This window comes from Cherax quadricarinatus, chromosome 66 (genome assembly GCF_038502225.1).
Source record: "Cherax quadricarinatus isolate ZL_2023a chromosome 66, ASM3850222v1, whole genome shotgun sequence".
NCBI classification, from domain to species: Eukaryota; Metazoa; Arthropoda; class Malacostraca; order Decapoda; family Parastacidae; genus Cherax; species Cherax quadricarinatus.
The window spans coordinates 17289720-17350833 of NC_091357.1; the positions used below are offsets into that span (position 1 = coordinate 17289720).

A 61114-nucleotide genomic window follows, 5' to 3' on the forward strand; every position below is an offset into this window, starting at 1 on the left:
CACCCCCTTTCAGCTTAACCCACACTTCCCTCCCTCTCACTTGATCCCCAATTTTCCCTCCCTTCCCATGCACCCAGTTATAACTTTACCCCTCTACCCTCCCCTCACCCCATCTGTTCAGACCCCAGCCTTCACCCACTCCCCACCCCCATGATGCCAGTTCGTCTTCTCTCCCCACCCTCCCTTCTCACTCATGTTCTGCTCACCCCCCTGACTCATTTATATCCCTCACCCCTCCCAGTGCTTGTGCCTTCCCCCTCCCCTCTTACTTTATCTTCTTTACTTCACTGTCATCCTTACTCTAGCTCGCTCTTTATTCGTATTCATTTTCATTTTTATCCTCGTCCCATACTCCCTTATTGCTGTTGCTTCCTCTCTTCCCCCTTTCTCATCTTGTCTCCTATAGAAGTCGTGCACACCCTTCAGTCACCCTTCCATTCTCCCTCCTAACTGTACTTTTGCCATGCTGGTTCCTTCTCTCTCGCACTCTCTCTCTTTCTCATGCTCGCCTTCATCTCCCTCGTTCTCCCTTAACATCACTCACTCCCCTCTCCCTTCTTACCGTCCCCTTCCCTATCTCCCTAATGATCTCTTCCTTCCCGGCCTTTCCTCTCTCTCTCTCTCCCCTTCCTCAATATTCTTCCCCTCTCCCTCCACAAGTTTCCCCCTATCCTCCCCAACTTTTGCCTGCTCTCCCCTCGTCCCCTCCTACTCAACCTTCCCCTTCACCTCCCCAACTTTTCTCTGAACTCCCCTCTTTCCTCCCCCTCCTTTCCCCTTACCCTCACCCTCCGCCTGCTTTTATATTTCAAGTCTGGTTGTGAGAGATTATGATGGTGGCAGAACCTCCAAGTGGTGTTGTTTTAACGCAGGGTCTCCTCTCCTAACCAGATACGACAGCTCACTTTTTCCTCTCCATAATAGGATGTCAGCTTTGTGTAAGCATTTTGCAGCAAATATTTATTTTATGTGATTATGCAGTCAGTTGGAAATATTTTAAAGTTAAAGATGCTTTGTCATTCTATAAATAAAATAATTGTTCATGAAAAGTTCATTTTTGTAAATTTTAGTACTGTAAAGAATGTATAATGAAAGAACTTGAGGCATGCACACCATCTCTTAGTTTCTCTCATTGTAGGGTAGGATATAGGGAGGGTTTCACCTGTCTGTGTGATGACTTATGAGGAAGAATAAATGGCCAAGTACAATAATTAGTCGTGTAGAGTTTTATTGTCTGATGTGACAGGTAAAGGGATGATAGTGGTTGCTGATGTTGGTAGTTGTTGCCTCTGCAATACTCTTGAACTTATTGATTTTCTTCACCTTTGTTAAAGGGATGATTTGAAGTCAGTTATTGTCAGCATCAAGAGTGTTTAGTAATGAACCTGTCAATATTTTTTTTATTTAATGGGAAAATTAATATATAATTTTTATTATTGTTGTTAATGAACAGGTTAATGAACTGCCCACTATATTTTACCCCTTTGATAGTCTATTCGTGCATAATTCTAATTTTATCCTTTTTTGACCATTTGTCTCTCCTTATATTCTTTTTTTATTTTAGTGTATTCGAGTTATTAACACAGTTTGTCTATTTAGTTTCAATTAATTTGCATGAATTATTTTAATGGCATGTCCCAGTTTTATGCAGATTTGCATGGCTGTTTTTTTGCTTATCATCAACAGTGCATAAATTCTTTATTTTTTTTATTCCAGAAGTGATGTCAGAAATACTATATTTCTGCAATATTATGCTATGCTACTAGCATGGCTTCCATATTGCTGTGACACTGACCGCTGGGAAAGGCAATGTGATATCGCGTCGATGCTGTTGAAGCTAACGAGGGGCGGGAGGGAAACAGAGAGGGTGGGCCGCTAGATATGAACTAGGGAGGGGAGGAAAGGCAGGGAAGGGTGAGGGGAGCATCAAACAGAGGGGTTACCTCGGTGCTACACTAACCTAGAGAGACCTGTAGGGATCAGTGGTGAAAGTGTTGGTGTTGTGTGCTGGGGTGTGTGTGTGGCCCTGATGGTTGTCCAGTAGAATTGTGTGGGTGGGCCTGACAGCCTCCCTCTATTGCAGGTGTGTAGGCATAAAGGCGCCATGGACTTCACAATGAACATGATCGACAATGGTCGGGGGATACCTGCAACACAGGCTGCTGCAGTGGCTGCCATGGGAGGTCAGGTGACCTACCAGGCACATGCTGTCAGTGTCGCCCCCACAGTCAGCCAGCAACAGCAGCAGCAACCGCCTCCACCACCTCCACAACAGCAGCAACGTGGCAATCTGCATGAGAGCGATGGTGGGGCAGGGTTGGTGGGGGAGGGCAAGGTTCAGGAGCTAACGAAAGATGACTCCCAAGGAGCCTTCACTCCTCCCCCCCGAGTGTCTTCTGTTGCATCACATGAAAGTCGCATGGAAAAGGGTACTGACACCACAGATTTTGAACCACTAATTAAGGTTGAGATTAGGGGGGGTATACCAGGGCTCAACACAGGTGGTGAGAAGGACAAGAACGGTATTGTTCAGTTGCATTTCAACAGTGTCAACGAGGTGTTACATTATTTTTCTCAGCGGTCAGTGCCACAGCACATTGATGCCTTCAATCTTCTTACCAATCCAGACCTGGTGCGTAATATCAACCCTGACCTAGTGCGCAACCACTTCCTCTACGTGCCCAATCCTCAGGAAGGGGTGCGGGTAGCGTCCAACGGTTATAGCTCCGGAGGATCCAACTCAGCCCAAACTCCTCCTGCACAAGGTGGAGCAGCAACGTCGCCTGTGGTGGTCAAACAGGGTTCAGGCAGCAGTGGTGGTTACAGTAAGCAAGGTGATAGGCGCCGAGAATCCAGTCAAGGTTCCCTGACACCTGGCACAATCATTCCCAGACCAGGGGTAGACCAGTCAGGGGCTTCATTTGTATGCTGGATTTGTGGTTTAGATTTACAGAAATCGCTTCAGTTTGAAGAACACATGGTGGACCAACACAGTGTGGACAAACCCTATAGGTGTGATGACTGTGGGGTTACATTCAAACGCAAAGCACACTTGGATCGCCATCGCCGTATCCATCTGCCCACTCGGCCCTATCAGTGTGGTGTGTGTGGCAAAGGCTTCACACGGAATGAACATGTGAGGCGTCACTCGTTTACTCACTCTGGAGAGAAGCCCTACCACTGCCCAACCTGCAACAAGACATTCTCACGGCGGGAACATCTCACCAAACATCTGTTGAGCCACACCAAACCGCCAGGACCCCACAGTCCACCTCCGAGCGGCCATCCTCACACCCCAGGTGAGTATGAGTACTTATGCTCACCTGCGGAATCACCCAACCCTCCTCAGCCACAGCTGGGGGCAGCAACAGTTACAGCTGCAGCCATCACCTCTCTTGGTGGGGCAGGCCAAATTCCGTCCAGTCTTCTGCATGCAGCTGTACCACAATTGCTGCCACCTTCCACTTCCCACAGTAGCATCAAGCACCAGCAGCCTCACCACCGCCTGGCTGCACACCATAGTCAAGGTACCACATATCACCACACTACAGTCACATGATTCATTTCCTAAATCACTACCTATTGTTCTCACATACTGATAATTTGATCTATCCCATGAGGACACTAATCTTAAGATACATAGTATAACTGGTATAACAACACATACCTGTAGAATCAAAGATACTCTAGCATACATATGGATGTAGCATAGACCAAGGTTTACTGTAGAAAATTAAATATAATCTTCCACTTCAGATAATATTTTCATGCATATTAGTTCTCCAACTAACCAAATTAACATACTCAAATATCATGGTCCTGAGCACATGGGCTTACCTCGGAGGAATGAAGAAGGTATGTTTAAAGCTAAGATTCTTAGTCATCATTAATATTCTAATACTGTACTTAACAGTAAAAAAAAAAAAAAGTAAAATCATTATTTCTTCTAAACAATGACTAAGAGTCTTTCTGGCCAACCTGTTGTTGTTTTTAATGTTAGAGGGTATGATAAAGACATAATGTGTTTGTAATTTCATGAGTTCCATCTGTCAGTTTTTTGCTACTTTAGAATTTCTAATGTGTTTTGACATTCAAGAAATATATACCTAGCTTTATAGATTTCTACATCCTCATAACCTAAATCTTGGTTAATGTAGATTACGTCATTTACATTTAATCTTTTTGGTTATTGTTTTTTTTTTAACTCCGTTAGCACATTAAATGTATTTAATCTTAGAGTGGAAATTTGGATCAAAATGCTGTGATGCTGCTTTTGGCATGCTGAGTAATCATCGCACAACATAGCTTCAGTGTGTTGTGGATTTAAACGCATTTATTTCACTATTGTCATATTCCCTCTAACATCATTAATGCAAGATTTATACTACAGTACATTATTCAGAGAATTAAAAGCAAGCCTAACCAAGCAAGGTAAGTAAATGCACTTAGTTTCACTTGTTCCAGTATACTATCTAGTGATGTTGCTTTGATTTTTATGCTTAATGGAGTGTTGGTGGCTGTCAACAGAAAATGTTACTTTGTTGTTATTCTTTAAACTGAAATGGTGTAATTCATTGTATCCATTGCATTTGGGTTAACATTCAGTACTTTACTGTGCAGTATTAAAATCACATTTTAGGATTATATGGGAAATACTTCCTAATCAGATTAGAAATACAGTACTGTACTGCACTTGCTAATTATTGGGATTTAAGATACAGTACTGTACATGCTATTTATTTTGACTATAATGCACTAGCTATTTATTAGGGTCATAAATACTATCCTAGGTAGTAGGTTGGTAGACAGCAACCGCCCAGGGAGGTACTACCGTCCTGCCAAGTGAGTGTAAAACGAAAGCCTGTAATTGTTTTACATGATGGTAGGATTGCTGGTGTCCTTTTTTCTGTCTCATGAACATGCAAGATTTCAGGTACGTCTTGCTACTTCTACTCACACTTAGGTCACACTACACATACATGTACAAGCACATATATACACACCCCTCTGGGTTTTCTTCTATTTTCTTTCTAGTTCTTATTCTTGTTTATTTCCTCTTATCTCCATGGGGAAGTGGAACAGAATTCTTCCTCCGTAAGCCATGCGTGTTGTAAGAGGCGACTAAAATGCCAGGAGCAAGGGGCTAGTAACCTCTTCTCCTGTATATATTACTAAATGTAAAAGGAGAAACTTTCGTTTTTCCTTTTGGGCCACCCCGCCTCGGTGGGATACGGCCGGTGTGTTGAAAGAAAGAAAGAATAAATACTATACTGCATTTGCTATTTATATATAATAACCTGGGTTTCTGTGGACAAAAATCTGTAGTCACATAGTCTACCAAATATAAATACCTATCTTTGCCATATTTCATGCTTTATTTATGTAAGAGATGCATTCACTCAAAAACAAATAACTGTGGCATGGTTGCTGCCAATTTTGCTCTTATAGTTGAAAATTAAAACATTGTATTGCACCTTATGCTAATTACTGCATAACAAAAATCACAACTTTAGCTTGCTGTGATGTAAGAAACATATATGAATACTCCTGATTGTATATAGTTTAGAGTTCATAAAGGTTTACATTGACTCAGGTTAGGTAATGCAATGCAATATACAATACCCATATTTTTATTAGGTAAATTATTGTTTGCAATATCATGTTATGTGTATCAGGTGACTTGACAGTGTTGAAATGTGTAGCCAAAAACACATCCAAATAGTTTAGAAAGCTACTGGTGTTCCTTAACTCTGATAATTGCAGGAATTCTTGCATGATTAGTGCAGTGTTTTGAGTTTTCATCTATATTTTTGACTAAGTATATTTTCATTTAATTTTATTTACTTTTAATAGTTTCTTTGTAGTCTGCATGCTTCATTCTTTAAAAAAAATTTCTATCTTCATTTAAGACAAGAATTGGAATCAGTTGTTCATTTTGCATAACATTACTTAGTTGTATTGTGTTTATTCACTAAAAATTACCTGTTAGATAATTCTGTAACTTGTAAACTACAAAGTAAAATTGAGAAGATTTTTGACTAAGCACTTTTCTGCATGTATTATCTATTTTTAATATAATTAAAAAATTTTAGTCAACTTATTTAATTTTGCTTCATGGTTTATCTTTTTTATGTATGTAAGTTAGCTGAAATAATTATTAATTTGTGAGTTATAAAATTATATTTATTTAATTGAAGAATTTTCAACAGTATTTGGATAGCTCAAAAACATGTGAATAATGCCAAAAACAGAAAAAAAATTCCCAATAACATGTCAAAAAAAGTAGGTAGAGTCATAGATTAGGACTTTTCCTATCATACATGACATGTACAGTAGAATAATAATTGCATTTTGAATGTTAAGTACACAAGTACTTTTTTTTTTTATACCTATGCCTGAAACATACTAAGTGGTAATACTACTTTTTCCCAAATAACTGAATATTAAGTGATTTTTTTTTTTTTTTAATTTTCAGTAAATTACTTTGACATTTTTGACTGTATAAATACATCATATTATAATTATAGGATTCAGTATTGTGGTTTTTCTTCATGTAAGTAATATTTCTTAAAAAATTTACTTTTGGACATCAAGAGAGCAAATGCATCTTCCATTTGTGGGTTTTTTACTTTCAGAATTGCTCTGAGTGTAGTAGGGATTCTAGTCAGACTCAGATATTTGTATAAATTGACATCCAAAAGTGAACATGCCCCATTGGCATTCCATACACAGCATTACTGTCAGCTTTATCTAAAGAGCAAGTAAAATTTCACGTGATAACTGTTAACATGCATATCTGTCTTCATTGTCAACAAATATCTTTCTTTTACTCCTATGAAAACCTCTTTCCAGTTGCTTTGAAGGTTTCATGAATGCTAAGAGCAGACTGGCTATATACATGATAGTCCCCCCCCCCCCTTTTTTTTTTTTTCTCTCTCTCTCTCAGGGAAGGGGGGTAGATTGGCCAGTCAGAAAGACCGTTCTACACACTTGCCCAATGAGAGATATTTTTATAATTTACTTTAAAAAAAAACTTGATTTTCCAAATACTGACTTATATTATGGTGCCTATAATTGTTTCATCATTTAGCAGATGATATTACCTAATATTTCTTGCTAATTAAGAGTACAGTACTAAACTTAATCATAGAAATAAATTTTATTGATTACATATTTACTTGCACTAATCAGTCCTTTGTTAGTAATTAGTAATGGAATATTGAGAGAAGCTATGCACAGTATTAAGACATAAATCCTTACAAGACAACTAGCTTAAGTTGAATATAATAGGAACATTATGTTTACAGGTTTGGCAACAACGTTGTTGCTACAGACTACAGATCAGAATGGACGACTGGTTACGATTAACCAAGGTACTGGAACTGCAGTACCTACTTCAGTGGTGACAACAACATCTAGTAGCCATCATGGTCAAGGTAACAGTAGTCACACAGGCAGTTCTGGAGGATCCACCCGTGGTCTTAATCATAATGGTGAGCCTGTTCCACGTCCTTACCAGTGTGGAGTTTGTGGAAAGTCTTTCATCCGTAATGAGCATCTTCGACGTCATGTGCTGACCCACTCTGGCGAAAAACCTCACGCGTGTGGAACATGTGGCAAGGCTTTCTCACGCCGTGAACATCTAACTAAACATATGAGGTCTCATATAAAGGTAGCAACACCAGGCTCAGTCCAGTCCAGCTCCCAGCCCACCCATGGTTCCATCCAAATAGGTGGTATATCAGGCAGTGTGGCTACACCCCAACCCACCCCAACTGTGGCACAAACTGCCACTGTGTCATTACCAACTCCTAGTGTAGTGGCAACAAGTAATGCCCATCAACAACCCCCACCACATGGAGTGACACATACTGTTGCAGGTTCCCATGGTACACCTGTTGCCCATGCTGCACACCTACCCCCTGGAACTCATTATTTGCCAATGTTTGGATTGTTGGCAGAGGTAGTGTGAGAACCTCACTGGCACAATCTCACAATCGGCAGCCTCTTAATTTACAGATGTCGGCAGCACATCCCTTGCTCCACGTGATGATTACCATGCAATACAGATAATTCTTATCTATATCCAACTACCCATACCTGATACGGTGCTTGGCCAGATCCTGGTGGGGCTGGGGCAAGTGTGGTGCTGAATGATGCAAGCTGTAGATAATGTTGTGCCATGATCTCCCCGTAGCTGTGAGCACTAGATTTTTTCTCTGTTGTTGCTAGTTTGTTGGTGAGCAGGGCTATGCCTCACTCATCCACTAGGTATATGTCAGTCACCCTTGTGTGGACCCTTGTCTGACCCTTGATCACATTCCAATCCCTTCTAGTTGTCTCTTTGGCTACAGTATAAAATAAGGGGAAATTATTGTTGTGAACAACTGAAAGATTTTATGATTAATATTTAAAATTTGCATTAAAGCTGTATGCAATTCTATGTACTTAGAGTTTGTAAAAATTGGATTTTTTTTTGAGAGAGAGAGAATTTTGGAAGTGATTAATGCACCCTGCCAAAGTTTGATAGTTGGATTACTAGGGACAGCCATTACCCCAAAGTGTCAAGGCAGCTCGCAACATGGAGACCACAGACAAGGCACCAAGTGTTTTGTTGTTCTCTGTTTCCATGTAAATTTTTTTTTTTTTTTTTTACATGGAGTTCATATTTTGAAACAAACTTTGTCTGTGTGCATAGACCATGTTGATGTATTGTAGTGTAACTTGTAAAGAAGTACCTTTTAATTGTAAAGCGATATCCCTATAATTATTTTTAGGCGCTTTCTTCATAAGCTTATTGTAGATGTCTTAAAGGTAGTGTTTTATAATAGAGAAATGCTTTGTCAGTTTTATTTTTTGTTTGTTTTTTGAGCCACACAAAGCAGATTTAAGAGATTATTTTGATGTCCAAAGTTATCAGTCCTACTCCTACATTAGTCCAGAGGAAACCTAATAGTGTCAGTTTCATGACATGATTTTTTTATTATTATTAGCCTTAGTTTTCATAGAATTAGATCCTTGGCAGATTTGACAGACTGCATGTTATCCTGCCAGAAGTCTTGAAATGGTTACTTTGTCTAAAGGTGCTCAAATAGATGATAACTTTGGATTTGCTTATTTTAAATCATATTTAATATTAAAAGAGATCTGAATTTTAATCCCTCAGTGAGAGGTCAAGTTAATGGCAATCACAAACCAGTTGTTTTAACAGTCTGACATTGCAAGATGTTTTATTTTTCCTGATGTCTAGATGTTTTGAATCTTTGATACTTTGAGCTTTTTGCATATTTATCTTTATGGCAATTTGCCATTAAATGTGGATTTTGATTCACGTAAACTTTTTTTAATAGGTTTTTGGTCTTGCCTGCAGTGATCCATGAATTACCCAGCCTGTAGATTTGCTATTGCCAGCATTTTGTGTTTGGTTCCATTATAACTACATTATAATGTACATGATGGAAGGGGCATTCATGAATGATTGCAAAAAATCTTTGGATTTCTTTTTTTCAGAGCACAGGCAGATCTAGTAGAAATTATGGTTGCCTAAAACACATGGTGTCTTACGATCAGTAGGTATACCAGGACAAATTTTTTTGAAGATGCCGACATTTAACCTATTTGCATAATACAGTATTTGGTAACTGATTGCTAACTACATGTTATGCAAGTGTCAGTGAATGAGAAATTTTAATGCTGGATTATTTTTCTTTTGAACTTCGTATAAATAAGCAATTGGACCTTGCTTCAAGCCTTTGTTACTTGTTGACGTAATATATTTTCCAGATTAAAAGTTCATACCAGAAGTTAGTGTGCGTTACAAATCTGAGAACTGCCTCTCTTTGCCTTTATTGTAGTCCCAAACCATATGTCAGAAGGTGACACTCATATGATTTTTAACAAGTTTATTTCCTTTTATAATGCCTTCAGATACTTATGTAATATTGCTCTATACTAAGGATTCCTATTTTTCATGGGAGAAAATTAATATAAAGCAAGGTCCATGTGTACAATCCACATTGTACACAGAAATAATTTTTTATTTCTTGACATTTTAAGAAAAATTTTAAGATCAGATGAACTGTTAGGTGCTGTGGTGGCTGTGTGCTGCCTTCAATTGCTGATGTCCACTGTATGTAATGTAGTTGGTGTGTTCAGCATCTGTTACCTTTACAATGATCTAAAGAGCTGTGTGTTCGTAGTTATTCAAGAAACGCCTAAGGGGAGTCTGCTGCTTAAATCCTAAAATGGTAAACTTCATTGGTAGTCATGCTTTAAACATTTCGGCAGATATGACTCAAAATTATAAAACATTTGCATCGTATGCCAAGTCAGTAAATCATATCATTAATTAAATTCAAAGTGAAATTTTCTTTCAAAACTTTTACTCTGCTATTTTGCATGCTTGATTGCATTGGTGAAGTTTGCCATGTTCTCCAGTGATATCATGTTTATCCTTGTTAGTGATCAGTCGCCACATATTCCAAAGTGCGTGTTAGTTGCCAGATATTTTCTTTTGTTTTTGCTTCCCATTGTCAACCATCCTCCTCATGGGGTTTCTTGAATGCATAATTTTTACTTAAAATTTGTGAGAGTACAAATTTTTTGACCAAGTCATTAAATGTGTCATTTGCCTGGTCTGGACTGTTCTCTGAAGTTTACTGGAAATACTCAGTCTGATATAAATTTATAACCATGGGTATGAGGGTCATCCTATTTTGCTGTTTTCCATTGCTGCATATTAGTTTTCAATAAATTGCTTATTGAATCTTATTTATATCTTAATAGCTAAGAGTATTGCTTTCTTAACTTCTTTTACCACTATCAAAATTTTAATATATTGTAAGGGCTCTTTTTGAGTTATTACAAGATCTTCACGAGAGTTAACAGTCCATAAGTAAATCCCTCCAGAAGTGTGACAAGGTCAGGGATTTGGGGGCCCCTGGCATTGCTGTAGTTTAGTTTTCTTTTTGCCTTTGTCATGATTTTTTATTGTAGGTGGGTGAAGGGGGAATGCAGTTTCTGTAGATGTGTTAAATGTATTCATATATTTATGTTAGGATGTGAAAGGTCTGTACTTTTCCATAACTGCAAAATATGAACTGTGTGAAAGTGTTTTGAATATATATGTATATATATATATATTATGTATTTTCAAAAATAAAAATGTACAGTGCTACATATTAGATATTTGTTGGATAATTACAAAAGTGTTTGAGGCTCTTGATCCCTGATTCTGTTACACAATGACTTCAGCCTTGAAGTATTGACCAACAGTGTTAAGTTTGGGTAGGAAATAATAAAGCAAAGACAACATAAAAGCAAATATAATTGTATTGCATTAAAAAATTTAAAATAAAACAGAGGAAGTGGCTCGTCTGTGTTGTTTTACCTGAGACGCATATCTGCATATAAGACAAGTATGTGAAGTGCTACCTTTGCACGTCTTTCAGTGTTGGAAAACATTTTAGATGTCTGACATTCCACTTTTCACCCACTAGAGGAAAGGAACTTACTACAGAAAAAAAATTGTTACCCATTTTAGAGAAGAGCTTGAGCACTGGAATGCTAAGATGAACTAAAACCTTAAAAATATGAATGATCAAATTAGTAAAATTTAGTTCTAGTTGAACCATCCGTGACTAATAACCACAAAAAATTCTTCTATGAATATTTTCGAATGCTTTTATGTTCATTATACAAAATCAGAGATTATATTATTGCTGAATTTTCCGTACATTGAATTTATTGCAATAAGTGATTGACGACCTACAGAACTTAGAGTAGGTCTGATAACTGTTACTTGGACAATGTTATTTATACTGTGCAATCCCTTTAATAAGGGATGGCTATTGAAGAGATTAGGCTCAATTGATAGACTGGAAGGAATACTAGGAAATGGGTTAAATTAAGCATTGGGATTGGCTTAAAATAGAACTCAAAGTGGGTGAAATCTCCAATATGGAATTTGTGCCCAGACCACCAACTTTTCACCTATGTAATTCTGCAAGTTTCCATCAAATTTTGCTAATTTGGTGTCATTACTATCTGAAGAAGATTGTCTTATTTCAGATCAATATTTTAAATGCAATACTGTCACCACTTAAGAACATAAGAACATAAGAAAGGAGGAACACTGCAGCAGGCCTGTTGGCCCATACTAGGCAGGTCCTTTACAATTCATCCCACTAACAAACATTTGACCTACCCAATTTTCAATGCTACCCAAGAAATAAGCTCTGATGTGCAAGTCCCACTTAAATCCAACCCATCCCACTCATGTATTTATCCAACCTAAATTTGAAACTACCCAAAGTCCTAGCCTCAATAACCCAACTAGGTAGACTGTTCCACTCATCAACTACCCTATTTCCAAACCAATACTTTCCTATGTCCTTTCTAAATCTAAACTTATCTAATTTAAATCCATTACTGCGGGTTCTCTCTTGGAGAGATATTCTCAAGACCTTGTTAATATCCCCTTTATTAATACCTATCTTAATTTTAGGGTTGCAACAGTGAAAGGGTTCATTCCTCTCATGCCCCACGAAGTGTATAATCAACATAGTTTCAATACTTTCCCATGAATATAATTTACTAGGCAATAAAATCCAAAATTCCAAAGCAAATTTACAACTGTAACCCCGTGTAATACTCTGTGACCCCTATAAGGGTCTGATAAGTGCCTGGGTAATTGATTGCATCCAATTCTTCAGTTCAACAGCCCTTCATCAGTGTTAAGGAACCCTCTTGAATAATACAAACTTAGTATATTCCATTTAAGATTAACACTAGAAGCAGTTACTCTGGTATTGAGGATAACAGTTTTTTTTCATTACACTACTATTAAATAACTGCATTTAGTAGTTCCAATTGGTAGCTTATGAGTAATGACTAAATTTTTTTATAATTTTAATTTACTGTTCTCTACCAAGGAATGCTGTATAGCCCTTGTGGCTTAGCGCTTCTTTTTGATTATAATAATAATAATCTACCAAGGAATAAACACTTCTGTTTTGGGTTGTTTGCCAATAATGTACTGGTGAACTGATTTATTAATCATAGATATAATTTATAATAGTTTGAGCATAACTGATCAATATTATTATTATTATAATCAAAAAGAAGCGCTGAGCCACAAGGGCTATACAGCGTGATCAATAACTGTAAGAAACTCCAACTATTAAAACAAGTGATCCTCAAATTTTTTAAACAATTATTTTTAGCTGTTTTTACCTGGAATTACACTGACACTTCACCTTAACTGGAAATATATTTTGAACAATCTTTACTGGGGCTTACACTAAGTAGTAGTAGTAGTATCAGCCCCACTTTATATTTTTTTATATTAAAGCCAATATCCAAATAATATAATCAGTTTAAGAATGCATGACCACTACAGTTTGTAAAACAAAATAATCTGCCTAGTATCTTGTGGCTCAGCCTCAAAGGGGTTGCAGTATTATAATTATAATAAATATAATTATAACTAAACCCTTAAGGGTCCAAGGGAGTTACATTATCTGCAAAACAGGCAAGTGTTACCACTTACATGGATGGCACCACATTCACAAGGTGTAGCAGTTTACTGATAACCACATTATTATTAATTTTACATTTATGGTTTAGTACTAAACCTGTAGGGGTCATACAGTACCTGAGGGAAGGATGGACAATCAGGGTTGATTCAACAATGCATAGGTCAGGTTCAATTCCTGAGGTCAAAAGCCACTTACCTTTACTGTCTAAAGCAAACTTCCTTGAGAGTATGGTACATCACAATGGTCCAGTGCTGGAGCATCTTACATTCATCCAAGCTGAGCAGTTTTTTTTTTTTTGTTTTAACCTCAAAACTTTGTTACATGGTAAAAATTAACATTCTTATGTTATTACATATACATAACACTAAAGCACTTATAGAAGCTGGAACAATTGTTGAACGGCAGAAAAGGACTACTATACTTGCCTCAGTATCCACAAGGGATGTGACAAGTGAAAAAGACTGCAGCTTGCATAGCAATGGAAAGAGAGAGAGGTGCAAGATATGCCCCTGTGACATACTATGCCATATAATAAGACGATGTAAACAATTATGATCCATCAAGAGACATTCCTTGGATGCCAGTAAGGGGGCTCTTTGATCAAGAAATTGGACCTGGCCTCCCCTTGGATCAAAAATGGATGTCTTCCACTTTCCCCAGGTACTTTACGACACCTAAGGATTTAGCTCTCCCCCATGACTAATAATAAGTATACCAATTGCAGTCTTGGTTTCCCTGTTTATGGATCACTCCATATTGCTACCTGCAAATCCCTGAACTGGAATGAGGACATAAAACACATGGAGAAGCATACATGAACTTGCAAAACTATAAAGATATTGAATGTAGAATACTCTACCGTACACTCCAGTGAATATCTGTATTACAGTGACCCTTGCACATTTAGCACTCACACTGATTATAATTGGTACAGTCAGCTCTATATTTTGATATGCTTGTGATTACACTTTAAATGCATCAGGGGTGGAGCTTTGTAAAGTGTTAGCCTTTTCAGTCATTTTGTATGTATACAGGGATATAGAAAAGATGCTCTCCACAGAATTCCTTAATTAAGTATGCAGATTCCATTATTTTTGCCATGTTTTGTATTTGCATAAAATTTGAAGAATTTTAAGATTTTGAAAATTATGGTGATATGTTAAAGACAAAACTATATGATGAAAAAGTTCTAAATTGAAATGGAAGATAGGTGTAATAAAGTATATTAATGGAGATTAACTTACCATACAGGGGAAAAACAGTAATGATGTAATATATACAAGTGCTACAACTTGAAACAAAATGATACTGCCACCTTCAAGAAATAAAAGTACACAGTGGGGATGTTGCAGTTGGAGGGTTAATCTGATAATGATGTCAGCACAGTTCTGGAAAGATGGTGTTTGGATGAATATTTGTGAATGTGTTTCCTTTTTTTTTTGGTCATCATGCTTTGGTAGGAGATGGATATTGAGACAAAGAAAAGTATCTCTGAATGAACAACATGTCAAACCTTGAAGTGAATAAATAGGCTACAGCAGAAAAGACCACAGGGTTTCATCCTGGCAGCTAAGAACGGGAAACAGGCTACAGTGGTCACAAGCTCACCAAAACAAGACAACTGAAGATTGGAAAAAATGTCATCTGGTCTAATTATTATTATTATAATCAAAAAGAAGCGCTAAGCCACAAGGACTATACAGCATCTGGTCTAATGAATCACAATTTCTGCTGCAACATGTAGATGGTAGTCAAGATTTCATGTAAACCTTTGGGTTGTGGAATGCGAGAGTTGCAAAGTGAATGTGCAGCCAACAAATCTGCAGCAACTGCGTGATGCTATCATGTCAACAAGAACTAAAATCTCCTAAGGAATGTTACCAGCACCTTGATGATGTCATGCCATGAAGAATTCAGCCCATTCTGGGGGCAATGGGAAACCCTACCCAGTATTAGAAGGGTGTACCTAATAAAGTGACTGCTGAGTGTATAAAATTTTCTGAAAATACCTGTAACTTAAAAAATAGGCAAGTAAACAAGCTAATTATGATTAGTATTTTGAGTATAAAATTAAGTCAATCAACTAGAGAAGCTTCAGTTATAGAAAAAAAAAATTGAATAAGATGTGTGATGAGAATTACAATGATAGATATGCAATCCAAGGTAAGATAGTGTAGGAAACTGAGTATGTGTAGTGTTAACATTAGTTATTGAAGGTCAAGAATATTAAGTAAGTTAGCTGGGTTAATAAATGGAAAATGCAATAAGTTAATAAACTAATTATTCCAGTAAGTAATATGAATAAATATACATAGATAATTAGGGGACATCTCCTAACTGCATATCTTGTGCAGTGCACAAGTGTACTATCTATTTCAAAACAGTGTTATCTTCACTACACAAGGTGTATGACCCATATGGATTGAGCAGTTTTTATGAATATATGTAACAATATTAGCCATTCGTGTTATATACAATATATAACAAAATTTATGTATTATTTCCATCTTTGTTTCATATCTTAGGTATAATTACTATCACAAATTCTATCCTTGCATGAACAAACTTTACTGTTCATGTCTTGTGCTGCTTGCCACCAGATACCCAATTTTTTTTTTTTTAATGGCTGGGATCAAAACCTCAGTCAGTGTCATGAGGGACATGACTCACCACATGGCTAAGCTGACATTACCCCTTCCCCCCTTAAGTTAAATAGTATATGCATTTCAGACAAAAGCAATTAAGGGAAACCAATTTTCTCAGTTATGTTCTGGGAAAAAAATCCTTCAAGGAAGGTGGATGCACTGATGCCAGTGAAGGGCTCTTAACCCAAGGAAAAGGATTTTATATCAAACCTGATTACCTCTCATTCCCCAGGTGGCCCTGTTCAAGCCCTCATATGAGCATAGTACAGTCCATGTCAATTTCTCGAAATTTTATTTTACATTCATGGTAGGGGGAGTGCTAAACTTGTACAGATCATAGTATCTAGGGAAATGGGAGCCAATCAAGTTTGATCCAAGGATATGGAGATCAGGTTCAATTCCCTGGATCAAGAGCCCCTTACTGGCATCAAGGAATCTTCCTTGGGGAAAGAGTCTTTTCAAAATAGAAAGATGACAATTAGAACACACACCAATGATAGTTTCTTGAGCATGAAAGGTAGGTGTGGTGAAGCCAGGTGTTGCTGTAAAGCTTATCAATGAAGGCAGGTAGATTAGCGTGTTAACAAGAGAAAATGGGAGAGTGGTTCATTTTTTCTACAAATGCAGCATTTTTTTTTATAAACTGCTTATACCTGGCATTTTAAATGTCAGGATTTGTGGGGGAGAGGGAGTTTAACAGCTTTTCAAGGTTGCTTAGAAAAAGTTTCACTAAGCAAAATCATAAAATAATGCATCCTTAATCACTAAAGGAACTGTTACAAATTGGAGGATTACCTGTAATATAGTTTGAAGATTTATTATTATTTAGGGGAAGCATTAAACCCATAGGAGTCATACAGCACCTTGGGAATAGGAAGCAATCAGGCTCAATCCAAGTGTAGTTTGAAGAGACATCTGTTCAAATGGGTTACCTAAATGCTGGTGAAGGGTTCTTGATCCAGAGAATTGCTGCTACCATCACCTTCCTTGGATCAAACCAGATCACCTCTCATTCCCATGGTGCTGTATGACTACTATGGGTTCAGTGTTTTCCCATGAATATAATAATGCAGTAATAATTTTAGATTATTCATTTTATCTACTGAAGCCAATAATTACCTATTTGAAGCTACAGGTGGAGAGCTATGCTCTGCACCTGTAGCATAGCTCGGCACCTATAGCTACTTGCTCATGGTGTCATGTCTTTATAAATATGCACATCCTATAATTTTTTAAACGTTTCCAATGGTTGTAGCACTTTTTTTTTTTTTTAACAAGTTGGCTATCTTCCACCGAGGCAGGGCGACCCAAAAAGAAAGAAAATTCCCAAAAAGAAAATATTTTCATCATCATTCAACACTTTCATTTCACTCACACATAATCACTGTTTTTGCAGAGGCACCCAGATACAACAGTTTAGCATATATAAAGATATACAACATTTTTTTTTTTATTTTTATTATCACACTGGCCGATTCCCACCAAGGCAGGGTGGCCCGAAAAAGAAAAACTTTCACCATCATTCACTCCATCACTGTCTTGCCAGAAGGGTGCTTTACACTACAGTTTTTACCCTTCTGGCAAGACAGTGATGGAGTGAATATACAACATATCCCTCCAAATTGCCAATATCCCAAACCCCTCCTTTAAAGTGCAGGCATTGTACTTCCCATTTCCAGTACTCAAGTCATGCTATATAAAAATAACCAGTTTCCCTGAATCCCTTCACTAAATATTACCCTGCTCACACTCCAACAGCTCGTCAGGTCCCAAAAACCATTCACTCCTAACACGTTCACACACGCCTGCTGGAAGTCCAAGCCCCACTCTCACAAAACCTCCTTTACCCCCTCCCTCCAACCTTTTCGAGGACGACCCCTACCCCGCCTTCCTTCTCCTACAGATTTAAATGCTCTCCATGTCATTCTACTTTGATCCATTCTCTCTAAATGACCACACTACCTCAACAACCCCTCTTCAGCCCTCTGACTAATACTTTTATTAACTCCACACCTTCTCCTAATTTCCACACTCCGAATTCTCTGCATAATATTTACACCAAACATTGCCCTTAGACAGGACATCACTGCCTCCAACCGCCTCCTTGCTGCAGCATTTACAACCCAAGCTTCACACCCATATAAGAATGTTGGTACCCCTATACTTTCATACATTCCCTTCTTTGCCTCCATAGATAACATTTTTTGTCTCAACATACACCTCAACTTTTTATTTTCAGTAATCTGTACAGGAAAAGGGGTTACTAGCCCATTGTTCCCGGCATTTTAGTTGACTTTTACAACACGCATGGCTTACGGAGGAAAGATTCTTATTCCACTTCCCCATGGATATAAAAGGGAAAAGTAACAAGAACAAGAACTATTAAGATAAAATCAAAGAAAACTCAGATGAGTGTGTAAAAATAAACGTATACATGTATGTGTAGTGTGGCCTAAGTGTAAGTAGAAATAACAAGACATACCTGTAATCTTGCATATTTATGAGACAGACAAAAGACATCAACAATCCTACCATCACGTAAAACAATTACAGGCTTTCGTTTTATACTCACTTGGCAGGATGGTAGTACTTCCCTGGGTGGTTTCTGTCTACCAACCAGTTATTTTTATATAGCCGGACTTGAGTCCTGGAAATGGGAAGTACAATGCCTGTACTTTAAAGGAGGGGTTTGGGATACTGGCAGTTTGGAGGGGTATGTTGTATATATCTTTATACGTATATGCTTCTAAACTGTTGTGTTCTGGGCACCTCTGCAACAATAGTGATTATGTATGAGTGAGGTGAAAGTATTGAATGCTGAAGGTATTTTGTTTTTGGAGATTTTCTTCTTTTTGAGTCACCCTGCCTCAGTGGGAGACGGCTGACTTGTTAAAAAAATATATATACACCTCAATGCACCACTCGCCTTTTTTCCTTCATCTATGGTTAACCTCTTCCTTCATAAACTCATCAGCTGACACGTCAACTCCCAAATATCAAAAAACATTCACTTCTTCCATACTCCCTCTCTCCAATGTGATATCCATTTTTTCTTCATCTAAATCATTTGATACCCTCATCACCTTACTCATATCTATGTTCACTTTCAACTTTCTACCTTTACACACCCTCCTAAACTCATCCACTAACCTTTGCAACTTTTCTTTAGAATCTCCAATAAGCACTGTATCATCAGCAAAAAGTAACTGTCAACTCCCATTTTGTATTTGATTCCCCATAATTTAATCCAACCCCTCTCCCCAACATCCTAGCATTTACTTCTTTTACAACCCCATCTATAAATATATTAAACAACTATGGCGACATTACACATCCCTCTCTAAGACCTACTTTTACCAGGAAGTAATCTTCCCTCTCTTCTACACACCTTAACCTGAGCCTCACTATCCTCATAAAAACTCTACAGCACTTAGTAACTTACTACCTATTCCATATACTTGCAACATCTGCCACATTGCTCCCCTATCCACTATCATATGCCTTTTCTAAATCCATAAATGCAATGAAAACTTCCTACCTTTATCTAAATACTGTTCACATATATGCTTCTATGTAAACACTTGATATACACATCCCCTACCCACTCTAAAACCTCCTTGCTCATCTAGAATCCTACTCTCTGTCTTACCTTTAATTCTTTCAATAATAACCCTACCGTACACTTTTCCTGGTATACCCAGTAAATTTCTTCCCCTATAATTTTTACAATCTCTTTTGCCCCCTTTTCCTTTATATAAAGGAACCATACATGCTCTCTACCAATCCCTAGGTACCTTCCCTCTTTCATACATTTATTAAACAAAAATACCAACCACTCCAACACTATATCCCCCCCCCCCTGCTTTTAATATTTCTGTCATGATGCCATCAGTTCCAGCTGCTTTACCCCCTTTCATTCAATGTAATGCCTCGTGCACTTCCTCCACACTCACATCCTGCTCTTCTTCACTCTTAAAAGATGTTATACCTCCCTGGCCAGTGCATGAAATTACCGCCTCCCTTTTTATCAACATTTAAAAGTTCCCCAAAATATTCCTGCCATCTACCCAATACCTCCAGCTCCCCATCTACTAACTCCCCTACTCTGTTTTTAATTGACAAATCCATTCGTTCCCTAGGCTTTCTTAACTTATCTCACTCCAAATTTTTTTCTTATTTTCATCACTTATTTTTATCACTTTTAATTCATTCCATTTTTACCACTGTTTATATTTCCCAATATCCCTCTGGTTCATTTTTTTTTTAATTTCTAACTAAAATTATAATTCTTTCAAATCCTTTGATATTGTCATATATCTTCTTTAACTCCTATCATATTATAAATGGTACACAATAAGTTGATGAGCAAGACATGTGCAACACTTAGGCATCTTTATTGACGAAAAATTTTACCTGCTCATCAGTCAAATATAAAGGTGATTATAATCCTCGTCTGACACAACACTGTGGTATCTTGGTACAGGGTGTCTTGAGCACTATTACTGAAGACATCGAACTCACATAAGACCTCATTTCACAGGATCTGTATAACTGCTATGGGTTGAGCTTTTCCCAAGGACTATAATAATGTTCATGGTTTGCAATACAGATGCGCACATTATTATTACATCCACGTGGGAAGTCTTAAGCCTTCAGGGATAATACATTGTCAAAGAAAATAGGAGGTATTCGAATTCGATCCAGGGAAGGCAAGTCCAATTCCTTGAAACTTTCCTTGAGGGGTATACAGGTGCGTAAAGTAAACAGTACTGTAATAATATCTGCATGTACAGTACTTCAGTTATTAAATCTAAACATACCTTATGGTGAAAAACAAATATAGAAGAACATCAGTAATCTAGATTACTCAACCATAATCATAATTAAACATTAAACCAAATCTGGTTTAGTAGATTGTATGCAGCACTTGGGAATAGGTTATCAGGTTTGATCAAAAGGGAGGGTAGCTCTAATTTCCTTGAATCAAGAGCCCTTCATTAGCTTAAAGGCATTTCCATCCTTAAAGGAGTCAGCAAGTCTAAAACTGACCATTTTCTGACCATCCTGATTATTATTATTATAATCAAAAAGAAGCGCTAAGCCACAAGGGCTATACAGCTGACCATCCTGAGTTCCATCAAATTGTCCTAACTGCTATACTGACTTATGATCCTCTACTGTACTTGTCTGGTGTTAATTAGGCTAACTGCCAGTTGATTAGCTACTCCCTATGAGTTTAATGTTAGACATCATATTACATTCATGGGGAAGGGGGGGTGCAAAAGAAAAAAGGGAGGGGGGAACAACACCTGGGGAAATGGGAGGCAATAAGGTTTAATCTAAGGAAAGCTATGACTTGTTCAATTCCTTAAACAAGAGCCCCCTCACTGTCATCAAGGCACCTTCCTTTGATGGAAGGGTAGGCCTTGCAGCATATTTCACTAAACAACGATACCTATGAAAAGGAAGTTAAGATAACACCTCAGTTCCATCTTTTCCCTCCCTCTCTCTCTCTAACCTTTCCTCTGATGGAAAAATAAAAAATACAGTATGTGATCCTCTATATACATTTCCCCCACACAGTAGGCTTTATCAAGTCATTTCTTTGTGACTTGATGTCAACCCCAGTGTGGGCAAATATTCCTTAATAAAGGTTCGCCTTATTATCCTACACTTGTGTCTTTTTCCATCGTATCAGTACATATTTTATACCATTTCTCTCCTCACCTCTGGTCTTCTCTGCTCTGTCTGCCCAAGATGCACCAAAACTTCTTTTTCATAAGTGTGGGTATTTATGATTTGTTCCAGCCGTTATTGTGACTTGTCTTCTTGCAGAATATTATTTTATTCATGGGAACAAACTGAAACCATAAGGATCATATACAGTGAGTTGTAAAATACTCTACAATTTTTGTTAAGTTGTAAGGAAAATAGTGTAAGAGTAAAAAATAAAAAACTTGGGAGCACTTGCTTTGCAAACTTAGCTTTAGTGCTTTCCCATGAATAAAATAATGATAATATGCGACATTATGTTGGTCATGAGAGTGATAAAAAAAATTTGGTAAATGCTAAATAGTATACAGTAAAAGCAGTATATTAAAGTATATGAAAATGCAGTATATTTTTGGGGAAATAGTCTGACATTCCGTTATGATCCACTTACAAAGCTGAATACTGCGGTATACAATATCATACAAGTGTAGAATGTCACATTTTACATGGGTTAATGATTTCCATGAAAATAACAATAAATAATAATAAAGCCTCTTTAGCCTCCAAGTTATATACAGTGCCTGCACTCTGAAGGAGGGGTGTTAATGTTGCAGTTTAAAAACTGTAGTGTAAAGCACCCTTCTGGCAAGACAGTGATGGAGTGAATGATGGTGAAAGTTTTTCTTTTTCGGGCCACCCTGCCTTGGTGGGAATCGGCCGGTGTGATAATAAAAAAAATAAAAATAACCTTGGGTTAAGAACTTAATTCGTTCCAGAAGGCTGTTCGAGTGCCGATACCGAACAAATTTGTTCCCATAAGGAATAATGTAAATTAGAGTAATCCGTTTCAGACCATCAAAAATACACTTACGTATTTGTTCGAGTTGGGAGCTGTTTGTGTGACGAGGTACCAATGTATTTTACAGGAGAAAGGGAAGGTTCGACTGGGTTACTCCCTTATGAAGTGAGGGGGCTCTTGATCCAAGGAATTGAACTATCCTCTTCCTTGCTGCACAGCAAGAGAAAGTGCAACATTACCAGAGTTCTCAAGGAAACGAAGTTAGTTTCAAAATACGTATTACAATCACGAGATGTGTGTCACCTCGAACTATGTATATGGTATAATAATAATAATAATATTGTAATATTATTGCTAAAGATGAAGCACTAAGCCTATGGGAAATAACAATATAATCATAAGGATGCCTGGAGAATAGCAAGTAATCAGGTTTGATCCAAGGGAAGGTTTGCTCCAATCCCTCAGATCAAAAGCCTTTTGCTAGCATCGAGAAACTTTCCTTGAAAGCATACATTCTTGATCCAAGGAGCTGGTCATATCTTTCCCTTACTTAGAACCTGAGTGCCTCTCAGCTGCCCATTCATTCCTAAGGTCTTACAAAGCTCCTTCATATATTTTTTTATAAATGCAATTGAAAAAGTGCATACAAAACTGAATAACACATTAAAAGGCTTTTATAGTATGTGTTATTATATTTTATACGAACTTTCACGAGTATCTGCAAAAAAATTCACTGTAGAATGCAAAATATTTCACTATATAGATTGCAAAAATTTTCACTATGTAGTATAACAATAATAATAATAATATAATCATGGGAGTTTGGGGAAGTGAAGTCCCCCAGCTTTAATGTTGCTAAAATGCTCCTAATGCTATGCTTTCCTTCCTTGGATCATACCTATTAACCTGTTTCTTTTTCCCCCCCTGGCACTGTACGATGTCTTCGGATTTGGTGCTTCTTCATGAATATATGGGAACAGTGATAAGTGGGAGACCCACAAGTGGATAAATAGGGAGGAAAAGGGTAAATAGGGGGAATTAGAAAAAGAAAAAAAAAAGAGAGAAGGGGATATGGAAAAAGGTAAAAGTGGAACAAATCAAGGGATATAAAAAGGGTAAAGTGGAATGAAAGAGGGTAGAGAGAAGGGTAGAAAATGGTACAGGGGAAGGTGGAAAAGGATAAAGAGAAGGAAAAGCAAAGAAGAGAGGCAGGAGTAAGCGAGAGTGAGATTAACAAGTATAAATAAAAAGTGAGTGAAAATTAGAGAATTACAGAGAAAGAGAAAGGAAAAGAGAAGCAGCAATAGATGAAGGCAGCTCAGAGGGGAAGGGAGAGGGCAGGAAGGAGGGAGAGCAAGGCAAGGGAGAGGGGAAGACAGAGGGTTAGGAGAGGGGAGAGAGATAAGTTTGTGAGGAGGAAGGGGAGGGGATGTAAAGATGAGAGGGTAGCCCAGGGAAGCTAGCTGAGGGGTATTAGTGTGAAGGAAGAGATCTGGCCAGAGTGAGGGCTTGGAATGAGGGGAAGGGCGAGGGTTGATGATGAGGGGAAGGGCGAGGGTTGATGAGGGGAAGGGTGAGGGTTGATGAGGGGAAGGGTGAGGGTTGATGATGAGAAGGGTGAGGGTTGATGAGGGGAAGGGTGAGGGTTGATGATGAGGGGACGGGGGAGGGTTGATGATGAGGGGAAGGGGGAGGGTTGTTGATGATGAGAAGGGTGAGGGTTGATGATGAGGGGGAAGGGTGAGGGTTGATGATGAGGGGAAGGGTGAGGGTTGATGATGAGGGTGAGGGTTGATGATGAGGTGAAGGGTGAGGGTTGATGATGAGGGAAAGGGTGAGGGCTGATGAGGGAAAGGGTGAGGGTTGATGAGGCCTGGGGCTGATGAAAGGAGAGGGTTAATGAGAGGATGGGTTAGGATAGATTGGGAAGGGTGGGGGTTGACAATGAGAGGAAGGGTGAGGGTTGACAATAAGGGTGAAGGTTGACAATGAAGGGAGAGGTTGAGGTTTGATGAAGGGAAAGGAAGGGTGAGGGTTGATGATGAGGGAAGAGGATATACCTTAAGATGGGTTTCAAGTTTTCCTACTCCTGCAGACCAGTCCTGTGCCAGGCTTGGCTGGTGCTTGCCTGATTAACCAGGCTGTTGCTGCTGGCAGCCTGCTAGCCCACATATTCATCACAACCTGTCTGATCCAGCACTTCAGGGTATTTGAGTTTCATCTGAAAACTTTTACATTTGTTTTGGCAGAATTTTGTTCTGGTCAGATGTTAAATAATCTGAGCCCATGGATGTTGATCATGTACTCTAGTCCTCCCCCCAGTGCCTCTGCTTTTCACTGGGATTTTTACATTTTCTCCCATATCTTTCACTCAGTACATTTTTACACTGTAGATTTGGGATTAGGCCCTCAAGTAACCTTCTACATATATATTATTATGCATTTCTCTCTGCTCTGCTCCAAAAAATGTATATTCAAGATTTTAAGGTGTTCCCAGTAATTTAAATGCTTTAACTACATGGGCCATAAATAATTTTTTTTTAAGTGTCATCAGTGGCACTGTCTCCCTTGTTTTGAAAGTTCTCATTTGTTACTCTGTCATTTTCCTGGCCTTCACAGCAATTGCTTTCGTGTGGTCTTCAAAAGATAGGTCAGCTGACATTATTACACCTAGGTCCTATATATATTCCTTTCATACTATTTGGTAGTCCTCTTGCATTTTGTACTGAGTGCCCCTTTTAAGTTCAAGGATGACGGTGAGGTGGTGATGAGAAAGAAGAAGGCAAGGAAAGGGAAGCTATATTCCATTCCTTAGTACTTTCAGAAGCTTAGCAGATATAGTGAATTGGGCAATGACCATTTTTTGTGGTCAATCAAGTTTTGTTCAAACATTATTGTACCGTACTCATGGTAGTGCATAACCCTGTAGGCTAGGGATCATGTAGCACCTGGTGAATATGAGATATTCAGGTTTGATATGAGGAAATGAAAGTAAGCTTTAATTCTATAGATCAAGAATCCTCCCTCCACCAGCATCAAGGTACACCCCTTCAATGGTGCTCAAGGTACTGAATGCAACATATTTCCCTGTTAACCTCCAGTCAATTAACTTTATGATCATAAGGTAAAGTAATAATTCTTTATATAATGATGCATACAGGGTGGGAAGTATTGAAAGGGTTTTCTTTTGATAAGGTTTGAGCCGAGTCAGTGACTTTGTAACGTCAGTCCCCAGAAAAAGCTTCTTGTTACATACTATGGTGATTTTAAGTTAGAATTACTGTACAGTGATTCTATATGGAAATGCTGACAAGATATTCCTCTACTCTCTAGTACTGAGTGACTCATATTGGTGAAATACATTTATACAAATAATCCTTTTTATTTTAAATCAATAATTTTTACAAAACATTATTCTGTCTGGGAAATTTATGTAGTAATTTGTATTTAATCCTTGTAAATTTTCATACACAAATGTGAACATTAAAATCACAATCTGTACCTCTTCCATATCATACAATATATACCTGGTAAATGGGAGGTTGATCCAAGGATGGGGAGGGTAGCCGCATTTCCTTGAATCAAGAACCTTTCACCATCAATGCTAAACATCATTCGACACTTTACTGTAATCTGATTAGCATTACATACTTGAGACGGCTAGTGCTCACCTAAATGGATATGAAAAAAATACCTAAAAAATATGCTTTGTAGTGTGTATACACACGTATATAATGGCTATAGTAGACGCAATACTGGATAAGCAGTGCTGTTATCCTCTCTGATTTTGTTGCTCAGTGGGTAAGAGGGAAGTGAAAATGAATGAAGGAAGGAGACAGTTTTAGAAAGATATGAACAACTATTCAGGGTAAACAAATGAAGTACTGGAAATGAAGGAGTTCAAGGAGGTATGGGGTAAATTTAAAAATGCACAGCAAAGGTTTGTGGGTATAGAAGGGTGGATGCAGGTAGGAAGTAGAATGACTAGTGGAATGATAAGGTAAAGAGGGTGGTAAGGGGAATAAAATAGCACAAGATGTTTTTGCAATATAAAAAAAAAATGGATGAAAGGCAGAGTATATGGAGAGGAAGAGGGAGGTTAAATGAGTGGTGAAGTTATGCAAAGGGAGAACAAATGAGAGAATTGGCAAGCTTTTATTAGCAAATTTTACTGAGAAGAAACAGTTGTGGAGGGATATCAATAAGGCGAGGAAGCCTAGAAAGCAAATTGACTTTGCAGTTAAAAACAGATGTTAGATGGGTAGGTGGAGTTACTGAAAAGATAGAGAGGATATTTTGACGAGTTGTTGAATGTTAGTGAAAAAGGGGAGGCAGTGAGTTCATGCACGGGAATAATATTGTATAGGAGTGAGAAGCCTGTAGCTGTGTGGGGAGTGTGTGAGGCAGTGGGCAAAAGAAAAGGGGTAAAGCGGATGGGATAGATGGGATTAAGATGGAGATGTTAAAGGCAAGTAGGAATACAGTGTAGGAGTCAGTGTGTTTGTTCAATATCTACATGAAGGAAGGGAAGATACCAAAGGATTGGCAGAGTGCATTCACAGTTCTCTTGTACATGGTGAAATGTAAGAATTATTGGAGGATAAGCTTGTTGCATATACTAGGTACAGTTTACGGTAGAATTATTATCGAAAGGGTTAGGGGTAAAACAAAGTAGGATTGCTGAGGAGTAGGGAGGGGTCAGGAAGGGTTGGGAATGTGCAGATCTTGAGGCATATACATGAGCAGTATTTAGATGAGAGTAAAGAGTTGTTTGCTGCATTTATTTATTGAGAAAAGGCATATAAGGAGGATAAAGGAGCAATGTGGCAGAGGCTGCAAATATACAGGAGGTAGCTTAGTGAAAGCATTTAGTTTTTATGCAGAGAATGAGGCTCAGGTTAGGGTATGTAGGAGGGGGGGGGGGATATTTTCCAGTGAAAGTAGAACTCGGGCAGGGATGCATGATTTCACCAGGTTTTATATTTATAGATGGGGTTGTGAAAGAATGCTAGGGTGTTGGGATGAGGTGTGGGAGTAAAAGATATTGGCTGTGATAGAAAGTGCAAGTTATCACAATTACCCTTTGGGGGATTCTGAAGACAAGTTGCAAAGATTGATGGATGAATTTGGGAGGGTACACAAAAGAACATAACAGTAAACACAAAAGGCTAAGGTAATGAGTGTAACAAAAAGTCTAGGCAATAAAAGACTGAATATCAGATTAGAGGGAGTATGAAGTAAATGTATTCAGATATTTGGGAGTGGATATGGCAAACAAGATGAGTCACAGGACAGATGACTGAGAAAAAGGTGGGTGGTGTGATGAAAAAATCTGTGGAAAGAAAAGTTTATATATGGAGGCAAAACATGGAAATGCATCAAAGTATAGTGGTACCAGCACTTTTATATGGGTGAGAGGCATGGATTTTGAACACTGCATCAAGAAGGTTAAGCAGCTGATATGCCATGTTCGAGAGCAATGTGTGGTGTGAATGTTGTGCAAAGAATTTGGAGTGTAAAAATTTAAATGCTGATGTGGGGTCACCAAGGGTATAATTCAGAGAACTTAGGAGGGGTTATCGAGGTAGTTTGGGCATGAAGAGGGATAGATTGATGAAGAGGGTGTATAAATTCAAAGTGGAAGAGTGACCTATTAGCGGCCAGTGAAGAGGCGGGGCCAGGAACTGTGACTCAACCCCTGCAACCACAACTAGGTGAGTACACACACACCTCTCACACACACACACACACACACACACACACACACACACACACACACACACACACACACACACAGGTCAAGCACGTCAAGAAGTTAGAGAAAGTACAAAGGTTTGCAACAAGGCTAGTCCCAGAGCTCGGGGGAATGTCGTACGAGGAAAGGGTGAGGGAAATTGGACTGACGACTCTGGAGGACAGAAGGGTCAGGGGAGACGTGATAACGACATACAAGATACTGCGGGGAATAGAGAAGGTGGACAGAGATAGGATGTTCCAGAGAGGGGACACAGAAACAAGGGGTCACAACTGGAAGCTGAAGACTCAGACGAGTCACAGGGACGTTAGGAAGTATTTCTTCACTCAGAGTCGTCTGGAAGTGGAATAGCCTAGCAAGTGAATTAGTGGAGGCAGGAACCATACATAGTTTTAAGAAGAGGTATGACAAAGCTCAGGAAGCAGAGAGGGAGAGGACCTAGTAGCGATCAGTGAAGAGGCGGGGCCAGGAGCTGAGTCTCAACCCCTGCAACCACAATTAGGCGAGTACATACAAACACATCATTCAGGACTCTGTACACCGTGTACGTTAAGCCCATATTGGAGTATGCGGCACCAGTTTGGAACCCACACCTAGCTAAGCATGTAAAGAAACTAGAGAAAGTGCAAAGGTTTGCAACAAGACTAGTCCCAGAGCTAAGGGGTATGTCCTACGAGGAGAGGTTAAGGGAAATCGGCCCGATGACACTGGAGGACAGGAGAGATAGGGGGACATGATAACGACATACAAAATACTGAGAGGAATTGGCAAGGTGGACAAAGACAGGATGTTCCAGAGATGAGACACAGTTGGAAGTTGAAGACACAGATGAATCACAGGGATGTTAGGAAGTATTTCTTCAGCAGTTAGGAAGTGGAATAGTTTAGGAAGTGATGTAATGGAGGCAGGATCCACACATGGCTTTAAACAGAGGTATGATAAAGCTCACGGTTCAGGGAGAGTGACCTAGTAGTGACCAGTGAAGAGGCAGGGCCAGGAGCTAGGACTCGACCCCTGAAACCTCAACTAAGCGAGTACAACTAGGCGAGTACAGACAGAGACAGAGACAGAGACAGAGACAGAGACAGACAGACAGACAGACAGACAGACAGACAGACAGACAGACAGACAGACAGACAGACACAGACACAGACACAGACACAGACACAGACACAGACACACACACACACACACACACACACACACACACACACTTACTTTTGGGACCAGGAGCTGAGACACTATTCTTGCAACTACATAGGCGAGTTCTCCTTCCCCCCTCCCCACCCTCACACTTACCTGCCTGCCTGTCCTTACCCCACAGGTAAAGTCTGACATGCATTTTCTAATACTGCATATACTAAAGAATTTAAGAGAAACTCAGAACAAATATTTCTTTATTTATATATTACCCATAATTATTTGACATTTGCTGATAATTACTAACCCTGTCCTTGTGTCTACTATAAATAAAAAGATTAACAGGATTGTGAAACACACATCAGCTAACTTTAAGGTTTTCATTTCTGAATATATGTACAATTCATAACTAAATAATTCTTAATTTTTCTTTGGAAAGGCCATTCCATAGAAAAATTGGAAACATCCAGCAAGTCCAACAGCACAAAGCACAAGAGTTGACCCAAACAAAACCTTGTCTACTGGCCCACCTTTCAGATGAATAGGGATGCTGTTGCGGCACTGCCAAAGAGAAAATAAATTTATATTAGCCATGATGATACAACTGTGTCAGTATTGGGATCTTGAGAAATACACGTACAAACTTCCCTGTGTATTTTAACCCGGCAGCACTTGAACATCTGTTTATTGTGCATCTATTTACAAATTCTATGAGCAGTATACCCCTCAAGGGATGTTCCTGGATGCTGGCGAGGAGCTCCTGATCTAAGGAATTGGATCTGTGCTCCAATTTCCTGCATCAGGTCTGAATGCTTTCCATTCTCCCAGGTGCTGCATGACCCCTATGGGTTTAGTGCTTCCTCATGAATGTCATAATGTGAGCAGTATGCCATAAACCCTAGGTGTTAATTTTGTTTAAATTTTTACAAATACTATTTTAAACATTGCCTGATCCAACCTAAGGCATTACAACCTACCAACAATGAAACAGCAACTGTCTTAGCTAAAACAGTCCTACCAACTAACATTTGGTCTCCCCTACATTGTTCTCCCTACATGTCATTATTATGGATTATCTTACTTAATCTCCTTCCATCCTTTCTCCCGACATGAACAAACCATTGGAGTGTCCCCTCCGTCACCTATCAGCCTCACCCCTTTCAACCCCACACCTAATCTTGTCATCCCTCACTCCACCTGTCCTCTGCCCTTCAATCAAAGTCCATTTCTACAGCTTACACTTTCTCTGCTTGAATCTCCCACTCTTGTATCACTTCTGGACATCACCATAGTGAGAAATCTCATTTTTCCACAACACCTTTCAGATTTAAACCTACTCTCATTTCAACTATAACTTAAAGCTCTGTCTACTGTTGCATCCTATTCATCCTGTACTCATTAACAATATATAATTTAATCATGAATCTTTTTAATCTTTATTATGTCTCACCTGTGTTTTACCCATGCCCAATTCATGGGGTTTTCTATACCCCAATGCCTGCCCTTAGGTCAAGCTTCCCTGTTGACTACTTGTTCAACCAAGCTGTTTGTGCTAGCAGCCTGCAGACCCACAGTCATCACAACCTAGCTAATTTTGCACTTGTGAAAGGAAAGTGTCCAGGTTCTAGAAACATCTATCCTTGTTCTATGCTGGTAATATGCAGAAGAATCTTGGGCCATGGCTATTAACACAATGCTTTCTAATTATACCCATAGCTTCCCCGCTCTCCACACTTTCTCCCACATCTTTCACTTCAGCAAATTACAGCAGTATGCATGTTAGAGACTAGGCTCTCAAGTATCTCCCAGGTATATATTATCAAGTACAGTGTCCCTCTCTTCTCCACTTCAGAGAGAACAATCCAAGTGCTCTGAGGCATTCTCAAGAATTTAGAAGTTTTAATGGTTTTATTCAGGCAGTATACAGCCTCTAAATTTTCCAGTTCCACTATATCTCCTGCCTTGAAAAGACACTAAGCATGAAACAATAATTAATCCATGAAGCACCAGGACCATGCCTTGCAGTACTGAACTTTGTACTTTGCTGAGACTGGACTTTTTGTTTACTACCACTATGTGATATATTATTTATTATTTATGTGATATATTTGTTAGAAACGTGAATATCCATTTTCAAGGTCACATTCATCAAATTATACCTTAGCCAAATTCAGGTAGGTTGCATCACCATTTGTTTTCCTTGCAAGGTCTCTGCAATTTGTCACACTGTAAATGCTCCATACAACAGACTAATGAGGAGGGGAGGGGGGATGGGAGGGTGGCTGGTAACGACAATCACAGCAGAGCAGATGGAGAAGGGATTGTTTTGCCATGACAGTAACAATAATTGATAATTATATAACCGAAGGACTAACTATTGTTTAAAAATCAACTGACCAAGCGGATTCTGTTCTGTATTTCCAAAGTTCATCATACAGAGGGTTTATGGTACCTAATTTTAAGAAAATTTTTTGTTATTACTCTACAATGTCCCAGAAAGGCTTTCAAATATTACTCAAAGGTATGTCATACAGTACTTTCCTTTTTCTTTTTGGGCCACCCTACCTTGGTGGGATTTAGCCGGTTTGTTGAAAGCTGTCATGCAGTGACATAATAAAATATAGATACCTGTACAAGGGAACATCTAAAAAGTCATGGTGCAGCTTAGATATGTGTTGCTTGTCAAATACATTTATCTTGTGGATACTATTTATTGGATTACATACTATAATACATGTAATGCTCAAAATCATATTACAAGCTAGAATATAGAGATATACTTATGCCAAAAATACTGAACAGCTGAAAAAAAGTTATAAAACAAAACAAAAAGTTACTTGGCAAAAACAAACGAAACTATATGCTTGCAACATAGAAAATACTGGAAAGATTTAAAAAGGGAGGACTATTTCAAAGAAGGGGATCAAAGACAAGGGAATGTAGACAGACACTAAACATGAAGCTTATGTGATACAAGGATACATCAAATAGAGCCCGAAACTATTCATTATAACTGTATTCGCAGAGAACTGCTAAACCAATATAGGTCATACTGAACCTGATGGAGATATAATCAGGTTTGATCCATAGATGCATAGGTCTAATTCCTTGGCTCAAGAAACCTTTACTGACATCAAGGCAACCTCCCTTTCCTTGAAGGGAGCAGTGTATAAATAGCCAGTCTAGCAAGTGGCAGTAATACAGCAGAGAAGTGTGCTTTTCCATGAATTTGCACAATTTTGCAGTGCTTTCCTTTCAATGGATACATATATAGTCAACAATTTTGACGGCATCTCTGAAACGTGCAGTCAAGACATGTGAGCCCCTAATTCTAATCGCTACGTCGAATACTGCATTTCATCCCAACAGTGAACAATCTCTGTCAGTACAGTGCCTAATGAAGTTCTCTCATTTTAAGTTATTCTTATTCAGAAATCTGTCAATATTAAAATCAAAACTATTTGAAAAATTATAATCACATGGGAGAATTACTAATATTTTAACAAAGCTCATACAGTATTACACAGAATTTTAGGCAATAATTAAGTTAACACTGGAACAAGTCACTGAATTACTATTGTGATTGGTAGTAGGTTTTTAATTAGATTTCAAATTCATCTTCCAACTATTTTATAGTAATGTACCTGCAAGTGGAAGATTGTGCAACTGTTTGGCAGCTAATATGCCAAATATTATTTTAAATGTATCAACAGCAGAACACACAAAACCTTCATCAAATTAACCTTTTTTACATCTTGTGATTCTACACAAAACAGAATTAAGGGGATTTCACCAACATATCCAAGATTAAGTGCTTCAAGATGCCACTTTAATTTATTATAATGTTTAACAGATGTAGATACAAAAATAAATGAAAACTTTTGAGAACAAAGGGATTTCCCTACCAAAATCTAATAGCCAACCACTAGGAAAACACCAGCTTAAAGAATTTTCCTTTTAAAACATTTTTAAATAAAACAAATAAGAAAAATATTTAATACATATTCTTATTTCCTTCAGTCTTTGCTTCATTAGTATTATCATACAGTACTTATCAGATTTGTGGGGTAAAATACACACTATACAGTGGATCCCCGGTTAACGATATTTTTTCATTCCACAAGTATGTTCAGGTGCCAGTACTGACCGAATTTGTTCCCATAAGGAATATTGTGAAGTAGGTTAGTCCATTTCAGACCCCCAAACATACACATACAAACGCACTTACATAAATACACTTACAGTGTACATAATTGGTCGCATTGGGAGGTGATTGTTAAGCGGGGGTCCACTGTACAGCTTTCCACAACATTTAAAAACTATCATTAAGACTTCTAATCCTATGCTTTTCTACAAAACTTACCTGAAACAAACGCATTTTTTCTATTAGAGCTTCAGGAACAGGACCATAGAAGCCCCTATGAGGAGGCTGCTCTTTAGGAAATACAGTGCCTGGGGCATAGAGGATACCTTGAGTCTCTGGGACAGCTCCCATATTCTGAGGTAGAAAAAGAATATGCTGTATGAAAGGTTGTATTTCACCAACAAATTTACAAGAAATGTTTTGTATCTCCAGCAATTTCAGAAAAAAAAAGACAAAAACATTTCACATATACCAGTACTGTACTTAAATAATAAAATATGAGAGGATACTGAACTTTAAAATGTGGAATACTGTATGTACTATGTACAAATTTAATGGAAAAAATCTCGGAGAAGCAATTACAAGTACAAATAGTATAAAACACAGAGAACAATCAAGTTTCAAGCAACTGTGGTCTGGTTCAAAAAAAAAAGGGCACTACAAGTGGAGCAATTTGAAGAGGAAATGGCTCCAACCCAAAATGTGTGCCAAAAAGCAAAATATGTATCCAACTCAAAAATGTGTTAAAACAGCAACTTGCACGAAGATAACCAACCTAATTTAAAATATAAAATATAAATTTAAAATATAATTTAAATTATAAAAATATAATTTATATAATTGGAGGGAGAGAGTATGGAGGAGGTGAACGTATTCAGATATTTGGGAGTGGACGTGTCAGCGGATGGGTCTATGAAAGATGAGGTGAATCATAGAATTGATGAGGGAAAAAGAGTGAGTGGTGCACTTAGGAGTCTGTGGAGACAAAGAACTTTGTCCTTGGAGGCAAAGAGGGGAATGTATGAGAGTATAGTTTTACCAACGCTCTTATATGGGTGTGAAGCGTGGGTGATGAATGTTGCAGCGAGGAGAAGGCTGGAGGCAGTGGAGATGTCGTGTCTGAGGGCAATGTGTGGTGTGAATATAATGCAGAGAATTCGTAGTTTGGAAGTTAGGAGGAGGTGTGGGATTACCAAAACTGTTGTCCAGAGGGCTGAGGAAGGGTTGTTGAGGTGGTTCGGACATGTAGAGAGAATGGAGCGAAACAGAATGACTTCAAGAGTGTATCAGTCTGTAGTGGAAGGAAGGCGGGGTAGGGGTCGGCCTAGGAAGGGTTGGAGGGAGGGGGTAAAGGAGGTTTTGTGTGCGAGGGGCTTGGACTTCCAGCAGGCATGTGTGAGCGTGTTTGATAGGAGTGAATGGAGACAAATGGTTTTTAATACTTGACGTGCTGTTGGAGTGTGAGCAAAGTAACATTTATGAAGGGATTCAGGGAAACCGGCAGGCCGGACTTGAGTCCTGGAGATGGGAAGTACAGTGCCTGCACTCTGAAGGAGGGGTGTTAATGTTGCAGTTTAAAAACTGTAGTGTAAAGCACCCTTCTGGCAAGACAGTGATGGAGTGAATGATGGTGAAAGTTTTTCTTTTTCGGGCCACCCTGCCTTGGTGGGAATCGGCCAGTGTGATAATAAAAAAAAAAATAAAAATTTAAAATATAAAAATATTAAAATGTATTTCTTCAGCTGAAAATGAATATGAAAAAACATCTAAAATTATGCCAAGAAACTGGCCTTTCTAGCTGCTGATGACATCACTGCAGGAACAATAAAATGATAAAGACTCACCGGCAGAGAAATACTTCTTTTTCAAACCATGGAACTGGTGGGATTTGAACCCATGGTGAACGAGTCCTAAAACTCCAGGCCAGTGCATTAACCATTCAGCCAGCTGGCTACAATAAGATTCATGCACTTTCCAGCCTCATGTGTTTGAAAATATTTACATGTGTAGCAATAACATTCTGAATTATTACATTCATGGATAAGAGCTAAACCCATAGAGGTTGTACAGCACCTGCACAATGGGAAATAATAGGGGTTGTACAGCACCTGCACAATGGGAAATAATAGGGGTTGTACAGCACCTGGGGAATGAGAGGAGGGCAGTTGCCATTTCTTGACAGTAACATTATGAAGGAAATTTTTCATCAACTAATTGCATTTTCATATTTATTTGTTGTACAAAAATGAACTGGTACTGAACTTATGAAATGAGAATATAGTAATGTAGTTATACAAAGAGGTGGAATACAATGTGTTAATAAGGCATACATAAACTACCGGTAGATGCATTTCAGTCACTGCACTATCTTAGGAAGGCATTCCTCTATGCCATAACCCGTCCTGTGTCTCAATGCATGTGATTGGATTAGTGAAGAGTGCAGCACAAGTAGATAATGCAGCACTGAAGATTATTTTTTTTTATTATCACACCGGCCGATTCCCACCAAGGCAGGGTGGCCCGAAAAAGAAAAACTTTCACCATCATTCACTCCATCACTGTCTTGCCAGAAGGGTGCTTTACACTACAGTTTTTAAACTGCAACATTAACACCCCTCCTTCAGAGTGCAGGCACTGTACTTCCCATCTCCAGGACTCAAGTCCGGCCTGCCGGTTTCCCTGAATCCCTTCATAAATGTTACTTTGCTCACACTCCAACAGCACGTCAAGTATTAAAAACCATTTGTCTCCATTCACTCCTATCAAACACGCTCAAGCATGCCTGCTGGAAGTCCAAGCCCCTCGCACACAAAACCTCCTTTACCCCCTCCCTCCAACCCTTCCTAGGCCGACCCCTACCCCGCCTTCCTTCCACTACAGACTGATACACTCTTGAAGTCATTCTGTTTCGCTCCATTCTCTCTACATGTCCGAACCACCTCAACAACCCTTCCTCAGCCCTCTGGACAACAGTTTTGGTAATCCCGCACCTCCTCCTAACTTCCAAACTACGAATTCTCTGCATTATATTCACACCACACATTGCCCTCAGACATGACATCTCCACTGCCTCCAGCCTTCTCCTCGCTGCAACATTCATCACCCACGCTTCACACCCATATAAGAGCGTTGGTAAAACTATACTCTCATACATTCCCCTCTTTGCCTCCAAGGACAAAGTTCTTTGTCTCCACAGACTCCTAAGTGCACCACTCACTCTTTTTCCCTCATCAATTCTATGATTCACCTCATCTTTCATAGACCCATCCGCTGACACGTCCACTCCCAAATATCTGAATACGTTCACCTCCTCCATACTCTCTCCCTCCAATCTGATATTCAATCTTTCATCACCTAATCTTTTTGTTATCCTCATAACCTTACTCTTTCCTGTATTCACCTTTAATTTTCTTCTTTTGCACACCCTACCAAATTCATCCACCAATCTCTGCAACTTCTCTTCAGAATCTCCCAAGAGCACAGTGTCATCAGCAAAGAGCAGCTGTGACAACTCCCACTTTGTGTGTGATTCTTTATCTTTTAACTCCACGCCTCTTGCCAAGACCCTCGCATTTACTTCTCTTACAACCCCATCTATAAATATATTAAACAACCACGGTGACATCACACATCCTTGTCTAAGTCCTACTTTTACTGGGAAAAAATTTCCCTCTTTCCTACATACTCTAACTTGAGCCTCACTATCCTCGTAAAAACTCTTCACTGCTTTCAGTAACCTACCTCCTACACCATACACTTGCAACATCTGCCACATTGCCCCCCTATCCACCCTGTCATACGCCTTTTCCAAATCCATAAATGCCACAAAGACCTCTTTAGCCTTATCTAAATACTGTTCACTTATATGTTTCACTGTAAACACCTGGTCCACACACCCCCTACCTTTCCTAAAGCCTCCTTGTTCATCTGCTATCCTATTCTCCGTCTTACTCTTAATTCTTTCAATTATAACTCTACCATACACTTTACCAGGTACACTCAACAGACTTATCCCCCTATAATTTTTGCACTCTCTTTTATCCCCTTTGCCTTTATACAAAGGAACTATGCATGCTCTCTGCCAATCCCTAGGTACCTTACCCTCTTCCATACATTTATTAAACAATTGCACCAACCACTCCAAAACTATATCCCCACCTGCTTTTAACATTTCTATCTTTATCCCATCAATCCCGGCTGCCTTACCCCCTTTCATTTTACCTACTGCCTCACGAACTTCCCCCACACTCACAACTGGCTCTTCCTCACTCCTACAAGATGTTATTCCTCCTTGCCCTATACACGAAATCACAGCTTCCCTATCTTCATCAACATTTAACAATTCCTCAAAATATTCCTTCCATCTTCCCAATACCTCTAACTCTCCATTTAATAACTCTCCTCTCCTATTTTTAACTGACATCTGTAAATTATTTGGAAACTAATATTCAAATTTCTTCAAATAAAAATAACCTAAATCTAATTTAAACCTTTCAAAGTGATCAAACAAACTTATATCCTAAAGTACATAAGCACAATAAGCTTGAAGCCGCTCAAATGTTGCTTCATCAAGTTATCAGCATGAAGATGTTTAAACTTATCAGGTGTAACATTCAGAAATTATCACATGAAAAGCATTACAAATTTCAATTTTTCCAATTTCTTCCAAAAATGATAACTGGGACTTGCACAGGCCAAATCAATCCAAACGTTCCTCTAAGGAAGACTGAAAAGCTTTTAAGTACAATAAGTTTTATGTAAGCTTAGTGTACATAACATGCAAATTTTTCACAAAAGTCTTGAGGGAACACAGATGTTAAAGATAAGTAAGTAAGTAAGTTTATTCAGGTATACACAAATACAGTTACATAGAATTATCATACATAGCAGCATATGTGTAGAGAACCTAGGATAACCCTAGGATAACCAACCTTTTCATAAGTAGGATACACAAATGTTGAAATTTTGAAGCAGATCAAGAGAGACCTGTCTTCACCTATCACATGAAAACAAAACTTGGGAAATGGCCTATGCAGCATTATGCATAAGGCACCACGAATGTTCCCACAATGTAACTATCATACACAACAGTGTATCAACACACTGCAAGTGTTCCTATAATGTAACCATCATACACAACAGTGTAGCAACACACTGCGAGTGTTCCGAAAGTGTAACACACATGCAAATAGTCCTGTGAATCTTGCCCAAGGTACATTACACAAGTGCTTAAAATTTGAAGCCCATCAAATAAAGCGTTCAAATCATGGACAAAAATTTGCAAGAAAGCAGATGAGAATGTTCAGAAAAAAAAAAATTGGAGTCTCCTCTTGTTAAATTAAAAAAAAAAAAAATTATTTTTCAGTTTACCTTTTTTTTACATTCTATTTAAGATTCTCTACAATACTGTAAGAAAAAACTGATATTTTTAAAAAATCAAATTTAATAAAATTAGAAATTTTTGGCAAACTGGCACTCACAAAACCCAAAATTAATAAAAAAAATACTTCCTATTAAGATACACCAACATTTTGTGTCTGAAACCAATCAGAAGAAGCATTCTCTAGATATGACATGGGAGCCTATTTAATAAAATTAGCAAATTGAAATGTACACAGCTCAGTGACAAGCCATTTTAAAAGATGTTACCAACTGTAAAAGTTTGAAGCCACTCAGAAAAGGCATTCTTAAGTAATTTACCTGATTATGACAATTCCAAGGTAAACTATTTCAGTAAAATGTCAAAGTTACACCTACTCACACGTAACTTATGGGTTATCATCACTTTTACAGAACACATCAAATATTCTGAAGTCAAGCAGAAGTATTGTATATTGAATAAAATGAATATCATTATTTATTCAATAAAACTGGTAAATATGGATTTATTCCACCCAATGACAGTGTAAGCCTTACTTTCAGGAAACCACACCCGACAAATAATTTTTTGGTTATGGAACGGATTCCGATTCCAAGTTTATTTTATTTTACTAGTACACTAATAAATTTGCCTGCACACAAACGAAACTTAATAGGTATTATCCTGGCCCTAAGACGCATCAGCCATTAAATTTTGAAGCTATTCAGAAGTGGTACACTGAAAATTATTTACCGTGATTAAACAGGAAAACAAATTTCATACTATATCACATACAAAATTGTCAAATCTGCACATACACATCTGAATTTCTCTCTCCCTTCCCATCAAATTCTTCAGTACCTTTTTTGAATGTCTGAAGGTATGCAACTGAGAATTTCCCAAGTTATCCAAGTCATTCTAGGAGAATGGGATGGGCTCAACAATTTTGATCATAAGGCAAGTGAACGTGTCAATTGCTCCAGGGTTTTGGTCCTCATTACTGCGCACATACATTGAAAATTTGAAGTCAACTGCATGAGGTGTTCAAGTTATGAGCAAAATAAAATTGAAAAGTTGGAGGGTGGAAAAAAAGACAAGAAATAAATTCAGGCAACCTCTCAAAGGTACCCCTTTGAGAATACCTAATTACAGTGGAAACTCAGTTTTCGTTTGCCCTAATTTTTGCTGAATTCGGTTTTCGACGACTTTTTTTTGTCAAAATTTTGTTCCAGTTTTCGTTCATCCGTTGTTTTCCTTAAGTTGACAGTGGTCCGCCGTACCAAATGTGTCTGCCTGCATCCCACACGTTCTGACTCAGTCTGGCTTTGTTTATCCTTGAGCAAGCATCACCCCGCACATTCATCCGAAACAGTAATAATCCATTGCTTTTTGTGCTTGTTCATTGAGTGCGACTGCTAAATAAGCCACCATGGGGCCAAAGAAAGTTCCAAGTGCGAGCCCTTTGATAAAGAAGGCGAGAAATAATAGAATTCAAGAGGAAATTGCCTCAGAGGAGGAGGGAGAGAGAGGGGAGAATGTGCCTTCTTCAGTGATTAAGGACATGTGTGCAAAGTGGAATGAGTTGCAAAGTTTTGTGGAGAAATATCACCCTAACAAAGCTGTTGCAAGCCGTATCTGCAATATGTTCAATGGCAATGCCCTGTCCCATTTTAAGCAAATCTTAGAGAGATGCCAGAAACAGACCTCTCTGGACAGATTTTTTGTGCGACGGGTCCAGCGACTCTCAAGCTGCTCCCAGTGCCAGTAAAAGACAAAGAAGGGAAGTAACCCCAGATAGGGCCTCGATACCTTAAGTCCTTATGGAGAAGGATTCCCCTTCCAAACAATAATCTTTCCTCCCTCTCCCCTCCTCACCATCTTCCATATGCCAACAAGAGTCTTCAATAAAGGTAAAAGTGGTGTTAAATGTTCATTTATCCATTTTCTTAGTCATTTATATTTATTTCTCATTGTTTTCTGTATGTAAAAACTATAGTTATTCTCTATAAAATGTATTTTTTGTTAATATTTATGGACGTCTGGACCGGATTAATCGGATTTACATTATTTCTTATGGGAAATATTGCTTCAGATTTCATCAGACTTTCTGGAATGAATTAATCACGAAAACTGAGGTTCCACTATATTACAAAACAGAAGAAAAAATTATAGTAATACACTAACTCAATTGTAATTATGGTAAATGTAGAAAAAAAACCTCATTCAAGGAAAGTGTATTTTACAGAAGAAAAAATTATAGTAATACACTAACTCAATTGTAATTATGGTAAATGTAGAAAAAAAACCTCATTCAAGGAAAGTGTATTTTACAGAAACGGATAGATTTTGCAATATTGCACACTAACGAACAAAACTGAATTAAATTAATTTATAATTTTTTTGATGGACCAGTTAATCAGTACTTTTGTTCAAAATAATTACACACACATTGTCACTCTTTATGAAATCTGTTTAAGGAATGAACCAATCCTTAATACGGAAAAGAGGCATTTGCTCACTAAGCTACTGACTGTATTTATATATTGTAAGAATACCATGAATCTTAAAGCCAACTATAAACACGCAATTATGAACTTGTACAATTGTTATATTATCAACATAGTTAATGTTAAAACATCAAGTATTAAACAAACCAAATTATACACCCCTTTGAATAATAATGTTTATTTCTATAAGTACATGTATAAAGCATACAAGTTTAGCTGAAATCAATGACAAACTACTATACAGAAAGCCCCTTGTTATGCAGAACACTTCAGGCAAATTAGGTCAATTTTGTCCCCAGGATGCAACCCACACCAGTCGACTAACACAAAAGTACCTATTTTACTGACAGGTGAACATGGACAGCAGATGCCCTAAGGAAACTCGTTCTTATGTTTACATCTGTACCGGTGATCGACCCATGGACCTCAGTGTGTGAGCTGAGTGCACTAGCAATTGAGCTACAGGACACCTCTATGACAGTTATCTCACCACTGTTCCCAGATCATCATTCAGGTAGGTGACACTCCAATATATTCTGGTGAAGATTTCTTCCTAATATAAATTTAATAAAATTATCAGTAAGCACTAACCTGACCTAGCCTAGCCTAAATCTTTATTTAGTATGTAATACAGTGTAAGTATCACACTTGCTTTATTTACCTATTGTTGGTTAAGGTTTATGATTACTACTCCACAGAACTTAAGCATTAATTTATATTTTACAATAACTATATACAATCTATGTAAACCACAGAATAAGTATTTGTGTAAATTTTTTCTGGTAGATAAGTACGATAAGGCACCTAAATTACTGGGAACGGTTGAAGATTCTGGAATGCAGGCAAGAGATATATGACAATATACACTTGGAAGGTCCTGGAGGAATTGGTACCAAACCTGCACGCGAAAAATCACTCCCTATGAAAACAAAAGACTTGGCAGGAAATGCAACATATCCCCGATGAAAAGCAGGGGCGCCACAAGTACACTGAGAGGCAACACAATAAGTATCCGGGACCCAAGACTGTTCAACTGCCTCCCAGCATACTTAAGGGGTATTACCAATAGACCCCTGGCTATCTTTAAGAAGGCGCTGGATAGGCACCTAAAGTCAGTACCTGATCAACCGGGCTGTGGTTCGTACATCAGCTGCATGCGGCCAGCAGTAACAGCCTGGTTGATCAGACCCTGATCCACCATGAGACCTGGCCTCAGACCAAGCCACATAAGTACCAGCGAACCTCTAATGAATGAACCAAGCCACAGGGGCGTTGACCCCCGAAACCCTCTCCAGGTAAACTACCAATGGTAGAGTAAGGTTAAGTTACATCAGGTTTCGTTAGGTTACATCTTTTAATAATGCACAACAAAATACTATCAATCATAAAGCCAATTTAGTATTGAGCAATTCAAACTATAATTACTGGCCGAAATCCCCCAAGTAGCAGTTGCATACTTTTATATCATTGCTATCAATCAATATTTATTATTATTACTGTCACCAAACCTGTCTCCTGGAATACTCAATGATATCAGGGATTTGACATCTTGGGGGGTTATCCTAGGTAATTTACACATTATTACTCTGTATGATAATTGTACTTATGTGGACGTGTACCTCAATACTTAATTATACCTCCCATTTCAGTGCTGTATGACCACTACGGGTTTAGCGCTTCCTAGCAACACAATTTGTGTGGAAAGCAGAGAGAAGCAACTTATTCTTGGCCACATGCTCCAAAATATAGACAAGTTTGACGGCAAATTACTTACAGTGGGAGTCTTGAGAGAAGAAGAGGAGAGCCGGCCAGTGGCTGTATCCTTCTCGTAGTACATGATGATAATGCTTCACTCTCTTATTTTATCTTTTTCTCCTCTTGACCTCAAGAGTTCTTCGTCTTGGCGTTGTAGGTCTTTCGACTGCCAGAGGTCCACAGCAACAGACTGCAATTGATGTACTCGAGCTTCTGTATCCTGTGCTTCTCTTGTTGTGGTCGATCAGCTGTGCTCACTCATGCTCCCTCATACAAAGGTTCTTTTTTTTGTAAAATATTTTATTGTATTATTAGAAGCTGATTGAGTGTTTTTCTTTTCCTACACACACACATATATACATACATATATTTTTTTTTTCAACAAGTTGGTCGTCTCCCACCGAGGCAGGGTGACCCAAAAAAGAAAGAAAATCCCCAAAAAGAAAATACTTTCATCATCATTCAACACTTTCACCACACTCACACATTATCACTGCTTTTGCAGAGGTGCTCAGAATACAACAGTTTAGAAGCATATACGTATAAAGATACACAACATATCCCTCCAAACTGCCATATATATATATATATTTATATATGTATATATATATATGTAGATATATATATATTATATATATCTATATATATATATATATATATATATATATATATATATATATATATATATATATATATATACATATATATATACATAAATATGTGTTTGTACTCATATGTGGTTGCATGGGTCAATTCACAGCTCCTGGCCCCGCCTCTTCCCTGGTCGCTATTGGGTCCACTCTTTCTCTGCTCCAGGAGCTTTATCTTACCTATATGTGCTTACCTATATGTGGTTGTAGGGGTCAATTCACAGCTCATAGCCCCGTCTTTTTGCTGGTCACAATTAGGTCTACTCTCTCCCTGCTCCAAGAGCTTTATCGTACCTCTTCTTAAAGCTATGCATAGATGCTGTCTCTACTGCTTCACTCTCCAGATTGTTCCACTTCCTGACAACTCTAAGGCTGAAGAAATACTTCCTAACATCCTTATGACTCATCTGAGTGTGTCACAAATGAACCCACGTGTGGAAAATTAAACGACGATGAGAGGAATACTGTATAACTGGACTAATCGATTTGTATATAACAGCACATTGAAAGCCAAGGCTAGCAATATACAATATGTAAGTAAGGTTCAGGAACTAAGGTGCAGGAAGAAATCGCGGCAGAACAAGGGCAGTCGTGTTACCAGGTTTCCAAGATGTTGAACTTGGGTTGTGAAGCAATTATGATTCAATCGAGGATTTTGTACTTATATATGTAATTTGCTGCACATATATATTGAAGAAAATCTCTCTCTCTCTTCCCTTCCCAAACCCTCCCCCTCTTTCATCTCTGTTCTTCCTTCTTTCCTCTTCCCTCCACTTTTCCATTTCCCCCTCCCTCCTCTTTCTCTCTCTCCCTCTTCATTGATTTTATAACCTGTCGAAACAACATAAGGAAATGTTAGATTTATTTCGGTCACTGTGCAATACGAGAAAGGTATGCCCGTATCCCATTAGCACGCCCTACTGAAGGACGATCATAAGACCCTAATACAGCAAATTATAAAAAAATGTATGTAATGTATGTATCTGAATATGCATGTTTATGTATGCATGCTTTTGTGTATGTATGTCAACATATGTATGTGCGCATATGTGGGTGAACGGATGCATACTTGGACAAATACATTCATATGTATATCAGTTACGTGTGCGAATGTATACGTATATGCGTGTATGATAAAATAAGACTATGAACGAGAAGAGTTAATTCCAATGAGAGGTTCATCATCCAAGGAACCGAACCTATCTTTCATTTCCTTGGATTGAACCTGACTGCCTCTCATTCCTCCATCTGCTGTATGACCTCTATAAGTTTAACGTTCGCCCAAGAGTGTAATGATGATGATGATGATAATAATAATAATAATAATACCTTGAAGAGAGCCAAGAGCTTTAGCTCAACACATTAGTCTATCATGTAGCTTAACATCATGAAAATGTTCTGGAGTTGCAGATACGAGGGCACTGAACTGTAATAATCTGACTCTGTTGGAATCAAGGAGCTTTCAGCTTGACCAAATCTTAGACCAACTTCATTTGCATAAACAGATCACTGACAGGAGCGGTAGTCCTCCCGCAATGCCGCTGTCTCTCATTGCACCCACGCCGTGACCTCATTGACTACGCTTGTATAAATATGCCTGTTGTCCATCCCTGTATATTGAGTGAAACTTGTTACACTGTCGAAACGTTCCAGTAAAATTCCTCTTTGCAAACTGTGTATACCTTTTCCACTGTAACAACAGTAGACTTTGGAGGAGGGAAGGGAGAATAATGAAGTACGTGCTGTAAGGTACTCCAGGGAATAATAATAATAATAATAATTTATTATCATTATATTTATTATAATAATTATTAAAAATTATAATAATTAGCCGTATATGACGCTAGAGCCCAAGATACGCATTTATTTATATTGGCAAAAGTTACACAAGGCTTTACCTCTGACATTCATCGCTCTATTCCATCACAGGAGAGAAAAAGGGGAATATGGGAGGAGGGGAGACAAAAAAGGGGAGAGGGAGAGGGTCCGAGAAGAAGGGGAGAGGGTGAGGGAAGAGGAAAGTGAATTGGGGAAGAGGGGAAATCGAGAATACCACGGTCACCTTGAGTCGCAGATCTCCGCGTTGAAATGTAAGCAAAGGATGCGACAGCGGCTGCAAGGAAACGGGTTTTCTTAAGTTACCCATCAATCCTTCCCACCCGCATAGAAAATAAGGATCAAAATAATAATCAGCATTGGATAATATAGAGTGAGAGAGAGAGAGAGAGAGAGAGAGAGAGAGAGAGAGAGAGAGAGAGAGAGAGAGAGAGAGAGAGAGAGAGAGAGAGAGAGAGAGAGAGAGAGAGAGAGAGAGAGAGAGAGAGAGAGAATGAGAGAGAGAATGAGAGAGAGAGAGAGAGAGAGAGAGAGAGAGAGAGAGAGAGAGAGAGAGAGAAGTGAGAAAATAGAGGGAGAAAGAGAGAGAGAGAGAGAGGTGAGAAAATAGAGGGCGGACATTATATGAACAATAAAGATGCAGAGGGAAGGGAAAGGGGACGGAGAAAGCAACGATTACTTTCCCCCTCACCCCAGTCACAAGGTGGGCGAGGGGAGGTAAGAGATGGCCTCAAGGGGGAGTGAGTGAGGGGAGAGAGAGAGACAAAGACAGGGAGGAGAGGGGAGAATAATGGGGAGAGAGAGAGACAAAGACAGCAAGCAGAGGGAAGAGCGGGGGGAGACAAAGAAATAAAAAGGATAAAAAAGGGGAGGGGGCAAAGAAAACAGGTAGAGGGGGGCTAAGAAATGTAGGAAACAGAGACAAAGATATAGATAGATAGATAGATAGAGCGAGAGTTACTTTCTAAACATCACTGTTATTAATAGTGGCTGAATCACTTACCTAAAAAATGAAACTAATCAATGAAAAATCACTAACTTAATCCCATTATAAGTGGAATGGTGTGCGAGTACCAACAAACTGGAATAAATACACCCCATCTCATGCAAAACGTTAGAATAAATCGACTACATTTCGCTCGTTCAAAACATTGTCAAATAGGACGCTTCCATAATGCATTAAAGCCTTTCAAGTTACTCCAACTTAGTTCAATAAGGTTTTCCAGAACCCAAGTCCAGCCTAATGAAAATGTAATAATAATAATAATAATAATAATAATAATAATAATAATAATAATAATAATAATGTGTACCGTTAATATAAATAAATAAAAGATAAAGATGGAGAGTAAATTTATTTAGACACAGGCACACAAATACAATTATAGTGTAAATTACCTAGGATAATCCAAAAAAGGTTAGTGGCTTATTTCCACTGGGATCCTGTCATTATTAATAAAATTTGGCTGTGTGTAAAGCTTTGTCAAGATGATCATTAAAAGCTTGTTCCTCCCTGTGTCTTTTCCTTATTAAAATAAAAGAGATTTGTAGAACGCCAGAGAAGTATTGTACTTACTGATACAATGCTCGTTTTCTATCACGATGGTGACCCGAGCCATGGCACAAGCTTTCCCTCTCATAAAACTACCTTTCCCTTTTCTAACAAAGGAAAGTCGCGAGCTTTTATTGGGACAGCGTTTCGCTCTGTGTAGAGATGTGTCAAGTCTGTGTCTTAATAGGTGTTTACATAGAGCGAAACGATGTCATAATCAAAGCTTGTTGAGAAACTTGTTTTTCTCTATTATCCAAGGCAGCAGATGCCATCACGGGTGCCGTCTTGTTGAGTCGGTTCTTATACACAAGATCTTTAGCGATTAGTTTCGATTATAGTAATAATAATAATAAAGAATTATCAAAGTTAGTTCTTAGTATATATACACTGCAAGACACACCTAATGGTGTATATATTCATGGTTTGACCGAGACTTTCCGCTGACTTACCAGTTTATCCTTTTTAAAAATTAAATATCTCAAAAGAAGTTATTTTTTAGGCTCTCAACATTCTTAAATTAAAGAAACACTTTTTCGTGTCCTACGGATATTATATTCATAAAAAATCTTACACAGGTAAACAATTGTCTCTTATATAATTTTCTAGTCTAAGCTGATTGTGATCATGTTTCTACTCATTACTCCATATTTCTTCAATTCAATTCAATTCAATTCAATTCAATTCAATTCAATTCAAATTCAATTCAATTCAATTCAATTCAAAGTTTATTTTCTATAAGGATTACAATGCTGAGTTTACAGAAATTTGGTTATTGTTTGGTTTACATGTAGTAAAATTGTGATTACAGAGTGTACCACTAGAACCCTTAGCATGGCTAGGCATTTCGGGCATACTTAGTTTTATTCTTAATTGTAAAATATTACAAATTATGAGGTAAGTTGGTATTATGTCTAAGTGACTAAATACTAGTTTGTGAGTTTAGCAATGTGAATGCTTTTGTTTTGGCACAGTACATAGTTTCAGTATTGGAGTATCACAGGATTCATTATTTTAAGATTGAGATTAATATTTCTGTTTATGGTCAAATGAGTGAGCGAGTGTAAGTGTGAACCACCAGGTGGTATTCGTGTAGTTAGTTGACGGGGTGTATCAGGGAGATAAGATGTTTTCTAATGGTAGTTTTGAAGGTGATGAATGTGTCTGCTCTGATTTTCAGTATTTATCCTCTTCTTTTTAATTTTAATTTGATTTTTGCGCGATTATTATATATTGATCAACAGAATTTGCTAAGTTACAAGAAGGGAACAGTTCTGGGTTACCCTTGTATTATTAACTAACCTGAAATTATCTTCATAGTGAAGCACTAAACCCACAAAGGGTTATACAACAAGGCTTAATCCGGGGAAGGAGAAGGTAGCTCAAATTCCTTGGTCCAAGAACTTTTCGCCATCATCTATGGAGTCCCTTGAAGAGTGAATATTTGCTGACATTCATTTAGCTTAGCAAGTCTAAAGGAATAGGAGAACAACTTCTCCATTGAATTAAACATTAATTCACTTTTTATAATGAGTAATAAGTGTCTTACCTTGCGTTCGCAGTATTGATTAATGCCACTAGCTGCACCGGGTGGGATCCATCCTAGATGTTCTTGTAGGGTTACTGACGTCATGTGGATTCATCTCTCTCACTGGGTGTCGAAGACGTTTGTGCAAGTTCTTTCACATCCGTGTTTCTTGTTGTCTCATTGGTCTAAAACTTTCCTTCGTTACACTGATGTCGTGTTGCAGATGATCCCCGATGTCTGACGAATGTGCTTGAAGAGCTGAAAATTCCTTTGCGGTAAGCTGTCTTATAGCTTCACTGACGCTATAATCATCCAATTATCTCACTGATTAAATATGTAAATATTTTATTACCATAGCCAGGACTTAACAGCTCTACTAACAGTTAATACGTATTGATAAATTCATAAACGTAAATTAACGATCGTATCCAGATGTTAGATTTTCACCAAAACTGTTTCAGCAGATGTATAAACAGGAAAGTATATAATACATAAAGGTAGACGAGGCAGGTCCCAGAAGGCAGGAAACATGTGAAGCCTGTCGTACGAGGTTAAGAGGCGGGGCCAGGAGCTGAAACTCAATCCTTGCAACTCCAAATAGGTGAATGTACACACATACATAGTTTTAAGACGAGGTATTTTATGGAGCAGGGAGAGAGAGGACCTAGTAGCGATCAGTGAAGAGGCGGGGTCAGGAGCTATGTCTCGACCCCTGCAACCACAAACAGGTGAGTACAAATAGGTGAGTACACACACACATACACACACACACAGGCCCATGCTAACCACACAATAGATCAAGTGTTTAACAGACCAGTGCCTTTGACAAAATGGTGACTAACACATATTACGTAAATTTAAATTTTCACCAAAACTATCTCAGCAACTTAAATTTACGTAATATGTGTCATTTTGTGAAAGGCACTTGTCGGTGAGACATTTGGCCTATTGTGTGTGTGTGTGTGTGTGTGTGTGTGTATATGTGTGTGTGTGTGTGTGTGTGTGTGTGTGTGTGTGTGTGTGTGTGTGTGTGTGTGTGTGTGTGTGTGTGTACATTTACCTATGTGGAGTTGCAGGGTTGAGTTTCAGCTCCTGGCCCCGCCTCTTAACCTCGTACGACAGTCTTCACATGTTTCCTGCCTTCTGGGACCTGCCTCGTCTACTCTCATATATATTTATTATATACTTACCTGCTTATACATCTTCTTCATCTTGGTCACTCCACTTCCTAACAATCCTGTGGCTGAAGAAGTACTTCCTAACACACATCTCTCAGTGTAAATATCAGTTTAATACCTAAGACTCTACTCAAATAAATTTACCAATTGGAGTGATGACTCACGAAATCGTAATAACACTAATTACGGATGATTTAAGCTAATTAGAAAAAAAAACATATTTACATAAAAGTTCCCATGTGTCTTCGCCTGTATGTGGTTGTTAGAGGAACTGGTCGATAGACACTTGGCCTGCTTTGTTAGTTGTGGATTATGTGTACCTCAGTGTACATACACTAGGGATGTACCTCACTGTACATACACTGAGAGGTTCACCTCAGTGTACATACACTGAGGGATGTACCTCACTGTACATACACTGAGAGGTTCACCTCAGTGTATATACACTGAAAGGTGTGTCTTTCTCTGGTAATATAGTACATTAGGATTTAATTCATATCTTATGGTTTAACCTACCCTCCATGTTAATAGCTAGGAGGATTGCAGTCTTAATAACTCACACTTCCTAAGCTCTAAACCTGACAAACTATGTGTTCTTACTCCGCTGTCTAACAAGGGTAGAATTTATGATATTTGGAAAGCTTGTTAGCTGTGTAACATCTCGGAGGAGAACGGTTGGTTGGTTAATAGAGTTTACTCAGTAATGTTACAGTAATGTGCTGGGGAGTACTGTGCCTGAGGAATGAAAGTTGTCACTGTGACAGCCTACTACAGCCTACACTGACTACTACTACTACTACTACTACTACTACTACTACTACTACTACTACTACTACTACTACTACTACTACTACTACTGTTGAAGCCTATTGACTACACGAGGGTCATTATAGCTGCATGTCACCTGTACTCCACCAGCTTAGGATACTTTAATTCCTAAAATTAATAATATCACAGGACTATCTATTGACTGTGGTGACTCAGGACTATTACCTTGGTGAAGTATTAGACACGTGCAACATCTGCGTATCTATATTTACAGAGGTTTCGCTACCCAGTGTCTTTATCAATACAACTTCAAGACAATAAGGGAAAAGACTGTAGAACTATATACAAAAGACGAAACCTCTACATATAAAGATACCCAGACGTTGCACATGTATCTAATTCTTCACCTTGACGGTGTTGTATACTGTTCATGTGCAACTATTACCGCGGGTTAAATTAGGCTAAATGATTGTCTGATTTGTCGTCTGGTAAAAAATATCAGAGAATCCCAGTAATCATAAGATTCTGAATCTGGTCCTCGACACTAAAGAAAATGATGTGCTTAAAATTACACATTTACAAACGAGCTTCCGTTATCAAAAATTATATATATATATATATATATATATATATATATATATATATATATATATATATATATATATATATATATATATATATATATATATATATATATATATATATATATATATATATATATATATATTTTGCCCCTAATTGTCGTTCAGTTCCTAAATACAATTCTAGGGTGAATTTTTATATTTCAATGAATAATATTAGTAAAAGATTGAAAATAAGCTTTATAGTCAATAAAATGCGGAATTATCATTACAAATGCTGAAATATGATATTTTAAATATATTTTTGGCCTGTAGGGTTAAAGAAAATTCTTTTTAGATATATGTATATACAGTTACATTAGAAATTCAAGAAATTAATCCATAGCTTAGTGCAATCCTCTAGGTAATAATTCAATTTTAGGATGAACGAATTATTTATAATTAAATTATAGGAAAACTAGAAAATATATTTACATCGTTATTTCAGTATAATATATGCTGACAAATTTTTCATCAATGTTTAAAAATACGTTAAATAAATACTATCCATTTATATGAAGCTAGAATTGAATATCATTAATGTTCTCACTGTATGAGAAAACTAAGTTGGGAAATATTTACCGAGAAAAAAATTTCACAAAGATTGTAAATGAATAAACGAATGATTTGTTTACATTGATTTTGGCATCTCTCAGAAATTACACATAATGCCATGTAGTCAAACTCAGCGTCTAGCTTTCTGGACTTTCTCGGAGACTAGCAAACCTTTGTATATATATTTATAACTATGCAGTATAAACTTCACAAAAGGGAACACGCATTTTTCTTTTTAACAAATCTTTGGATGAGAAGACTGAAGACTTTCAGATTCTTCCTTCTACTTCATTAGTTTCCTCTATTATTCCTTGGCCTTGGGAGGGTAGGAGAGAACATAGAAGACACGGCCAACCTCCACAAGTCCCACGAAGCATATAGCTCCGGTAAGAGCGAAGAGGACCCTGTCGAATGGACCTCCTTTAATGTGTACCGGCAGGTCGTTAGGCATCTGTAAAATGATTACATAGTTTTGTATAGTATATATGAATAAACCCCTTATAATGTGTACTGGTAGGTCGCTAAGCATCTGTAAAAATGATTACATAGTTTTGTGTAATATATGTAGTGGTACATTATCTAGGGTGAAAATAAAGGTAGGTCAGATGTGTAACCATTTACGGAACCATATATCTAAAACCGGTGAGCTGTCCTGTTTCCCGACGAACAAAACGCCTCCACCACCTAATACAGCATTTAGTTTGTATACGTATAAAAGTCACTACTGTGAAAGTGATATGTAGTTCGATGGTAGAGTGTTCCCTTCAAGGGGTGCCTTGATGCTAGTGAAGAGCTCTTGATAAAAGGAAGCAGAGCTACTCTCCCCTTCAGTAGATCAAATTTGATTACCTCCCATTCACAGGCACGATATGATCCCTACCAGTGTAGCACCTCCCCTCAGTATAATAAAAATGAAAACAGAGCGTTTGTTTCATAAACGAAGGAGCCAGGGTTCAATTTCCAGACTGGACGAGTTGTATTAGAGAGTCACTTTTCACCTGTTGCTCTTATACACAGCAGTAAATAGACTTGTGGGTGAAATCCTGGGGAAGGAAATGGAAAGACTTTTATACCATATCTTGGGTTGAGCTTTGAAATGAGCTGAGATAGGATAGCAATTTTAACCTGTGAATGAACTGAGGTAGGATAACAATTTTAACCTGTGAATGAACTGAGGTAGGATAACAATTTTAACCTGTGAATGAACTGAGGTAGGATAACAATTTTAACCTATGATTGAACTGAGGTAGGATAACAATTTTAACCTGTGAATGAACTGAGGTAGGATAGCAATTTTAACCTGTGAATGAACTGAGATAGGATAACAATTTTAACCTGTGAATGAACTGAGGTAGGATAACAATTTTAACCTGTGAATGAACTGAGGTAGGACAGCAATTTTAACCTGTGAATGAACTGAGGTAGGATAACAATTTTAACCTGTGAATGAACTGAGGTAGGATAACAATTTTAACCTGTGAATGAACTGAGGTAGGATAACAATTTTAACCTGTGAATGAACTGAGGTAGGATAGCAATTTTAACCTGTGAATGAACTGAGGTAGGATAACAATTTTAACCTGTGAATGAACTGAGGTAGGATAACAATTTTAACCTGTGAATGAACTGAGGTAGGATAACAATTTTAACCTGTGAATGAACTGAGGTAGGATAACAATTTTAACCTGTGAATGAACTGAGGTAGGATAACAATTTTAACCTGTGAATGAACTGAGGTAGGACAGCAATTTTAACCTGTGAATGAACTGAGGTAGGATAACAATTTTAACCTGTGAATGAGCTGAGATAGGATAGCAATTTTAACCTGTGAATGAACTGAGGTAGGATAGCAATTTTAACCTGTGAATGAGCTGAGATAGGATAGCAATTTTAACCTGTGAATGAGCTGAGATAGGATAGCAATTTTAACCTGTGAATGAGCTGAGATAGGATAGCAATTTTAACCTGTGAATGAACTGAGGTAGGATAGAAATTTTAACCTGTGAATGAGCCGAGGTAGGTAGCACCTCTTAGCGTGTAAATGAGCTGAGGTAGGTGTGTCGAAATTTGCCCACACATTTCGCCCAGATAAAACACCTCAATTACTGGGAGCGCTTGAAGTTCCTGAACCTGTATTCCCTGGAACGCAGGCGGGAGAGATACATGATTATATACACCTAGAAAATCCTAGAGGGACTAGTACCGAACTTGCACACGAAAATCACTCACTACGAAAGCAAAAGACTTGGCAGACGATGCAACATCCCCCCAATGAAAAGCAGAGGTGTCACTAGCACGTTAAGAGACCATACAATAAGTGTCAGGGGCCCGAGACTGTTCAACTTCCTCCCATCATACATAAGGGGGATTACCAACAGACCCCTGGCAGTCTTCAAGCTGGCACTGGACAAGCACCTAAAGTCGGTTCCTGACCAGCCGGGCTGTGGCTCGTACGTTGGTTTGCGTGCAGCCAGCAGCAACAGCCTGGTTGATCAGGCTCTGATCCACCAGGAGGCCTGGTCACAGACCGGGCCGCGGGGGCGTTGGCCCCCGGAACTCTCTCCAGGTAAACCCGAAAACTGAACCCCGGGTCGTCGATTTAAAGCCGAATATTACCATTGAGTTTTAAGTCACCTGTTAGATAAGATTTAAGGCAAGGGGCTTTTAACGGCCTCTTTACAAGCGTTTTAATATAAATATTTAGACCTGAATGGCATGCTGTTGATAACAGTGAAAAACACTGTTGAACAAGCTTTTATTGAGACAATAGGTTAGGTTAGATAAGATTCGTCAGGAAACAGGACAAGCGTTTCCAGACGTGGGTTTTAGTCATATGATACCCGCCACTGGAGCGTTTCGTCATCTGACCGAGGCCTTCCGCTGGCTTACCGGTCCACCCTTTTAAAAATATGGTTATAATTATTCTCAATGTTTCGCTCGTTAAGAGTGACAAAGACAACACGTTTCGAAACGTTGTCTTAATGAAAGCTTGTTATGCAAAGCATATTTTCTTCATTATATTTACCTGAAAGAGCCTCATTTTCTTTTTCAAAGCTTCAGGAACAGGAGCGAAATTTCCTCTGGAAGGTACAGGATGGTCAGTAACTTGGATCTTAGTGCCTTGCATGTACTGTATCGTCGGGCCATCAGCACCCTTGCCGAATTTCTGTAATTGTGAAGGAACACGTGTGTATCAGGACATTTTGAATTATTGTTCTGCACGACTCTGAAGAAAAAAATATATAGACCAGAAAGAAATATATCTGGAAACGTGAATTATCAAGCACATAAGGAACGTCAGTTGCATATATAAATTCGGCTGTATTTCAATGCACACAAAATATTAAATATCATTATTGACTAATCCCGATCTACCATCACACTTAAAATAGGATGTAGCTACAAAAGATATATTACAGAATAGGCGTTCATCGAATCTATTCCTAAATTTAATATTTCACAAGGTCAGTGGAGGTAAGGCCGAGTTTCAAGGCACTTCCCCTTCCCTCCCCATGAAGGATAATGGGTATTCAGGTAAGGTAAGATTTGTCAGGAAACAAGTGTTTCCTGACGCGGGTCTTAGGTGATGACCCGCCGTTAGAGGTTTTTGGAGATCTGACCGAGGCCTTCCGCTGGCTTATCGGTCCACCCCTTTAAAAATTATGTTCATAGTTATAACCATTTAGTATGGGCATCTAGGCCGGGTATACAGGTATATATGACGTGCTTTATACCCAGAGTGTTCTAAAACTGTCGAATTATCTTAAAAAAATATTTGAATTGTTTTCTAATGGACTAATAGATATATTCAATTGAGTTAACAGTGTAGCTTAATCTAATTAATTCTGTGAATAGTCAGATGGTTGGTTAATTGGGATTAAAGTATTTCGAACCCAGTCTAAATGCGTCACCCGCTCACCATCAGTCAAAAATACTTTACTAATAAAATAAGTAAATCAACAGCAGTCATAATTGGTTTTATAAGATTAAAATGGTGGCAATGGAAACACATATCAGGAACCAGATATTTAAGATGTGTCTACATGAATGCTACAGTAAGTCGTGTGAACGATTTTTGTTTAATTGTTGGTATTAAGTCTTCTCCATAGCCTAGGATAGGTTTGAGTATTATAATCACAAAAAAGCGCTAAACCTACAAGGGTCATAGGTTTGAGAATACACGCATGGCAACAGAGTATCTATTGCACGTCGGCTCATCGCGGACATAAGTTCTCACGGTCACACACACACTTTACCATGAATCAAGATGGTCTAGGCAATAACATAATACACTATACCCACAGCACGATGCAGCGTACCCACACTTACACTTGGTATTTCCAGAGGAGAAGGGGCGCTTAGCTTTCCTGTAAAATTGCTAAACTTGTAATTCATGGTTGGTGTGTGTGGCAAGAGGATGTGGTGAGGCTGGTGTGTGGGGGGTGATGATCCCTGGTGGTGGGGGGCTGTTGTTGTGGGGGGGGGAGGCAGGGTAGCAGTAGTAAGCAAGTGATGCTAAAGTTTCTGATAAACACCTCACATGCTACTTACAGCAGTTTCCGCTAAACTTCAATGTCACTTAGACCAGGCCAAGCCGAAAGGTAATCGCGATCTATCAGTAAATCGCAAAGTAGTTTCTAGCAGATGACAGAACGAGCAGTATATCTGTTTGTAGGTTAAGATTTAATGAAAATGTAGTTTTGTCTATCTGGCAAAATATTTATGTATTCACCTTATTTTTCTTGGTAATTCTCATTCTCTCTCTCTCTCTCTCTCTCTCTCTCTCTCTATCTCTATCTCTCTCTCTCTCTCTCTCTCTCTCTATCTCTCTCTCTCTCTCTCTCTCTCTCTCTCTCTCTATATAATATATATATATATATATTATATATATATATATATATAAATATATTATATATATATATATATATATATATATATATAAGGAATTCACAAGAGCAGGCGAAATATACACAAACACTGATCTCTGGCTGAAGGAGACTCGAACCTACGAACCTTGGAACAAGGTACGCAGTGCTATACCAATCTACCCACACTGGACAATATCTTCGCGTGCAGCTTGCGCTACACGTTGATCCAAGGTAACCAGCTTTCAGGGAGAAGGCTTACAGCTTTTCATCTCATCCCCTGCATGCATCAGCCTTACTAGAGATTTTAACAATGCAAGGAATTCGCAAGAGCAGGCGAAATATAGTAAGGCTGATGCATGCAGGGGATGAGATAAAAAGCTGTAAGCTTTCTCCCTGAAAGCTGGCTGCCTTGGATCAAAATCTAGCGCAAGCTGGACACCAAGGTATTGGTCCAGTGTGGTGAGAATGGTATAGCACTACGCACCTTGTTCCAAGGTTAGTAGGTTCGAGTCTCCTTCAGCCAGAGATCAGTGTTTGTGTATATTTCTCCTGCTCTTGCGAATTCCTTGCATTGTTAAAATCTCTAGTAAGGCTGATGCATGCAGGGGATGAGATGAAAAGCTGTAAGCCTTCTCCCTGAAAGCTGGCTGCCTTGGATCAACGTGTAGCGCAAGCTGCACGCCAAGGTATTGTCCAGTGTGGGTAGATTGGTATAGCACTGCGTTCCTTGTTCCAAGGTTCGTAGGTTTGAGTCTCCTTCAGCCAGAGATCAGTGTTTTTATATATATATAATATATATAGTATAATCGTATAGGGAGAACATTGGGAAAAGTAGATTCCATCTCACTAAAGTGTGGCTACCCTTGAGTTAAGTTCCTTTACTACGAATAGCATTAAGGTATGGGCTCTTGTAAACAATAAAATTGCAATGATAGAAATATTAAATCATATATAGTGTATAACAATAGAGCGGGTCGCGTTGCTCAACACTCTCGTCCGAGAGGTCAGAAGGTTAAATCCCTTTGCCGAGGATCGATCCTTCGCATTTCACACACACTTATGGGAAAACAATTATATTATTTTGTAACTATAAGCGAGAAGTTAATTTCCGACCTCTTTTACAAGATATTTCTATCTACTTACTCCTTCTACAACCAAATATTGTGGCTTCATCTTAGTGACCTCATCTTGACCATAAACGGGTCAATACAACTGTGCAGAACACTGTAGTTTAGAATTAGGGGACACACTGAGTATACATACAGAGAAATGTATATCTCGTGGTGTACATACATTGAGAGTTCAGCCACTCTTTTAGGGATTAACGTATTCTTGACTGGCAATGAGGAGGTGACTTGCAGCCTTAATAATGCTCGTGTAGTCGATGGCCTTTCAACCTATTAAACCAAGAAACCGAGGCTTAATCAATCGATCACGACTAACAGAATTCAGTAAATATACGTACTCATTTATACAGACATGTATATAATGTATACACACACACGGTTAAATACATATTTATAGACATACACGTTTGTACTCACCTGGGCGAATGATCTGTTGAGCAGCTCAGCGAAGTTGGTTCATAGATTAAAGGTTCTGAGATTTGATTCTCGAAAAGTGTGTGATCTATAGGCAAGTCTCCTTACACCTGCTACCCTTATTCACCTAACAATAAATAGGTAAGTGGGTGTCAGGCGACTATGACGGGTGGCATCCTGGACAGGACGATATGTATGGACAAGTCTCGTTACGCTTTCAGTCACTCATCTAGTTGTGGTTGTAGGGGTCGAGTCACAGCTCCTAGCCCCGCCTCTTCACTGGTCGCTACTAGGTCACTCTTCCTGCTCCATGAGCTTTATCATACCTCTTCTTAAAGCTATGTATGGATCCTGCCTCCACTACATAGCTTCCCAAACTTCTCCACTTCACTGTTCACCAAGCAGTTCATGGGATAAATCAGATTAAAAATTAAAATATTACAGATGGAGCACCACTATCACAGCCGTTAATGTAACTACAAATAAGTAGTCATAGAGTTTTATACACTTATATAAATATACACATTTATTCGCGCAAAATATATTTAAACAAATATGCATGCACTTATATAAATATTGTCACACACACACACCACACACGGTATGTATGTATACACACACACACACGTCTATATATACGCGCATATACACACACACACCTATATATATACGCACATATGCACACATACATAAACATCTATGAATATACTCATATATATCTATACATAAGCACACATACACTTGTATACATATACGCACATACATCTGTATACGTATACATATGGAGATATACATGCAGCAGCATAAACACACAGGCACCCTTCCCTGCTCCTTCCTCCCTTGCATGTCTCCCCTCCTTTACCTTCTCTCTTCATTAGTTCCCCCTTTACTCCCTCCTCTTGTGTTTCCCCTTTCTCTCCCCTCTCCCTCTTTTATTATGTTTTATCTTTATCTATCCTTTCGCTTCTCCAGTATTCTCCTATTTCCCTCCTTTCTCTGCCATTCTCTTTTATTTTAAATTCTCTTGATGTTTATTCTATCTGGAATTATCTTCTGTTTCTTATCTTTAGCGGATGTTTCTTATTCCCCTCTTCGTCTTTTCTGTTATTTCTTCACTCCTTTGTTCGTCTCATTCTACTTCTTCTATTTTTTGGCTCTCGTCCATTCTTCTGTTTCTTTTTTTTTTTCTTTTTTAATCTTATTCCTCCTCCACCTTTCCCCTCTCCTTTCTTCCCTTTGCACCCCTTTCTTATCATCCCTTTCATCTCTCCCCTTCCTCGCTTCCCCTCTTTCTTATTCCCCTTTTATTCGGTTCCTTCCTCTTATCTGGAGCGTTCGTCCCCTTCTCAACCTCGGCGTGTGTTTCTCTCTGTCTATCTATCCATCTATCTATCTATCTATCTATTTAATCCATATCTTTATGTATGTATATATGTATATGTAGGCATGCATATATTAATGCATAGACGAACAAGTGGTTTTTAAAGCAAATAACAATTCTGTAATTAACCTGGGTTCGAACCCGAGATATTTACAGTCTCCCGAGACGCTAGGTAAATTTGTCGACGCCTTTGTCCACTAGGCTACCATGCATGGCAGCCTAGTGGAGGCTGGGTAAATATCTCGGGTTCGATTCCCTGGGAGAATGGTATTGCTCTAGGCCTTTCATGCTGCACTTGCAAACGCTTCTTCAGGAGCAATGCCCTAGAAAGAATAGAACTCAAGACACACCTACAGGTGTGTTTATCTGCCTCTCTCTCTCTCTCTCTCTCTCTCTCTCTCTCTCGCTCTGTCTCTCTCTCTCGCTCTCTCTCTCTCTCTCTCTCTCTCTCTCTCTCTCTCTCTCTCTCTCTCTCTCTCTCTCTCTCTCTCTCTCTCTCTCTCTCTCTCTCTCTCTCTCTCTCTCTCTCTCTCTCTCTCTCTCTCTCTCTCTCTACCTGTACATTTGTCTGTCTCTGTCTCTCTGTCTGTCTGTCTCTCTCTCTCTCTTCCCCCGCTCCACCGACTCTCCCCTTTCTTGCTTTCCCCTTCTTTTTTATCTCCCTCCTCTGTTCCTTCCCCTCGTCTCCTCCATCCACTTCATTGTTTCCCCTCGCCATCTCCCGTCTTTCTTCCCCTCTGTGTTTCTCCCTTCTTTGTGACAGAGGGGACCGTCCCCTCTTTGAGTTATCTCCTGCCCATACATACATACATATATACATACATATGCATACATATATACACTTGTTTATATATTCATCTACATATGTACACAGGTGTGTGTTTACAGATGTGTGAGTTGTGAATACATGGTGTTTAGGTCTGTATACAATGGCTGAACACGCACACACACACACACACACACACACACACACACACACACACACACACACACACACACACACACACACACACACACACACACACACACACAGGAGCTGAGTCTCGACCCCTGCAACTACAATTAGGTGAGCACACACACACACACACACACACACAAAGACTACAGACCTCACTCAGGGAGAAAGACCTTGGGGTGACCATAACACCGAGCACATCACCGGAGGCACACATCACCCAAATAACTGCTGCAGCATACGGGCGCCTGGCAAACCTGAGAATAGCGTTCCGATACCTTAATAAGGAATCGTTCAAGACACTGTACACTGTGTATGTTAGGCCCATACT

The 61114-nt window shown here is 38.5% G+C and overlaps 3 protein-coding genes across 9 annotated transcripts in view; 1 reads left to right on the forward strand and 2 right to left on the reverse strand.

Moving 5' to 3' along the window:
- The window catches only part of LOC128704122 (zinc finger protein 135), a 34389-nt gene extending 23019 nt beyond the window's left edge, over positions 1-11370 (forward strand). For 4 of the 6 annotated variants that reach the window (XM_070099136.1, XM_053799168.2, XM_070099137.1 and 1 more), the window contains 2 exons: positions 2084-3527; positions 7308-11370. In XM_070099136.1, coding sequence (XP_069955237.1) covers positions 2105-3527; positions 7308-7972 — 2088 coding nt within the window. In that variant the 5' untranslated portion in view covers positions 2084-2104 and the 3' untranslated portion in view covers positions 7973-11370. The remainder of the gene's footprint in view (positions 1-2083; positions 3528-7307) is intronic. The other 2 variants (XM_070099138.1, XM_070099139.1) reach the window with 2 other exon arrangements.
- An 18585-nt stretch (positions 11371-29955) lies between these two features.
- On the reverse strand, positions 29956-51467 carry LOC128704123 (cytochrome c oxidase subunit 7A2, mitochondrial). 2 transcript variants are annotated; one of them, XM_053799170.2, is made up of 4 exons: positions 50108-51467; positions 48939-49175; positions 33953-34087; positions 29956-30150 (listed from the first exon to the last, which is right to left on the reverse strand). In XM_053799170.2, the coding sequence occupies exons 2-4, from the start codon at positions 49020-49022 to the stop codon at positions 30010-30012; spliced, it is 360 nt and encodes a 119-aa protein (XP_053655145.1). In that variant the 5' UTR covers positions 49023-49175; positions 50108-51467; the 3' UTR covers positions 29956-30009. The 2 variants fall into 2 exon arrangements, with proteins under 2 accessions (XP_053655145.1, XP_053655146.1); XM_053799171.2 differs by lacking the exon at positions 50108-51467 and adding an exon at positions 43374-43635 and having other exon boundaries at positions 48939-49849.
- Positions 51468-51771: 304 nt separating this feature from the next.
- LOC128704195 (uncharacterized) lies at positions 51772-56499 on the reverse strand. Its single transcript, XM_053799253.2, has 3 exons — positions 56368-56499; positions 55064-55204; positions 51772-52489 (listed from the first exon to the last, which is right to left on the reverse strand). The coding sequence occupies exons 1-3, from the start codon at positions 56431-56433 to the stop codon at positions 52343-52345; spliced, it is 354 nt and encodes a 117-aa protein (XP_053655228.2). The 5' UTR covers positions 56434-56499; the 3' UTR covers positions 51772-52342.
- Between the last annotated feature and the right edge of the window lie 4615 nt (positions 56500-61114).

Coding starts and splice junctions, on each gene's coding strand:
- LOC128704123 (XM_053799170.2), bottom strand. CDS start 49,022: ATGACGTCAGTAACCCTACAAGAACATCTAGGATGGATCCCACCCGGT. Junction 34,088..48,938: donor ATCAATACTGCGAACGCAAG/GTAAGACACTTA, acceptor TTTCTACCTCAG/AATATGGGAGCTGTCCCAGA. Junction 30,151..33,952: donor AAAAAATGCGTTTGTTTCAG/GTAAGTTTTGTA, acceptor TCTCTTTGGCAG/TGCCGCAACAGCATCCCTAT.
- LOC128704195 (XM_053799253.2), bottom strand. CDS start 56,433: ATGAATTACAAGTTTAGCAATTTTACAGGAAAGCTAAGCGCCCCTTCT. Junction 55,205..56,367: donor CTCCTCTGGAAATACCAAGT/GTAAGTGTGGGT, acceptor TCACAATTACAG/AAATTCGGCAAGGGTGCTGA. Junction 52,490..55,063: donor AGAAAATGAGGCTCTTTCAG/GTAAATATAATG, acceptor ATCATTTTACAG/ATGCCTAACGACCTGCCGGT.